The sequence below is a fragment of the Lutjanus erythropterus genome, chromosome 7 (assembly GCF_056507025.1).
Source record: "Lutjanus erythropterus isolate fLutEry1 chromosome 7, fLutEry1.hap2, whole genome shotgun sequence".
NCBI classification, from domain to species: domain Eukaryota; kingdom Metazoa; phylum Chordata; class Actinopteri; order Lutjaniformes; family Lutjanidae; genus Lutjanus; species Lutjanus erythropterus.
In genome coordinates this window covers 34,800,625-34,872,713 of record NC_139323.1, presented here as the reverse complement: position 1 = coordinate 34,872,713, position 72,089 = coordinate 34,800,625, and the positions used below count along the sequence as shown (strand labels likewise).

Below are 72,089 nucleotides of genomic sequence, written 5' to 3'. Positions count from 1 at the left end.
CCCCTCCAACATGCTGGAAACTGTGAATAAATAAATACCTAAATTACACTCTAACCATATGCAAAAAATCAGAAACCTCACCTACCATACCCAATTTTACTGTGGAATGGCCATGAGAATAAGAGAGAAACTCTACTGCTGGTGGAGTGATCCTGGCAGACCTTGTTAGCCTTCACAGTCAGCCTGGTCAGGTACAGGTGGTACAGCTCCGTCTGCTGAAACCGCATGATTTTTCCACAGGTCTTAACAATTTTCCACAGCTTGTTCCTGTGAATTGCTTCAGACGTTCCACGCCAGCAAACAGCGCAATAAGACAGGAAGCTCTGTAGGGGCTGCCAGGACCCAGAGACATCACTATTGGGTGTAGACCCAAGGATAATCAGACCTGGTCCAACATGTGGCTGATCCAGAGAGAGAAACGCCCTGGGATCTATGTTCTTATGTTAAAAAAAAGCTCCCTCTTGGATGCACCTGTGATAGATAAAACATGACAAAGTCCTCTCTAGTGACCAAATGTGTGATAAATGTGATAATGTGCCTTCAAGGGTGTATTTCAAATGGAGAAAACATGATAAAGTACCATCTCAGGTGCCTTTCTGGGGAGAAAACACGATAAAGTGACCATCTCAGGTGCCCTTCTAGTGGAGAAAACATGATAAAAGTGGCCTCTAAGGTCCCTTATAGTGAGGACCAATCGATGAAGTGTCCTCTGGGGTGACTTCCAGTGGACAAAACATGATAAAGTGCTGTCTTGGGTGCCTGTTACAACGGAGGAAACATGTTGAAGTACGCCTTCAGCGGATCAAATGTGATGAAGTGTCCTCTCAGGTGGCTTTCCAGAAGAGAAACTGTGATAAAGTTCCTGCTCGGGGGCTCTTCCAGGAGAGAAATAGGTGATGAAGTGCCCTCTTGCTCTCAGGAGTCTGCCACTGGTAACTAACACTATTAAGTGCTGCTGACTGGTCAGGAGGCCCTGATTATTCCAGAAAAAATGTAAATGATATCACTGAAAGCTAGAAAAGTTTAAATTGTGTGATTATTTTTTTGTTTATTTCAAGAAAATCCCTCTCAGACAGCAAGTACTCGGAACAGAATATGTACAGGCTCAGGTCATGAAGCTGGTATGAGCTGAATCACTGTTGTTTCATGTCTATCAGAGATGCTGCTGAATAGCAAAACTGTCATTTTTTTTCAGGTGAAAATGTCACTGATTATTACTGCGAGGCATGCAACAGGCATCTGCACAGCAGTAGGCAGCTGCAAGACAGACAGAAAAAAAAGATTCAATATTTGATGGACATTAAAGGGAGAAAAAATTGCTAAGTGATTTTCAAAGACAGGGCTGCGACTGAGGTGGATCGCAGTAAAATTAAAAGATTACTCTGGAGAAAGTGAAAGGGAAAGATAATTGAAATGGCCTGCTGCCAAGGACTTCTCAAGTCTGCCTAAGGCTGTCTGGATAGCAGATCAGTTGCTTGTTGACAGAAAAGACACAGGTACAGTATATCTGCTCAACAAGCTGAAAAACTGCACACTGTACAAAAATAAAGTATTTGTTCTAACTTCAAAAAGTTAGTTTCCGGACTGCCTTACAATGTTTGTTTTACTGAAAAGACAAGTTTCAGTAATTTCGGAATAATTCAGAACAGACAAGAAGCGTTCACTCAGTAGAGTGCAGACCAGGCAACACACGATGAAGCACCTACTGCAATGCCACCACAACTGACAGATGCAACCAGCAGAGATTTGTTAAGTTCTGCCAACATTAACGTGGCCTCCACTTATGTTGTCTCAAGCTGAAACAAGATTTCACACTGAAGCAGCTGTCGATCACTTCTGAAACCTAGTGCCCAGTAACTTTGAATTAATTAGTAAAAGGTATTTTTTGGCAAAATGGAAGTTCTCACTATACATGTGTGATTCCAAGAATAATTTCCAGCGAGAAACATGCTGTGTTCACCTTCAGACTATTTTTACAGAGGAGTACACAGGACTGATAGAGTGAAAAGACAATTTTGTCATACTAAGCGTATGAAATCTTGAGTTTTTGCCCAAAATGAGTTTTGTGAGGTCACTGCAGCATTGGCCTTTGACCACCAAAAGTTTATCTTTGAGTCCAAGTGAACATTTGTACCAAGTTTGAAAGAATTCCCTCAAGGCGTTCTTGAGATGTTGCGTTCACAAGACTGTGGCGACCTAAAAACATGATGCCAAAAGTCCTGAAAAAGTCACAATAGTATCAGGCTGATCTGTCCAGTGGTATTTGAGATTAGCTGTGGACAAGCTGTAGGTCCAATGATCACACAGGCACGTACACAGAGGCTTATATTTGGCGGGGACAATAAACTTCTCTGGTCAAACTTAATTCAGTTATTAATTCCGTTGTACTTGAGAAAACATGTTCAATAAACTGAACATGTTGAGCACCGACAAGCTTTACAACCTTCATTATGGTTCATTATTATAAAAACAAGCAACTGTGACGTATCTTAGACACAAACAGCAAGTTTTCATCACATATGTTTTGATTTTAAAAAGGGGTTTAACCCTCAAACTCAAACTCTAAACGTCAAAAGATTAGTTAATTTCACTAAATTCCTGTATGATTTTACAGTGCAGGACAGGTTTATACTTAAACCGAAGAGGACTTATTTAAAAAAAAAAAAAAACACAAGTTGCTAAACCGTCCTGTGAGAATTTAAATGTGTGAAAGCTTATTAAAACATCTCACCCCAAAACAAAGACTGCACCTCAGACGCCGGAGCAGATGGACATAAAAGGGATGAGAGGTGTAAAGTCTAGAAATATGAAAGTTAAAAAGTGGTTAGTCATCATGAAGCTAAACACAGACGGTGAGCGCACACACATTCTCACACATACCCAGACTTACACACACACACATGCACCGCCCGCGTGCACGCATACACACACACACAGGCTGAGACATCCGGAGCATCCTCTGTGTGCCAGGCTCTTCCTCCAGGGTGAGTTAGTGGTGCTTTTAAGTGCCGACATCAAAGACGCCTGTATGGGTGTATAAATAGGCTTTGGGGCTGGAAAAGTTTTAGTTGTCGTGAGTTTGATACCCAGTCGGTTAGACAAGGTCATGCGTTGACTCAGTGACTTGTGCCTAACCCCTCTCTCACACATAAAAACACACGAGCACACAGGCAGAGAAGAGCACATGGATACACAGAGGCAGACAACCAGCTGCACGCGGGATTTCAAACACAGTCTGTGCAAATAAACACATGCATCCAAACACATTCGAGTATATTCACAGAGATGCGCAGTGTTTCGATTCAGCATATTTAAAATATGTGTTGAATTAGTTGTGGGTATTTTTAGGGGTCCAAGCACTGTTTCTTGGTACGAAACCCCGTTTTGGTTCTTGTTATTCTGCTCATCATTTTTCTCTGCTGAAAGTGTTTGTGCAGCAAAAACTGTATGTCGAAAATTTCTCCTACTACTTTGTCAAAAAAAAAAAAAAAAAGCTGGCACTCATTGACCTTAAGGTGGCACTATAACAAACAAATTAATTGACATATTTATTGTCATTTTAATAATTTAATTGATTTGCATTTTTTTCTCAATTGGTCTTCAATTTTAAAACTGTCAACTTTTCCTCTATTTTATCAGGAATCCTCATCCTTTCTAATTCATTTCAGATTGTTGAGACTCTCATCCCGAAAGTGTGTCAGGATCATCTGCGGACTTTGCTAATCAAAAGCCGTAAAAGAAATTTCAGTACGTCGCTGAAACGTATGTCATTTCAATTTTACGAGCCAATGAATTTTTTTTTTTATCAAAATAGCTAAGTTTCAGAATTTTGAAATAACTCATAAACGTCGAGATACCTGTTCAGGACTGTTCACTAAACTATTCAAGAGCAGTGTTTTTGCTCTTGAACTTTGTGAAAAGTTTAAATCTCAAAATTGGCTGCATGGATTCATACGAAAACTGCTTTGAATGAACTCTGTTGGTGAGTCAGATGATGCATAAAATTTGATAATGATTGCCTGATCATTGCAGTAAGCACAATGAATTTAAATTCATAGGCATTTCACAATTTAAAAATCAGCTGTTGACGAGTTTGCCTCACTGCATCTGTGGTCACTTCAGAAGGCCGTCACTCTATAATCTTCAAAATATGCAAAATCAGTCAAGATCTACAGTAAATGTCCAAGTCCTCATTTAAATGTCACCAAAATTAACACAGACAATCTCTAGAGGGTAGATATCAAGAGTTTCTGTGTTCAGATCGCTCAAATGGTGAGTCTGCATTCAATTAACTTCACCAGAATATTTAACAGTACACTTGAGAAAGGCAGGTTGGTGTGTGTTTTCTTTCTGAATTGCATCCACAGCAGTTAATTTTTGGTGATTTTTTTTTTTTTTGTGACATCCCTCTCTCTGCTGTCTGCTTGTGAATTTCAGTGGGCGAGGCTGGAGACGGCACCAGGAAAGTGTTCACACCAGGGGTGCTTTTCATTCAGCAAATTCGTCTCCTCGTCTCCTTCACTCGCTTCTCCTCCTTGTGTCTTCGCGCGGCTGTGTAGGAATGTGTGTCTGTCGGTTTTATTGTGAAATATAAAGAACAAAAACAAACTGCCGCTGTGCGTGATGCCACAGCGCTTAAATTATCCTGCATATTAAACAGTGTTGGGTTTATCACAGACAAGGTGATTATGTCGCATCTCACCATGCAACTATGTTTTATTATATTATCTGTAAATCCCTCTACATGACACTACAAAGAAAGCACATCAGTTCAAGGTTTTTTTTTCTTTAGTCCATTAAAAATTGTGTGACAGCGATCTCTCAGTAACCAGCTCTGAATCATTACTGTACCAGACGGCTCCGTTTCGTCCTGTTTCTACCTGTTCGTGTCATTATTCAGAACATGCTGCGATTTGCAGTCTGATAAGACTTACAGTGCTGATGATCAGTTATTTCTTTGTGAGCAGTTTGTAACACCAAAATAAACACATCATAACTATTAAAGTGCTGCATAAACTTCTGTGAGACAGAATTTGATTTCCGTATGAGGGTCACGAAAACTGTCCGGTCAACATCACCCCACTTTATAAAAGACTTCTGCTTAGGATACACCGCTGTGTCCTCACTCTGAGCTCCTCCAGGGGCCTCCTCTCTCCTCGCTCCTCCTCTCCTCCAGGTGCATTTAAGGAACTGGAAGATCCTTCATGATGGCAGATGGGGAACGGTTTCTGGGTCAAGGGAGGAGAGAGGAGACGAGGAAGCATAATTCAGCGTAATGAAAAGCACCCCTGGTTAATTTAGGCCTCAGTCTGTTTTGACTCCATGTTGAACTCTGTAATAACTCATTTAACAAAATGACTGTGATGTTCTGATCACCAGCAAAATATTTCAGCATGGTTAAATGATTCACTCTCATTGACTTCGATGCTGTATTTCACCAGCAGAACTAATTTGGTGTTTAGTCTCGATTGCTGTCACTGTCAGCTGTGTTGGCCTGATGGTCTGAGCCTTAAGGTCAAGGGTTCGAATCCCCAGGTGGACAAACCCTGCTGGGCAGCACCAGGCAGCAGGTGCGTTTGAACTTCCACCCACCTCTCCGACACGTGTACTGACACACTTTGACCTCAAGGTGATGCTGTATCATCTCAAAAACAGCTTGTCGACATTCTTTAAGTGAACCTTAGGTCAACTGTGTCTGGTTTTCTGCTCTATAATCGAAAAATTTTTGGTAGTTTTGCAGTCAGCTGAAGTTAACATGCTGCAGCCTCACTGGGCGAGGAAAGGAGTGTCCTGGATTTTTAACACAAGACAAAACATGTCATCATAATCATAATCATTGGAGGGCAAAGCTGTCAGTGAATTTAAAATGTGGTTTATCGCTCAGCCTTTTTTTTTTGAAGAAGCCAATTAATCAGAGACGTGCACAGACATTTTGGGACACAGGTGTCCAAGCAAAAAAAGGGCACTTCTCTTATAACTATTATAAAATATAGTAACATATAGTAACACGTCATCTGCTTACTTGAAACAAAGAACATTTACTTAAGTATTACTTTGATTTTATGCCACTTTCTACTCCTTCTCCTATTGTGATTTTTACTTCTCTACTGACACTACTTAATTAACTAGTTGCTTTATAAATTAAGATTTCTACGTACAAAACATGAAGTGTTTCTAAAATAGTATGTTTTGTTGTAAATTAAACTACCAAACAGTTTATACAAGCACAGCTGAAACCATCACTTGATTAATTAGTGACAGAAAATTAATGACAGAAACAGAACTCAGATGCACCTGTGGGCATTACAACAGGGTTTTAATAGAGCATTCATGCCACGGGCCAAATTTAAAAGCTAAAATTTAAAATTTGAAACAGAAACAGAAGAAACAGTCTCGTAAAAAGAGCACTTAGTAGCCAGAGGCCAAAAAGCCAGGTGTGTGTCCACCACCTGGGGTCTGTCTGTGCACGTCCCTGCAATTAATGAAACTGTTGACAACAACGTTCCAATGTGTCCTTTTAAAAAAAATCTGAATGATTTTGTTTAGCAATAAAACATAGTAGAAACCTAAATGCTTATTATTTTGGTACCAACTGCTGTTTCTGTAGTACAGTTTTGAGGACTGTCAAGTACTGAAAGTTGGCATCAAATATCTGGTCATATCCATAATCTTGTTTATTTGCATCATATTTGGTACAGTTTCTGAAACATCTACGACAATAATATGATCAGTACATTCCTGAAAAACCTGTTGGATGCAGTCTGAGACATGTCATATGCCCCCTGGTGGATTACCAGTGCACTGCAGGCAGCAGCTGCCCTGTGAGTGCAAAACACAACATGGCTGCCTTCACGTAGTAACACACACATTTTTTGGCAAGCAGAAATTTGTTTATTTTGACAATGTTACGATAAGAATAACTGTTACAGTTTTACTAATATTTTAGTATGAGTATTTACTGTAGTGAAATAACCTATAATTACTTAATATTTTGTACCATTTGTTATAGTAAAATGTGTTGAAAATGTGTCTATTAATATGATACAGCCAAAACTAATATGGTTAGTACTTCCTGAATCGTCTCCACAGAGAACGCCTCTTTGGTATTTCTTGGACCGTGTCTGGTGTTTCCCTGGACAGTGATTGGGGTTTCCTGGATACCATCAGGTGTTTCAGGGACGTCCATTGGTGTTTCATGGATGACGTTTGATGTTTCTGGGATGTTGTTTGTTATCTCCTGGATGATGTTTGTTTTTTCAGGCACGTCATTTGGCGAATGGAAGCTGTCTGGCGTTTCACGGACAATGTTTGATATTTCCAGGAAGTTGTCTGGCATGTCCTGGACAACATCTGATGTTTCAGGGATGTAGTTTGAGGTGTCCTGGATGACTGTTGTTGCATCTGGAAAGTCATTAGGCATCAGGATGTTGTTTATAGTCTCCTGGTCATTTTTCCAGGACCATTTCTGGCCTGTCCGATCACTTCAGCGGTGTCCTTCAGGGAGCCCTCTGCAGTCTGCTCATAGGTCGGGGTCTGCATTTGCATGCTGAGCACCTCCACCTTCTTGTTCTTCTCCTGAGCCTTCAGCTTGGAGGCCACCTCGATGTTGGAGGTGGTCTTCTCCTCTAGCTGCCTCTTGAAGTCCTCCAGCTCTTCTCTGCAGTCCTCCTTCTGTGTCCTCTCCATCTCCATCTCCTGCTCCAGGGCTTTGTTTTCAGCTTGCAACCTTTCTGCCGGCTTCAGGTCCCCGGAGATTCTGCCGTGAAACTGACAGCAGACCTCCAGCAGCTGTTTCTTGAGGAGGTCTGAAGCTTTTGAGCCTGATTCTGGCCTTGCAGCTCTTTCACATGCTCGATGAGCTGCTCTTTGGTCTTGTTGGTGTAGTCTGACTCAGCCGGGGGCTCAGCTGAAAGACCTCTGAGCCTCTCCAACTCCTTTTCATGCTGGATTCTCAAGCTCCTCTCCTCCTGCAGCTTCTTCTCTGCCTCTTTCAGCTTAGCCCTGTCGATGGCTCTGTTTTCTTCCACCATGACCCTCATTTCATTTTCCTCCTGGAGAACATATTTAGTTTCCTGCAGGCATCTTTTAAGATTCTGCTCCTCTCTCATGGGCGTTTGATGTGGCCGTCTTCCTCGCACGAGAGCAGTTGTGGCCTGGTCAGCATTCGCCTCTTGACGGAGCATAGTTAGCTCCTCCTCTCTGGGTAATGTATGTCTCTGCCCCGGTGGATCTGGATTTCTGAGTTCAGGCGTGGAAAGTGTGGACATTGTCCATTTCAAAATGGGGCGTCTCACCTTCTGCCTGTGTGGGGGAACTCTTTGTTTTCCTCTGGCTTTTTGTTGTTGTCGCCAAAGAATATAGCTCTTAACTCCTCACGTTTCTTCTTGACTCAGTTTCAGTCGTGTTCTTGTTCGGTGCCATTTCTGTCACTAGAAACTGGCTCTAGTTGTTTTCATTTGAAGTGTTTCTCCAACAGTATTGTGTTGCGCTAGAGATAGTGTCTTTGTTGTAGTACCTGGTGAAGTGTCTTTTCCAACAATCCAACAATGTTGTGTCTCGGACGGTACCTGTGAAGTGTTTGTGTGTAGTTAGGTTGGTGAGATCTGAGTTTATACTCAAATAACTTCCCTTGATGTGTCACTGGCTTTGATGTGTCACATTTCAGAATTCTTTCTCTCTTTGGTGTTTTTTGTTTTGTTTTTTTGTTTTTCCAACGTTCTATGAGGGATGGAATAAAAAAAGATAAAAATGGAGGTGATAAAAATGCATTTGAATTGAATAACACAGGGGTAAAAATGTATGTGAAATGAAAAAAGGACTGATAGATTATCAAGTGATTTGATAAATTTAAACCTGGCATGATTAAAGCAGCTACGATATGATGAAAACAGAACCATGTGTCATTACTGACAACACAAAATTGCCGGTTTTTAATTTAACAAGATTGCTCTCAAGGGGGGAAGTAAGAAAGAGTAATAAAAAAAAATTAAAGTGAAAAATAGAAGGGTAAAAACGGCAGTGAAATTAAAAATGGTGTGATAACTTATCAAGCAATTTGAGTAATTTAAAGCTGATTTGATTAAAACACCTGTGATACGATGAAAACAGAGCCATGTTTCAGCATTTATGAAACAAAATTGCCATTAATTATTAACAAAAAAACTTTGCCTTATGGATGAAAGCAACAAAGAAAATCATTGAAAAAGATCAAAGTGATGAAAATGCATGTGAATTGAAGAACAGAAGGGTAAAAATGGTTGTGAAATTAAAAATGGAGTGATAAATTATGATTTGATTCATTTAAAGCTGATCTGATTAAAACAGTTTTGATATAATGAAAACAAAGCCGTGTTTCATCACTTACAACACAAAATTGCCATTTATCATCTAAGAACAGTGGCCTTAAGGGTGCAAGTAACAACAAAAAATGACTGGAAAAAAGTAGAAGTAATGAAAATGTTGACAAATGAAAAATAGAAGTGATTAAAATGTATGTGGATTGAAAAATATAAGGGTAAAAATGGTTGTGAAATGACAAATGGAGTGATAAATTATCAAGTGATCTGATTAATTTAAAGCTGATTTTAGTAAAACAGCTGTGATATGATGAAAACAGAACCACGTTTCATCATTTCATTCAAGGGTGGAAATAAAAAATAACTGAAAATGTGTACAAATGAATAATGTTAGCAGTGATGGTAATAATTAATAGGTAGTTAAGAATTTGATTGATCATAAAAATTTAATAAATTCAATCCAATTCATTTAAATCTACTATCAAAGAAAGATCTGAAAAATGGCAGAGAATATTTTCATGAGCACATGTTTGATGTGTTTAATATGTAGGTGGTATTGTCTGGTACAACTAATCAATAACTGATTATTAATGTTACCAATGATCAGTTAAGGAAAGTGCTTACAATTTGGAACCACAACTAACCGGAAGTGATGAAAATGTATTTGACTTGAAAAACAGAGTGATGAGTTGAAAACTGTTTTGATGAGCTGGATTGACATTTTATTCTGCTGTCAGCCATTCATCATTCACAACACGCAACTGATATTTATCATTTACAGCAAGTGATTTTTGCTAAGTGGGCAATGTGGGGATAAGAACTAAGCTAACCCGGATCAGACCAGCTGATTCTGCACCGGCTCACATCCTCCTCAAACCACACTCATAACAAATCCCAGTGTAACAGCTGCTAAACTTTGCACCTTACGTTTAAGAAGAAGTTTAATCCATTCCTCACATGTCTGCTCTTGTGTTTTATGTTTCTGAAAGACTACAAAAAAGACATGAAACATGACTGTCACTCATCTTACAGCTCCATGCACACACTGCTTCAACACTGCTTTTCAGTGAAATGCAAAGCTTGATGGGTCTGCGGTGCCCTAGTTATGGTTGCTACTCTGTGATTGGACATTTGCCTTTTGCAGGAAGTCAACGGTCGCATTCACTGCACTAGTCTGCACCCGCGCACCCTGAATTTGTGGCCTCCCACCTCCAAGATACCCTGACTGGCTTCTTCAGATCTATAATGTGGGAAAGGGTTAGGATCAGATTCATTAGATGCCTGCGATCATATTTGTTTGTACAAAATGTATTTTTGTATTGTCAAAATACAAATCACTTGTATTTAGAGGCATGTTATCATACCAATATTCTGCATTTTATTTTTGATCCATTTGACAAGCAATTATTTGTAATTTGTAACAAGATACTTGTGTTTTTGTGCCCATCTCTGTGTATTCATCGTGCACATGCACACAGACACACACCGTAAATATAAATAGCAAGTAGAGGTTTAGACTTTTTTTTTTCCAAGGAGCCACAATATCACTGCCAAATAATTATTTTCTGGGTTAGTGGGTAGCCGGTCGCTGGTCGTGATACATCTGAGAGTTGGCCGAGGAGGTAAAATGAGGAGTGGGCAATGCATGACGAGGGCCAGAGAGTTTGGAGTGCCACCACACATGGCACTTCAATCACATTCAGTGATTGAGCCAGTCTCTCATACTGTGCGTCGTCAGCTCAGCTCTGGGTAACTATATTACACCCTGACATGACTGCGTTCCTCATGCATGTTCTCTGTGATGCTCTCTGCTCACAGCGACATTGACTCATCTGTCTTGGGATGTTGTCAAATCCTGTTCTTACTTGCTATAATTTACATGACATAAAAGTCTGATGTTGTAACATCATTCACAAAGCTGCATCAGTTAATATTCTTTTAGAGTTCATTTAGAACTGCAACAATTAATCAATTAATTGGTTATTAACTGACTATGAAATTAATCGACTGAATCTGTTTCTTTGTGACTGCCCTTGCTCATTGCAGTTTCGAGGTAAGAAATGCTCAGCCGAGACTAGTCACCTAGTCTAACAGTAATAAAATAAGCAGTTAAAAGCGAGCACAACTTATTAATTAATCATGTTTAACAGTGCCTGAAAAAATGTGTGTATTAAGAGCCATTTGAAGCCATTGATCACAGTCCAAATCGTATTTTAAATGCTGCTGAAATGTGGCGCATTGCCTCATGCAGTACGAACATTGTGCATTAAACTACATAACATAACAGCTCATTAAATGCTTCCTTTTCAGACCTAAAAGGATCACAGTGTCTGCGGGAAAACAAGCCCACCACAAAGTGTGGCTAACGTTAGCAGTGCTAGCAGCAGCTGCTCTGCTTGCAGGTTAATGTCCGTGTCTGTGCTTAATGTGGTCACACATCACTCCAGTCAAGTGATGATATAACAGTTTATTCTGACACAGTCAACCTTTTTTCATTTTCTATAGAAAGACACTCCCAAACTACACTGGTTTTATGTTTGTTGATAAAAGCATCCGGGGTTGGGTGGGCCACTGGGGCATACGCGCTGGGAGAGAGGCGGCTATTTGATTAGGCATAGCACCTTACAGGCAACAGCTGGTATTGTGCGTTAATAAAATATTGATAAATAATTTAGCCGACTAGTATTTCTGGTGGTGACTAGTGAGGGTGGTGACGTTTAGACTTGCAACTTGATAAGAAGGACATGATAAGAAGTTTAAAAAGAAAGTGCTTCTTCTTTACTGTAAGAGCAGAATTTAATGTTATGTTTTACAAATATTTATGGCGAATAAATAGATAAAAGATAGTAGTAAATAATATGCGATCAAACATAATAACATGATCTTCTATATGTAAGGTGATGTAAGGAATAGCTGCAGGTCCTTGAAACTGTGCCATGTGTTTTTAATTTATAAAAACAAAAAAACAATTTGAGATTGTGTCAAAAAAAATGTTACAGATCACTACCTAACCATACCATGAAAAACAAGCAATGCAACATTTGGGATAAGCAGTATGTGTGAAAAGCAGTGTTGTGTTGCAAAAACAGAAATAATTGCATCGAGCTTTTCCATTTTAACAAATGCTGTTAGGAAGCAGCCTTGGTGAGCTCAGTGCATTTTATAGTGCCAGAGGTTGACAATTTAAAAGTCTAATAACCTAAACATGTTAAAATATGAAAATTTCATAAATAATTACAAAGAAAATAATTAGTTGAAGGTAAAATGTACATTATCAGGAGAGTATTCTTCCTTCTCCAGGCGTCTACCACAAACTGTGAGCATAAAAACATGAAACTTCTCATATTACAAGAGTGTTTCAGTGCGGGTGTCCTGCTCTCATTTCCATCTTGCGGCTGCAGAACGAGAAGCTGAATACATGACGGGCAAATTAAGAGTCTAAAGCTGACGACTTTATCCGAGTGAAATGACGGGGATTTGTGACCACTGCTGCAGAGGACGTCAATCAACTGTGAGGGCTTTGTTAACGTGAGCTCGTGGCTTGACCAATTACAGTGAAATTTAATGAGTTTAGCGTCAGTGTTTTGGCCACAACAACAGTGCAGGAAGCAGGTCTTCATCTTCCAGAGGAGGAAAAAGTTTGAAACCAATTAAACGAGGGAATTATCCGTCGTCCTCCCGCTCTTAACGTCTTCCCTTCTCTGTGCAGACTGTGACCAATAAGATAAGAGAGAAATCCCAGCAGCACCTAGTGAAAGAAAAAAAAAGAAACTGAATGGAGAAAGAAGACAAAAGCAAAGTGTGTTGGCGTAAATGAAAGCATATGAGATGGAGATAAAGAGGGTGATTTGCAAAAGATAAAGGCTGGCTGCCATCCTGTAATTTTGCTCTATTCATTCACATCTATCTGTGAGTGTTGGACGAAGTAATGATGAAAGACAAAATGTAAATATTCTCACTGAGACACAGAAATCCCAGGTAGAACGTGGTTATAAAGGGAACGAGGAGAAGCGGCGTCGGCCTTATTTTTTCTCAAATGTGCCGTGCAGCGAAGAAACCAATTCTTTTCCTCTCCCACTGGCAGACGATGTGACACAGGAGGAGTTTTCTGCCAGTATTTCCCCCGGAAATGTGTTCTTGGCAAGGTGGAACAGTCTGTGAAACAGCGTTTAGAACCGTGCTATACTGAAATTCTCTGCTGAAAACAATACTAATGAACTTCCCTGAAACAGCATTTAGACCATGTCAGAGTAAAACTTTCCATTACAACTAACTGCAGTGGAACCTTTCACAGCAGCGTTTAGACCACATCAAACCGCTCCTCTTTCCTCCGGGCCCGTCATCGCTGCACAAAGAGAACAGCAGGAGCTCCAGCCTGGCAGGCCAACTAGAACTATGGAGGGTTCTTCAGAGAACCCTTTTTGTTCCTGTTAAAACATTTCATAAAGGCAACATTCAGGCAACACCCCTTTCAAAGAGTTCTACCTACAGCAAGCTTCAAAAGGTATCACCCAGAACCCCCCTGTGAGAGGTTCTACAGAGAGCTCTTTCATGGTGTAATGGTTCCACCCAGAACCCTATTTGGAGGTTCACTCCAGAACATTTGCACCTTCTAAGGGTGCCAACAAGGATTCACCCAGGGGCTTTTCACAACTTTTTTGCATTCCATTGGTTTTACCTAGAACACACAAGAGGTTCTACAGAGCACCCCTTTATTTTTCAAGGGTTTTATCTTGAATCCACCAAGGAGGTTCCACTGAGAACCTTTTAATATTCCAAAGATTTTATCTAGAACACACTCAGGGGGTTCTACCAAGAACCTTTTCATATTCCAAGGGTTTTATGTAGACCATCCAAGGAGGTTCTACAGACAACCTTTTTATATTCTAAGAATTTCATCTCAAACCCATCCAGGAGGTTCTACCAGGAACCCTTTTATATTGTGGCACAGACCAAACTTCAGCAGACCCGTTGATGAAAGAGTTCTTCGAGGATTTTAATAATCCTTGAAGTACTATAACAATTCCTTGGATGAAAAGGGTCCTTGATAGAACCCTCTTACAAAGGGCGCCTGACAAATCCATCCTCAAACAAAGGTTCTTCAGAATCAGTGGGTAGAACCACTTTAGAACCCGTATTTCTTGGAGTGTATCAGCGCCTGGGCATCACTACAGTGCGGCATCTCTCCGCAGCGAGCACGAGGGGAGATTACTGTGTGCTCACATCAAAGGAGGTTTGTCTAACTTGGGTCTGGCGTTGTGCTGGTAGAGCGAGTCCTTGGAGCAGCCGCGCCGTTCTTATCTCTCCCCCACAGACTCTTTCTGCTTTCTGCTGCAACACAACTAGCTGCCGGTAACACTGATGCTTGCAATCGTGGCTCTGCACGGTCAAATGTGCACACAGACAAACACTGGAGCACATTCTCTTGTATGAAAAAACACACACACATTCACAAAGACGCACACAACATTGAGGCAGCTGTTTTTTTTTTTTTTCTTCTGATATTAGCAGAATTTGTTCTGCTGAGTGAGTCTCCCTCCCTCCTGCAGCCTCTGTTGAGAGCTGAACCTGCTTCACTGAATATTTGAAATGGGTTAAATGATTATCCCTGGACAGATGCTCGCTAAAAGAAGCCACACACTTGAATTTGATGTTAAATATTTCAACCGCTCAAAGTGTACTTACTGCCAAGGTGAACAAAGCACTTACATGAGACATGTAAACAAACTGTGTTTTCACTGATAATCACAGCCTTTATTCAACCTCACATGGTTTAAACTCATGGTTTAAACCTAAAAATGATTTGGGAACAGTTATAAACAAGGAGAGAATACAGTCATGCTAGCAGCTCTATTAGGCTCTGCAGAGACACGTCAGTGCTTTGAGCTAATTGCTAACATCAGTATGCTAACATTCTCACAGTGGCAATGCTAACATACTAATATTTGGCAGGTATAATGTGCACTGTGTTCATCATATAAGTTTTGATTTTCATGCTAACATGTTAGCATCTAGCCTGGTATGGCCTGGGGGTCTGGAAAAAACTTAATGCTTAGATGTGTCGCGATGTGGACATGGAAGATCCTGAATCGATTCATGAAAGTCAAAAATCAATTTTCTAAATGTTAAAAAGGTGGAATTTTGCTGCGAGAACAGCGCAGCACCTGGACCGCTTACAGCGCGCACATGCGCGAGAGTTATCAGCTGCTAACAGGGAGGGATGTACTTCATCTTCTCAAAAGGCAGCAGGTGCAATCATGTGTTTGCAGGACAAAGGTGAAGTGTATTGGAGCGAAGCAGTGATCAGCTGTTTCAAACAAGATCAGCTGAGCAGCATTACACAACCTAAAACACCGCTGTGGTGAAGACAGTTACTCTGTTCAGTCTGTTCACCTCTACAACTCTGCGCCAGCTCTGCATGCTGCACAGCAATGTCTCTCCACAGAGCTTATGATGCAACAGAGAGGCTGCTGCCCACTACTGCTGGAGACGTAACATTAATAATAACACACACAGTGAAACACTCCGCCTCCTCCTCATTTTGTTATTGTCATACAGACAGGAGACTGTATGATGCTTTCAAAATGATTCATGCTTTAATTAATGCAGTTAACTCTTTTAAAATGAAAAGGTACAAAAAAATTCCACCCCTGAATGCAACATGTGCATCATGTTTACTTCTAGATTATGCTAGTTTTGGTGAGGATGGCTGAACGTGAACAGCCGCAGATAAATCCAGGCCAATCTGCATTCCCTGGCTTGAAGTTTAAGATTCTGATGCATGGAGATGCAACAAGATGCACCAAGAATTGTTTTACCATTGAATTGTAGCGAATCAGATAGTGAGGTACCCAGAGATGCCCATGTCTAGTACAGCCAGACTAACTCACAAATGTGAATCTTTGGTCTCTCGGTTCATTTTTGATTTTCCAAAGTGTGCAGAGAGCCTTCATCTACTGTTCAAGGATTCATGAATGTGCAAATAGTTCCCACCCTCTCTACACATGCCACACCCCCAACCTCCACCCCTAACCCTAAGCAGCTACATCTGGCTTCTCCTGTGGGCTGAGCATCACTGCTAATGATACGTATATTGCCACCCCCTCAATTAACAGGATTGGCTCCTTAGGTTTATGATGTCATATATGCAGACTGATTGAATCCGTTTTTTGTAGACTGCCCTTTCTCACTGCAGTCTCTAAGCAAGAAATGCTCAGACACGGCATTTACTGCTTATTTCACTCCGATACGTCTTGTAACACATGAAAAACACCACATGCACATGTTAACAAGGTAAAAAACATGATTTTTACTGGAGGGGGTCTTTAAAAAATGATTAGAGTCTGCAACTTAATGTATCACAAGTAAAGCTTCTCATGCAACATGTCACCATTCAGTGTTTTATTTTTTAGGCCTGTGTATTAGCAAGAATCTGGCAATACAATATTTATCATGATACATTGGTTCTGATTCAGTATATTGCAATATATTGCGATACTGTAAGCAAGGTGACATATTGCTTTTTTAAAAATCTAATTTTAGGAAAAGAACACATCATCATACACATAAAATTTCAGTTAAAAAAAGTAGTTTATCATGCAATGTGAACAGGGAACACTGCTCTTTAGCAGTAGGGTTTTAAACACAACACAGAATGAACCACTGCTGCATATCTTTGCATGTATCAGAATATCATGATGTAGTGTTTTGAGTGTTAAAAACAATGTCACCAAACAAAACATTTATTAGAAATGTAATTATGTAATGTGGTGGAATAAAAAGTACATTTCCTTCAGAAATATAGTGAAGTCTAAGGCATTTTAAAATCTGTATTGTCGGGTAAAGTGCAGGTACCTCAGGTATATACCAGAGAAGAGTGCTTGAGTAAATACCTTCCAACACTGCAGTTCACCCTGAGCCAAAAATGTCAGCCTGCTAGTGGTAAATGGAGGGAAAAGAGGGGAAAGTCATTAGGATACAACATCTCTGAACCATAAATGTGTTTACAAAACATTGTGCCAATATATCCAGTAGATGCTGAGATCTTTCACTAAATAAGTGAAAACTCTGACCAGCTTGTTGAGCTACAGGAAAAATAAGGAGATCACCAAAGTCATTAAAATGTTTCCTGTAGGGATCGCAAATAACTTCAGCAAATTCTTCTGGAGATATTTCAGTCTGGATCAAAGTGGTGGACTGAAGACCAGCAAACACAAATGAAAATGACATTTTTCTGTTAGACGAGATTTCTGAATCGTTCGTGTGTTTTAGTTTCACACTTAAAAATCTGTGTAGAAACTCGAACATGTGTGAGGCAGACAGAAATGTGGAGTGTGCGTGTGTGAGTGAGTGTGTGCGCTTGTCCGTGTCTCGCTCTGTACTCGCTGCAGACATTAATCGATCTTGTCGTGAACAATGGAACCAATCTGACTGCTCCAAAAGTGTGAACCCCACCCATAACACACAGTGCAGCTCAGTTAAACTGTTTACTGCCTTAAAATACAATATATATATATACTGTACATCCCATTTATAAGAAATAACATCTGAATTGATCTGAATTTTTGTCAATAAGACAATAATCTGTAACATCTTAAATAATTACCGTTGATCATTTATTTACCTTTAATGAAGTAAATTCAGGGTCAGTGGGTTTATCAGTAAAATCCAGACAAAAACACAAATGTCTGAGTTTTGAGGTTCTGATACAACAGAGAGTCTAATTAGCTGGATATCTGTGAGTCATTAACCCAGTTCTGCCTGGTGGACAAACAGTTTCACCAGATTTCCCTCCAGTAAGGCACACCAGACTCACAGTGACCCCTCATGGTGAGACGCTCGTATTACAGCCACAAAATATCTCATGACTCACAGTGGAATTATGTGGCACTAGTTATAAATGGGGATTGTTGCATTAAATATTTTTTTCTTAAAAGTACTACATGCATCTTTTGATCATGACTAAAACACCCTTTACACTGAGAATAAAAAAGCCTTTAATCTTAATTGTGCATATATATAAACTTAAGAATCAGGATTAATTAATTGATCACCGGGGAGAAATTGTTCCCATTCCATTCAAGAATAGTAATATATATATGTATATATATATATATATATGTATGTATAAACATGTAGAAATGATATGTTATGGGACAAATCATGGCCTACCAAAGAAAAGTTATTTTGGTGAAAATTTCTTAAGGACTTATATATAAGACATATTTGTTAGTTTTGGTTTGCTTTAATTTCTTTTATTTTTAAACTGACAAGAATTCTGACAAGAATTCACAGCTTCAAATAATTTAACAATGTGTTAAAAGCCTTCAAAACCTAAAACTAACAATAACTACTAATAACATCGGTCTTTTATAATCAACATTGTTTCAGAAGATTTTTTTTTTTTATGGAAATGTTGGCCCTTTAAAGTTGTGTCCCAGATTTCTGTCAACTCTGTCAGATTTTTACAAGAACATAATTTAATCAGGCATAAAAATGGTTGGCTATACCCTGAGGACCCCTGCCTCCCCTCCTGGCAGGAATACTGCTCAAGCACCGGTAAATGTTCTATTATTCGACAAATGTATGAAGTAATATTGCTCTCAGAAATGTCTTACCCACAAGTCATCTCTATAGCCTTTCTAAATCAAAGCTAAATAAATTTATGGTTTAAAATGTGCATTTTGATTTCAACTAAGAGCTCTTAGCAACTTTAAAAATCTCTCTGTCTGTCTAGCTATCTAGGGCTGTCAAATTCAACACATTGATTTGGATTCATTTTAAAAATAACATCTTAAAATGCATAAATTAATTCAATTTTATGAACTGTTCTGCACATTTTTGGCCAAGTGATGGAAAAAAACATGACCTTGGAAAAATGTCTGAAGATTTGAAAATAAACTTAAATTGATTTCTAATAGCACCTTTGCATATTTACATTTGCATTTCAGTTGTGAGACTAAAATAAGTACTGCAGACCAAATAAGGTTGAAGCAAGTTGTTTTCCCTGCTCCCTCCTCCCCAGACTTGAAGAAGCTCAGGCAGGCTGCAGGAACACCGCAGGAGCACAAGATCAGTGCAACGTTATGAGCTAACGCTAACAAGAGACAATAAGTTCTGCACTGTAAGTTGATCAGCTCTCTTTAAATGTCAGTTGTCTGTCAATGTAAAGCTAAGCCTGCCATCCTGAAAACACAAGCCCACTGCTCTGAAAATACACACTCTGCACTTCGAGTTAAGTGTGTACTTGTCTCACTGCCTGCCAAACTCCATTAACATATTCCTCACTTCAATTTATAAACATCTACTACTTCTCAAAGATTATTAATGATTTTGTGTGACTCATAAACAGACGAACATTCTGCATTTAAACTCTAATTAATGTCCAAACTGAAACAGTAATTCCAGCCTTTGAAAGGATGACACTGTATCTGTAGTGTGTTTCCTTAATCTCTGATGGCATTTCATGGCCGTTTTATGATAAATTACATTAATTATAGCACAGATTTATCCTTTAAGTTATAAAATATCTTTTCCAAGGAAGCTTTTCCCTTTTCCCTCCCTTACCCCTTAAAGTCTCTATGCCAGTGCATGAATATTTCTCTGGATCCACCTCTGAGTGTTCTTCAGGTTAAACGAGTCACTGGAACGTTCATTCACAAATATCAGCCCTGTGACATCAAATAAACTTTGTCCTTGGCATCATGTCAACACCTGCGTCCTGTTTTGATTCCAAAAGTCACTGCAGAGCCCGAACGCAAACACAAGAGAACAAACTTCAGTTTAAACCTGCTCTGTCTTTTAGCTCCCGTCTCAACCTCTGCCACCATGGACAAATCCATCTGCACATTATTACAGCTATTATCCTTGCTATGCATTCACACTGCGTGTGTGTGCGGCGAGGGTTTTTCTCTGGCGCCCATTGAACTCGCTCCCATCCCCTGTAATGACAAAGCGGTGGAGAAGCTGTCTCGTCTGGCTGTGACTTACATCAATGAGGATCGCACCGATGGCTATAAGTTTGCCCTCAACCGCGTTGCAAATGTCTACCTGCACGCTCAGGTCAGTACAGAGACAAATGCCCAGAGGGGAGAAGCTGCCTGGGGTTGTTGTAATACTCTGTCAGTGGGTGATTTGTTCATGTTTAACAAAGGAAGTGGGCTGGAAAGGTTATTTTCTGTTCTTGTTGTTGCTGAAATATCAAAACACCCCCGTGATAAAAGGAAGTCACACGTTGATAGATTTAACCAGCCGCGGCCAATCTTCGTGTCAGTGGGATCCCCGTTTGAGCACATTTGTTTTTACTGTGCGCAGTCAAACTTCTAATCAGAAATCATCCTCTGACATTGTCACAATGTGCTGACTCACCCTGGGGAAATAATGATCAAATTAAACTCTGCCTCTCAAGGATTTTTCGTGGTCTGCAGACCCTAGTTTGGGAACCACTGTACATCAAAGACATGAAAAATAGCAGCAATTACATTAGTGTGCAACCACTAAAGACTGAAAACATCAATAAATATTTGTGGCACGCAGTTTGTTGTGAATGACCGCCATCAGTGCATGTCGCTTATAATAAATGTAACTTTAAAATAGAAGCACAGGCTCTTATGTCATGAAATGAGAAGCCATCCCCCCTTTTTCACGCCTCATGAAAAAAGGCCTTTAGGACTGAAGCGACTGTTAATAAAGTCCAGGTCATTTCAGTCCAGCACCACCGGGACGAACCTCACACAACAGGCTGCGGCTTTATGAACTTCATGCTGTCAGCTGCTGAAGGCTATTGCAGCCCGACTGTGGGATAGATCAGGTCTTAAGAGGCTCACTTCAACTTCATGACCTGAAAAGGCGGCTGTTACACCTGCTCAATGTGTTGACATTTGTTTTTGGAGCTAAAAATCAATATTGCCCAAAGTGTTGCAGGGAAACAACAGAGCGCCTCCTAAGTGGTTCCTTAAAGATGTTTCTGAACAGATGGAGGTGTTGGGCAGAAGAATTTGTTGAGTGATTTGTTTAATCCTTCTATTTTGTCCATAAACAATTAGAAGAGTGCACTCAGTCAGTAAAGTGCAGATGCCCACCGAGCCAAAGACGGTGAAGCACCTACTGCAAGGCCACCACAACTGCAACCAGCAGAGATTTGCAAAGTTTGCAGTGTTTTTGTACAGTAGCATATAAGATAGCACATACTGTAGCGACATGGTGTGATAACTGAGCATCCTAGATTCACCATATTATTTAAATTTAATAAGTGCACAGTAAACAGGAAATTAAAACAGCCAGCCCCCCTGCGATTCTGCTTTGCCCAGTTTTTCTGAATGCTCTTTTACTTTTCTATTTATGTTGTTTTTTACTGACAGTACTTGCCTTTATTTTTATTTCTTGTATTATGCTTGTATGCACCAACATACCACAACATTCCTTGTAAGTGAAAACCTACTCTGCAATATAACAGTTTCTGATTCTGATTCCAAAAACAGGCTGTGAAATCCTGGTGAGACTGATTTATTTATCATATTACAAGCAACCAGGCTACAATATAAAACATACAGAAGTCTAGATTTTGGGAGAAACTGAAAAATGGTCTCACTACAATGAAATGGCTACTATGGGGGGAAACATCATCACATCATTGATACATTTGGACTCATTGGACTAATTTCTAGTCTTACATAATTCCAAAATGTAGGATCCCATTTTGCAGGAACATTCAAATACATCATGTATACAATTCAAAAACACTGCGTGGGTTTTTGCCCAAAAGCATAAACTGGGCATGTCTGAGCTCCTGGGGATCCATAGGACCCATTTGCAGTCGGATATCTTGAAGTGTCGAGGTCAAGTGACCCCTTGGAAAATGAACATGGCAGTTTTTCCCTTCAAGCCAAAATCTAGTCTAACTTTGGAGCGTTATTTATCCCCCTTACCAACAAGCTGCCATGATATGTTGCCTACTGATGGATTTGGTAATATAGTTTCATATGATATCATTATCTTCGCTTTAGCTTTAGAACTGAACACACTATTGTCTTTGATGTCTCGCCTATGAAATACGGACATATGTTAAGCGTGTCACACTGTCACACACACAAATGCACGATCCCCTCCAGGCTTACGAGTGACAGAGATAGAAAATAGTGGTGCTGTTGGATAATCTGAGCTCACAGTGTTGTTGGTATCTCTTCTCTCTGACTTTGTGTTTACATTGTGTGTGTCAGGGCCCAGCGGGCAATGTGTATTACCTGGACCTGGACGTCCTGGAGACCAAGTGTCACATCGGCAGCCCAAAACCATGGAAACGCTGTGACGTCAGACCATTCATGGAAACAGTAGGACACACACACACACACACACACACACACACACACCTACAAAAAAAATCCCACACATTTGTACTGCTTGTGCTATATTTGTGAGGACTCTGACTGACATGATGCATTCTCTGCACTGCAAAAGAGCAAAAGAAAGTCAGCATATCTTATCTGAAAATACTCCTTCCACACCTTTATCTCAAGATTGAATGAAAAAAAGAGGTAAAAATAAACGATTTTAAAAAGTAATCTTTTGATTACCCATTTCTGGTTGATATGAGAAAATTTCCTTTAACACTTGCCTAAACCTACTTTTAATTTTAAACCTTAAAATCAGCATCTTAACCCAGAAACAGTGAAAGGAGATGTATTCTTCAGTGGATTTAGAGGTTCATGTTGGATTCAGAGTGCTATGAAACTTTAACATTTAGAAACTTTAAGCTTTTGATCCAAGGACAAGCTGTTAAATATTTTTCATGTCTGAAACTCCTTTCTGGATTATATTAGAGCTGAAGTTTTTGAAAAAAAAAAAAGTTTTACCAAACTACAGATCTTTTGTTGGGATAATTAACTTTTCTTCTTTGGAAACTAGGGATGCCTAATCAAAAAAAGAAGTCCTCAAGGAAAAGTTGTGTCTTAGATTTTTTTTCTTGTTTTGGCCAGAAATGTCTCTTTTGATCACAAAGGTTGCAGACCTCTGGGCTAAGATCTCAGGGTATATCTCCATGTAGGTATTAGTGGGTTTTTTATGCCATTTTCTCTTCATTATGCCAGTTACCCTCGTTACATCGAAAAATATATAAAGCTTCTGTCTGGTGTTTTGTTTTTGTTTTTAATTTTCTATTCATCTCATTTCTCATTTTAGTTAATTTTTGCTTGTTTTTTTCCTGTAAGTGTGGAGACTGTGTTTGTGTTGAGGGAAAGATGAAAAAGAGGGTACATGTTTTTATCCTGTCCTTTCATCTCTGCATGTTTGACCATCTGAAATCAATAAATATGCGCTTGAAAAAAAAAAGAAAAAAACAGTCCATAAGAGACCAAAATGTCCTCACTCTCAGGGTCTAAAACTTTTCTCCTCTCAAAGACAGCAGTACAAGAACACGCAAACATTTAAAATCAGATTGTCTTAGACTGTTCTTGTTGTGTCACTTATTATCTAATCTCATAGAAAAGTGTCTTTGAACTGGACGATTTTTATTTTTATTTTTTTTAGCAAATCTCGGGCAACTGTAACACCACCATCCTCCACACACCAGAGGGATACACCTACCTGTACAGCTACGACTGCACTCTTGTCCCAGGTAACGTTTACATCTCGTCTGCTCAATATTGAACAGAATGACAGTTGAACTCTTCATTTAAACATTGGTTTGCTCAGGAGGCTCTTTGTGCCTGATTTGGATTTGTAATTGCAGACACACGAGCGTGAAGGAATGTAATTTTAATCCTCTGTGATGTGATACAAATGTACTTTAAACACTGTAGCATCAGCATTATGAATTTCTACAAGTGATATTCATGGGGCTTATGAGAAAGAAAAGAAAAGAAAATGTATCTTAGAAAAGACATTTCTTCATGAAAACATTTGAATTTAATTCACATAAAGGCCTTGAACACCTACACAGGCGTTTACATTATTTTGTCCGTCTAGACCTCTGCTCAAACTCTAAATGATATACTTTTAAGTTTTTATTCAACTTTCACTGAATACTGATGATTACTGTTTTTATTTAATGCCCATGCGGTTCTGACCAACATATTCTGCATATAATATTGTGCATATTTTTCCTGACTGGTCCCCGTAGATCCCCCAGAGAAGCTCCAGCAGACATGTCCGACCTGTCCCCTCCTGCTCCCTGTAGACAGCCAGCAGGCCGCGGACGCCGCTCAGGTCACTCTGGTGTCCTACAAGAGACAGTCCACGCTGAGCGCCGGGCTCGGAGTGAAGAAGGTCACCAGAGCTGCAGCGCAGGTACCACTGGATACGCAAACGAAGCTCCGGGGCTGATTTAATCACACAACGATGTGTTGGATGTTGTGTTTAGTGGGAAATTACACTTAAGAAAAATCTGCAGGTGTGCATGAACAGACGGCACAGTGCACCTTTGAGTGTGCCAGATGAGCACCGTTACTGCTCCACAATTACCATAATGATTCAAGAATTTGGCGAGGTTGCGAAGGATTACTGAAGGCACTTTAGATCTTAATGTCTGGCCACTGGCCAGGCTCTTGTTTGGGGAGCAAAAGAGAAATTGAATACTTCGCTTTGGGAGGAAAGCGCAGTATATTGCTCCTCTTTGCATGCAGTAATACACCTTAGGTGACATTTCTGTGCTCCAAAACCAAGATGACAGCCATTTCATTGTAACAGCAGCACCACCACTCTGTATCTGCAGCTGATTTAATTAGATTTCTTCATTTATATACAAAAGATGCAACTTTATATATACATAAACAAGATCAAATATGATGAAGTGGTGCAAAAAAAACCCTCAGAGGGTCTTGATCAGGGCACTCTACAGAGCATACCTTCATCCATTATACAGGAGAAAAAATATATTGAAGTAATGGCAAAGCAAGAGAAAGGGTCGAAGGAGAAAAAAAGAAGATAAAGGAAAAGACCACGCACACTAGCAGACATCAATATATGCATCTACACAAAATAATTAAATCAAATTAGACTGACTAATTATCAGTGGGAGGTTTACAAAGATGATTCATAACAGGCAGAGATAAAAACAAACCTGTAACAGCTTTCTTAAATTGTACTAGTGCTGAGTATAAAAAGATGATGGCAGCACTGTAAATTAAACCAAACTGTAATTGAGGTGTTCAACAGAGAGGAGGCCCGAGTTTATCGTTATTTCAACTGGAATAATTATAGATTTGATGATTGCAGGAATGCAGATCATGAAGATGTGAAGGACGAGTCCTGTGCAACACTGAAAAAAACATACAATAATAAAGTGGAATCTAATCTTTTCTTGTTAATCTCATCTCCTTAAAGTAAATTGTAAATTGTTGTTAATAACTGTATGTATAAGTTATCCTTTCCATTAAAGTTTATACAAAATCATGAATATCACACACCGTTTAGTACGATGTCTTTATATAGACCAGCATTCTGTCAGCACCAGTGTCCCTACTCATTATCATGAATCATAATAATAATTAAGCACCATTAGACCATTACAGGCAATACAAGAGGTACAAAACAGACTGCACTCCCAAATTACATATATACGTGTGTGTTTGTACATTACTTAACTAATTGTACACCCAGAAATCATATTGACTGCACTTTAATAACAATAGTATTATTTATTTTTATATAAACAGACTATGTGTGTGTACAATATTTTGGTTGTTTGAGCCCCCTGTGGACAAAAACGGTAGTGTTTCCACCATAAAAAACAGAAAATTTGCCATCAAAAATAAAATTATCTAAATAAAAATCTTGTCCTGCTTCTTTTTAACTGGCTAACAAACTACTCACTTGAACTTTGTCTGGGAAAATGTAAACACGTTTGTTTCACGTGATTTCAAGGAGACACTGACCAGGTGGCAGACAGTGAGAATAATAGAATAAATAAAATAGCCGATCATATGTTGGTCATATAGAGGCATCGGCAATTGACACTGTTTAATCTCATTGTTCCCAAAACACATTTTGCAATACTGTGTTTGGTGTGTGCCCTTTTTTTTTAAATCATATTATCTTCATATTTGAGACTGTGCCAGTGAAAGCCACCTTTGTGGAGTACACGGTCCAAGAGTGTCCAGAGGGAGTGACAGAGAGAGGCACCTGCCATCGACGGACGCTCGACTCTGACACAGAGGTACTCAACACAGAGGCAATACATTCAAAAGTAGATGTTAAAATGCCATAAAACTTTGCTTTAACTCTTGAAGGTCCACACAAAAAACATTCCATTATTGATTTAGATACATAAAAATGTTTCTTCTAAGAACAAAAAAAGAGGATATCATTGAACAACATTGTCAGAAGGTGCTCCGTTAATTAAAAAAAATGGATTCTTGTGTTGACAATCTGACACTGTTATGACACAAATTAATGTAGTTCTGAAAACTTAAATAAACATCAGTCAGCATCTTGTTTACCATCACTGGAGCAGTTTGTGGACATGTTGTTTTATATACTTGATAACATGACAGATTAATTTCTAGTTTTAAAACTGACACCACTAAAAGGCTGCAGTAATTGATTATTTTATTAAAGAAGCTTGACAGGTCCTCTGCTCCTTTTTCTATTTATTAATTTTTTATTTATCTATTTGCTTTTTTTTTTTTTTTTTTTTTTTTTTTTTATTTGCTCTTCGCTGCTGCTTTTTTTTTTCTTGTAGCGACCCGGTATAGTCAGAGAAATTAATTAATAAAAAGTTTCATCTCCTCTCAGACTGCAGGTTTCTGTGCAGGATCTGTGCATGGAGACTTCACCGTCCATCCAGATGTTCAGGTGTCCTGTGAGATGTTCAAAGTGCAGGTAAAGAAAGCAGTGAAGAAATACTTGACAACCCAATCAGAAAGGGGTTTATTTCCAAGTAGGTTTTCCCATGCAAGGACTTTGGTTTCTTTCTTGACAAACACGGGGAAGAAAATTTGGGATACTTTGTGAAATTTGACCCACTAAATACAATTATTTTGATTATCTATTCTCATAATCTATACGCTCTGACACCACAAGCTGAGTGCCATCTAGTTCTATTATATTGGAGAGAAGACAGACATCTCTACAGCAAATATCTCCAAAACCCTGCCGCTCACACCAAAAATATCTAGATGGATAACTAGCACCACAGGCCAGGGTAACTATATGAATTTTTGATTTTGAGGTGAACTGTCCCTTTAAATACAGAAAAACAGAAGCAGAAAAATTACGTGCACTCCCAAAAAGAACAGGACATTCAAGTGTATTAAAACATGTAAATCAGTAAGTGAGTAAAGTGCAGAAACTTGAAGCAAAATGTGAAATGAAGTGTCAGTCCCTTCACACTGTAATAACCCACTGCCTGGCCGAGATGTGATGAATGCTTTATGCTCTGTTTTGTTTCGGATTTTACTAAAGCAACCTTTAAAATGCTAATTTAACTTTCTGAGTGAATGCCACCGGCCATATAATTATTCTGTCATATCCCGTGTCTTCAAATGTATGTTGTGCTTGTGTGTGTTTAAATGAATGTGTGCAATTTTAAATTGTACGGTTCTGTGCTATAATTATGTTGTCTTCTCACTCTTTTTAGAGCTGTGGTGTGTAACCTAATATTGCATGATTGAGACTCTTGTTGCAGTCAGTGAATGAGTCTGTAAAACATTGGTTTGGTGTCTCTTCGTCTCCAGAATGTGGACATCCTCAGACCGGTGCAGCCTCAGGGTCACGACCTCCCACAAGAACCCGCCATCCCAACCTTCCCTCCTCTGATCGATGACCCGGTAAACGATCCGGAGCCTGTTCCTGCTGACCCCACACTGCCCCCTGTTGTTCAGCCAGCGCCGTTTGACCCTACGCCCATTCACCCTGTGCCCTTTGACCCGAGTGTTGTGGTTAACCCCTCTAACCCCCTTAGCTCATCCTCCAGTGAGTCTGATGAAGTCCTAGTAAACCAGCAACAGCCACCACCAGCCGCTGGTCCTTTTGATTCCTCCTCTGAAGAGGTACTAGGCTTGGTGGCGCTGCGACCACCCCTCGACTTCCACTACCAGAGGCCTGACCGCAAGAAACGGCAGGCCCTGGTGGAGACGCCACCCTCTCACAACCCCTTCTTCCTGGAAGATTTCCCCAGTGGGCCCTCACCTTTCCGCTCCTGTCCCGGCCCTTCTCGATACACTACAGTTTAACTGGTGCTGTTCAGGGGCCTCTATTACAGAAACTTATTAACTTGCACATCCTATCTTAACTGTTTGGTAACCATGGTAATCATGAAAAGGACAAGGATGGTTGGTTGGTTTGTAAAACAGCCAGCCAGTGGCAGAGCTCATACAGCTGGTTGTGAGATGTAATTTGCCTGGGTAGTTGTGACTCCTCTTGGATCCTACGTTTGCTGTCAAAACAAAGTATTCCTGTTGTGTTGTGTTCCCCAACTGTCACTTACAGTAGTGTTAGCTTACAGCAGCCAATGGTAGTTTTCCCAAACTGTCACTAACAGTAGTGTTAGCCACCAGTTGCTAACAGTAGTGTTCCCTAACTGTCACTAATAGTTAGCCACCAGTAGCTAACAGCTGTGTTCCCTAACCGTCACTAATAGTTAGCTAATGGAAGCTAACAATAGTGTTCCCTAACTGCAACGAACAGTAGTGTTAGCTAACAGTTGCTAACAGTAGTGTTCCCTAACTGTAACTAATAGTTAGCTAACAGTAGTATTCCCTATCACTAACAGTTAGCTAATGGTAGCTAACTGTGGTGTTCCCTAACTGTCACTAACAGTAGTGTTAACAACCAGTAGCTAACACCAGTGTTCCCTAACTGTCACTAATAGTTAACTAATGGTAGCTAACAGTAGTGTTCCCTGACTGCAACTAACATTAATGTTAACAACCAGTAGCTAACGGTAGTGTTCCCTAACTGTCACTAACATTAGTGTTAGCAACCAATAGCTAACAGTAGTGTTCCCTAACTGCAATTAACATTAGTGTTAGCTAACAGTAGCTAATGGTTTTGTTGGCAAACTCCATAATAATCATAATCCATATGGCTTTTCTTTCATTTGTTTTACAGAATGGATGCTAGAACCGACAGACACAATGTCTGCTATCTTAGCCCACAGATGTTGAGTTAAATCATGTAACTTAGCATTACCAACACCTCTAACTCACCTGTCTTGAAGTTAAGTTTTTTGCTGCATTTTCTTTCATATGTTTCAATGTATTTTTCATTTTAAAAAGTCTAATTAAAAAGGTGCTTTGCTCAGCGATATGAGAAAAGTAATGTTGGTTGTTGTAACAAACATAAAAGTTGATAAGCGTTGTTGGAGTAAATATTTTGGATTTCCTAACCTGAGATAAGACAGGATGAAGTAAGACAAGATACAATTCCTTAAGTTAGTTAGGATTTGCTTGCTTGGGAAAAAATACTATCTAAGACTCTTGCTATCTTAACTTCAGGACTTAAGTTTCTGTAATATGGCCCCAGTAGGTCTTTTTTGTTCATGTTTGATTTATCCAGTGAGGGGGTGAGTCGATAAACTGCTCCATTCCCCTTCACTGTAACCTTGTAATAATTTGTGCTAATGAGAGCAATGCTATCTTTTCTTTTCTCACTGGCCCTGAAATTATCTCTCTGCTGCTACTGTAACAGTCCTGCTCCCAAAGCTTATTTGAAAATTAATTTGAGCAATTTGAATAAATCTTGGTTTGAGTCTCCTGTCTGCTACTTGAAGAACTTATATACTTAAGGTAACAGTCTGACAATACTGAATACTATCTATTGTTATGGTTTAAAGCAATAAAATTTTGATTATAGAGATGAATATTTAAAGGATCAGGTCTAACACCTCGTCTCACCCTGCCCTTCCAAATTCCAAACCATGAAAGATAAAAAAACCCAAAAAAGACCCTGTCTAGACCCAGTGTTTGATTTATTGTTAGTCATTTGTAGAAAAAAAGAGCCAAACATCAACAACAAATGTTAGAATTTTTTGCTTTTGATGTGTTTTTTTTATCTTTCTAAACTGAATATCTTTGTATTTTGTGATGTTCATCATGCAAAATTTTTGATGTTTTGTAGCCTAAACATTTAGCTGATAGAGAGACAAAGCAGTGACTCCCTACTATATACTGTATATTGTATTGAATATTTCCAAGTCTTTGCTTATTTGTGTTTACCTGTCACTGCTAAGTCTGCAGCAGTAGCACGGCTAATGTTAGCCGCGTTAGCCTCACCCTCTGCACTTTTGCTGGTCATTTCTAAGATGGAGACTATGTCAGAGTCTCTTGCTCTTGAAGTAACAAAATGATCCGTTGTGGCTCACAAGACTGTCTGTACACTGGGGTAATAATATAGCATAGATTGGTCAATACTTATGAAAAATCTATCGAACATAATTTGGCAGAACCCCATGCAGTAAAGCTGAGGACCCTCCTGGGGGTTGAAGACCCATGGTTTAATCGAATAATCAAAAAATCGTTAACAACCTTAAAATATTTAGCTATAGTGTTTCCTTAAAACTCATACACCGAATTATCATGAGACTGATGAGACTACACCATGAAAATAGAGGAATTCATTAAGTTTTTCTGTAATTCCTCATCTCACCAGCATATTTAACATGCAAAGATTACTGGGTCTCTTTGATATAAACAAGAAGAAAAAAATATGATTAAATGTATTCAATTATTATTAAATAATAGTAGTAGTGTGTAGGATTGTCGACAGAGCACATGAGGAAATCTGTGTCTGCTGCTTCTCTTGTGCCTCTTTTAAAATAGATGACAGGGTGGTCCATATGTATTGAGGTCACCCTGAAAAGATATTTTTAAAAGACACTAATTAAAACAGAAAACAATTAGGGAGTCATTGGAAAGATGTTGATTAAGAAATCAGAAGGATAGAACAAAGCCCCTGTGAAATATGATACTCAGTCAGTGGCATTACAGTTAAGGGAACACAAACATCAAAATGTGTGAACACTTTATGAGTTTTAGAGAAGATAAAATTGCTGTGAGATAAGCAAAAAGTGCTGTGAGGATATGCAACAGACTTGTGAGTGAGCCCAAACATAGTAAAGTGGTCATTTAACATGACCACTTGGCTAAAGACAGTTTTACACAGGCGTCCAGTGAAGCGGAGGAAAAGTCAGGGTTTATTTGGACTTTTCACTGCAGGGCTGACACTGTGCCAAACAGCACTGAGGCGAGAGATAAGTACAAATATCTCAGGAAACCTTTAAAAGCTTGAGGCTACCCAAAGTGCATCTTTGTCAACACAGAAACCAAAGCTATTAGAAAGAGCCGACCAACACAGAGGAGAGAAGCGGCAGGGATATGAAGTGAAATAATCCCTTGCATGACTGGAGTGTCACTCAGTCTGATCTTCAATAAACACAGTGTCCCCGTGTTTTTCAAACACAGCTCGTCAGAGACTCGGCCTCCAAATAAACCACTCACTAAACATGGGCAGAGCATTGTGCGGTCTGAAGCTGTGACAAATACACAGACCTATCCATCAGGAGATGAAACACAACCAAGATAGAGCAAAGCCCACAGGTGAAGACGGAGCACTCTGTCTTCATTTAAAGGACAGTGGAAACTCCTTTGAGGACGGAAAAGTACACATTTTTGACAGAGAGGACAGGTGGTTTGAAAAATGAGTAAGAAAAGGCTAAAATAACCACCCAGAAACAAAGTGTGGAGACGCTGCAGCACTGATGGCCATGATGTAACTTGGTGGTTTACATGTCAAAGCATCTTGCCTATCTACAACCTCAACTCCAAAATGTGTAAAATGTGAATAAAAATAGAATGCAATGATTTGCAAATACTTTTGACATGTTCAATTCAATACAGTACAGAGACAAGAAATGAAAAACATAAATACACATAAATACTCCACTGGTGCTCTGAGCCGCAGGTCTGATCAGATTAGCGTCATAATAGGGCCTCTAGCGGCACAGCTAACTGCAAGCTGGTAGGCTAGCTACAGCCAGAAAGTATACTGAGCAGCAGTCGGCTGTTACTCTGGTGATATGCTGCCCCCTGTGTGTCTGGGATTACGTTCGACAGGTGACCATGTTATACGTATTGCTCCTTTACTCAAAAATGTCTGACAGGAACTCCCTCCTGTCTCTCTTTTCCTGGATTTGTCTCAGTTTTCTGCACCGAAAGTAATCCCCATCACTATAGGACAGGGAAAGTTCAGGTGCAAGTGACCCTTTAATCTTTCCTATCCTGTCGAACTGAGAGCAAATCCTTATCTTATCTTGTCCCAATCTATGATCCAACTCCCAGGCTTGTTGTACACCGACTGTGATACTGTCACTGTGATACTGTGACTTTAGCCACTGTCAGGGCATTAACCAGATTAGACCACAGTAGCATCACTGCATTGGCTATACAGATATGGCAAAACCATCAGTAAGATTTTATAAAATGTAGCTTGGACAGAATTTTTTGGAGTAAAGGTAACTGAGTATATGTGGCTGGTAGATGGTGTTATTTTTAGTATTTGGGTTTTGAAATATGCTTCACTGGGGTCCCAAAACAGTATTGAAATTGCATAAATTGACTGGAATGGACTGGAACACTGAGCCTCTTGTGGATTCAATAAACCAAATTGCATTTATGTGTGATGATGTTCCCCATAGAAGCTATTTCATTGTAGTGAGACGGTTTAATAAAATTTGACCTCACTGTATAAAATGAGCATTTGTGGTCTGTAGGATAATCACAGCCTCATGAAACATTCCCAGCGTAGAAGTGCACTCTGAAAAATACAATTCTTGCAGATATTTCCAAATGGCAAAGGTTTTTGATACTAAATTTACTTGTGGTCTTAATGTGGTATTTTAGAGGGTTTTTCAAACGTTGTTATCAATTCTTGCATAGTAAAAAATGGTTAAATTATGCATCAAATCTGGAGTAATTACACATCCAAGCAGCACGTGGCTGAATTGATTATGTAAAAAGTATAGAATTGGAAGCACACAAGAAACTTTAAGATTGAAAGTTTATCGTTAACTTCGGAAACAGCTGACAGTTGACACAACTATATCACCACAGCAGCCGTTTTTGATTGTGTCATAATACTTTATATTCCGCAACTGCACAAAATGTCTCTCCCAATTCCCAGAGATGTTAAAGCTGTGGTTGAGATTACTTCCTATGCTTTGGAATCACTCTCACTTCTCTGGAAAAAAAAATTGAAATAGGTCATTAGATAATATAAAAAATAAAATTCCATCTGACCCTTGGGGCTGGATCTTGGGAGACACACAAGAAATAAATGTAAACTAAATTAAATAAAAAAAATAATTAAATAAGATCAATTTAAAAAAAAAAAAAAAAAAAGTCATATTACTTAAAAACATAGCTGGGGAAAAAGTCTATTCTACAAATTTGGAAATCTGAACCTCCTCCTTCACAGAAGCAATGGTTAAATACATTATTATCCTATAGTACATGGTAGATCGTGTAAAGAGGAAACCAGCAATGTATGGGAAAAATATGGGGCCTTTATCTACTTTTTCTGGCCTTCTTACCCTTGTTAGACTGCTTTAGCCAGTGAATTATGGAAACATGTCCTGTGCTCCCATGGTCTATTTAATGTGATAATATATATACTCTATTAACATACATTAGGACCAAATACCTTACTTGATTCTATTTGTCTTTAAGAAGAAAAAAATGTTAGCCATTTTTGTCATTAGACAGAAAGGCTTTTATTTTGAAATCTTAGAATACGTGATAGATTTATCGCTGCTTTCAAGTTCCCCTCTTCAAATTCATAATTTCGAAACATATTTGTGAATAAGTATATTTCTCAGCCTTGCTGTTTGTATTTTTTCAAACAACATGTAGAACAGTTGGTTAATTTAGGATGCTGTTGTAGTTAAGAAATCGAGTAGCACAGAGCCACTTTCTACGGCAGGGGGCGTGAAAGATCTTTAAATATAACTATTATCACGTCAGGCATTACTATTATTTCCTGCATGTTGTGGTAAAACGTAAGTGAGTGCCTTTAACTTCCCCCCGCCCCTTAAACGTCACATTTAAATCCCTTGTTTTTACAGATTTGATTGGTCGATGGTCTGCGCTTATTGAGCGATGTCAACATTTCCGATGGCACTTGAAGGCAGCAACCGTGGAATTCTAATTGGAGGCAGATTTTCAGCGCGAGGAGTGGCTTCTTCAACCTCTGCTTCACGAGCCGTGTGTTTCTCCTAGATGAACAGTTGGCAGTTTTGCAAACAACTGCGTAAAAATATTAGTTTAGAAGAGTTTGAGTTGTTGAAAAATATTTTCTGAAGCCGAGGCCATGTTTGTGTTGTGTTCGCGCACTTCGGTTTGAGGTAGGTGAAATAATTACCTGAAAAGTTGGTGTTGTTGTCGTGCTCCACTTTAAGCTAAGTTGGTGAAAGCGACTCCGTGTTAGCGTTGGTGTTAACGTTAGTTAGCTTATTTTGCTCACTGTGGAGATTTCTTAAAGTTCCTGCTCTTGTTTTAACTTGGTCTTTATATTACCAGACTAAAAACGTCTCGTCACTTAATTATCAGCCTGGCTCAGTCAGACCGAGCATGTGATGGCATGTTCATACTAAACTGACTCATTTCCAGATTTCTAGTACATTTCCCAAACACCCATCATCACGCAGGTTGTGTCGTAATGAGATTAATACTGAAAATAGTTGGCCTGAACCCGCAGCTTCCCTATTTTTCCTCAAGTGAACTTAATAACAGGATCTGATACGATTAGGACACAAAACTTAGCAATTAATTGGAAAACTGGGCAGAAAACGGCATCAACATAAGTTACTCTGAGATCTTTTGATCCAAACTAGTAAAGTGTTTAAAGGAGCATTACCAATAAGAATACAGATAGTTAGAAATCTAAAAGTTAGCTAGGACAGATTTAAAGGGACAGTTCACCCAAAAATTAAAAGTACATGTTTCCTCTCGGGGCTCACCCGCACTTTTACAACTGGAAAATGTGAGAATCAGTTTAGCCAGGCCTATAACGATGATAATTGAAAATTAAAATGTAAAAAAAAAAAAAAAAAGTTAATTTCCATATATATTTTTGTCAAAGACACAGGGAGCCACTGGAGAGAAGAAACAGAGCCAAATGCAGCCCTGGAGCAGCTGGTTGCTGACCCCCAGTATAGTAAACCTAGTGAAAAAATTACTAAAATTATTTTGCTAATTTATTAATAGTTAGAGTAATGTTTCATGGCAGGAAATGCTGTGGTCAGCTTCTCAAGTAGAGAGATTTCCTACTTTTATGTTTATTGTCTCAGTGAACTGTTTGGGTTTTTGGCTGAGAAAACAGGACATTTAAGAGTAAAAGTAATTTTAACAAGTAGTTTTTCATGTGAAAATGACAGAAAATGCCGTTTTCAGCTTGTCAGGTATGGAGATTTCCTGCTTTTTTATGTGTATCATCACATTAAACTGAATATCTTTGGATTGTAGACTGAGAAAATTAGACATTTAATGACATCACTATTTTTTCACAATTTTTGGACATTTTGAAAATGTTGTAGCCCTAGATGAAACAGAACAACCAACTTTAGTTTTTGTTCTTATTTGATAAGCGCTAAAAGATAAAACGATGTGTACAGGGGCCAATAAATTAACTTTGGATAAGCAGATTTCTGATCCACTTGCCTGACCGTGCAGTAAAATGAAAAACACTAACATTGAACCTGGCCTCTGTACCGTGCTATTTATCCATCTAGGTTGTTTTGGTGTGTGTTGCTAAAGTCTGGATATATCAACCCTGGAGATGTCTGCCTTCTCTCCAGTTTAAGGCAATAGGCCTGAGTGATGAGACAGAAACAACAGACACTTCAACAGTACCAAGAAGAAAATTATTAAATAGAATGATCAGTGTGTTTATATCTTTTATTCTGATTATATAACACGGAACAAAAATGGACAAAAAGAGATGAAAAATAGACCAAAATAGGTGGATTGAGAGTCAGTCTTCACTTTACATTACTTTACACTTTTTCAGTTTACAGCCTTTACATTTGTGCATTTTTATTAGTAATGCTCCTTTAACACTTGACTAGTTTAGAAAGTCAGTGATTACAGAGCAGCCTACAGTGTTGGTGTTGCAGCCCTGTTTTCCATTTAAATTTGCTTGTGACCTCTTTCCCCATGCAGGCAGGGTTAGGGTTGAGTCTCTAATGATGGTTTCTCATCTTTCTTCAAAAGAAAAGATGGTTATCACTTTAGAGAGCATCACTTAATTGGACAGGGATTACTTGGGCGTATTCATATTGAAGTAGTTATGGTTTAAGATGCCACATTTGGACCTTTTATCATGAGCATATGTGAATAAATAACTGTTAGTGCAGAGTGCTGTTTTAAACTTAAGTACATTTTATTTGTAGTTTACCACATTAGTCAGCCAAGCATGATTCTACTAAAGAAAGTAAAAAGTAACAGCACTCACATTGTTGCAGGTGGTGGTAAAGAAAGGCTTGGTGTGTCATTTCATTCCTTTAGGATTTCAACTTTCATGACAAGCATGCACACACTTCTGTTTCTTGGTTTTGGTTCTGTCAGTGCTATATTGATTTTAGGCCCTTAAAAATTATGACTGCCAATTTTAACTCTACTTCTAAAAAAGTTAGGGCACATAAATAAATCAGAATGCAATGATTTACAAAAACTTTTCAACTAAGTACAAAGACAAGAAATTTAATGTTCACACTTATTGTTTTTTGTAAATCTTAACTCGATCTGAATTTGACCCCTGCTACGTATTCCAAAAATGTTCAGAGGTATGTTTACCACCGTGATACATCACCTTTTCTCTTAAGAACACTCAGTAAGCATTTGGGAACAGAGGATGCTAGTTTTTGAAGTTTTTAAAATGAAATTCTTTCTCATTCTTGTTTGACATTCGACTTCAGGTACTTAACAGTCCGGGGTCTCTGTTGCTGTATTTTGTGCTTCACAATGCACCAAACATTTTTAATGGGAGACAGTTCTGGACTGCAGGCAGGTCACTCTGTTGTAAAATGCAGAAAATGATGTCTGTATGGCAGGATATGTTGCTCCAAAGACTGTATGTACCTTAAAGCAATAATGGAGCCTTCACAGATGTGACAGTTACCCATGATGCCATGAGCACTAACACACCTCTATACCATCACAGATGCTGGCTTTTGAAGTTAGCGCTGGTAACAATCTGGATGGTCTTTTTCCTCTTTAAGCCAGAGGTCATGACTTCCAGGGTTGCTGAAAATGATTTGAAATGTGGACTCAAGCCACAGCACATTTTTCCACTTACAAAAGTATTTGTAAATCATTGCATTCCTTTTTTATTTATCTTTTACACAATGTCCTAACTTTTGTTTTATTTGCAAAGTTTTCATTTCCCTCAGCAATTCACACGTCTCCATAGCAATGGTTTAATGAATTTATGAAATTTCCATAAAATTTAGATTAATTAAGATTTACACAGATGAAATCAAAAGTGAAAGGGTAGGTATTTGGTACTTTCTGTCTTGTTTTTACATGGCCATTCATCTCAGTTCCTGTTCAACTTGTCCTTGTCCAGTGTTTCTTTATTGATAAGCTTGTACAAAGCTGCACGGTCAGAGACAGTGAGAATGAACTGTGCCAGTGTAACTACAGAGTTGTACCAATGCTGTTTGTATTCCCTTCTGCAGCTTTTTACTGTTTTTGTAGCATATTTTGTGATATGCCAGAACGTGCTTTACTTTTCCTTTACTTTGATAGCTACAACCCACGTTTCAACACCTCTGGAAAAAATTATGTAAAACACGCAGAGAGGTCAAAAATTGCTGTTACCATTTGACAAACGTATCAAAGAGCCAAAGTGACTTTGAACACAGTGTGTTTGTTTCCAGACATTGGGGACCCTGCATCAGAAACTGCTGCACCCTGGGGATGTTTGCGCACTACACTGTCTACACTTTACAGAGGATGATGCAATCAATGAAAAATCACGCAGTCAGCTGGAGTTTTTTGGGTGAAAACACTTCAGCCAGTGAATGAGGTCATAGGATAATAGACTCATTCGATCTGACAGGGAGGCCAGAATGGCTCAATGCAATGGTATGTGATGAAGAGATCAAAACAAAAAGCTCACAGCGGGCACATGATCACCAAAATGGGAGGTGTGAAGGGAGGATAAAATGATGCCAGGTCTGTTGAAATTCTCTGTTTTGACATGGTTGGAGGATTTTAGGCCAAATAATTGAATGACTCATTCCACACTGGTGTAAGAGTACAGATTAGTGAAGGTGTTGTGGGTTTTCTTGGCACACGCTCTGCACTGTACAGCAGGTGAATGTCATCTGATGACACAGTGTAGCAAAGAATTGATGTGAATGAGTCACAAGCTATATTTTTATGTCATTTGGAAGTATTGCAGTAGGAAAGGTTGCTGGAAAGGATGGAAATTCTTAAGAACTTTCTTTATTACACCAAAAAAGTTTTTACCCTTGTTTGAGTTAGTTTTAGCCTTAGTAAGCAAGTGTTAATGAACTTAATGGGAGATGGAAACATCTTTTCTGAATAAGTTGTGATGTAGCAAACATTTAACTTGCATGACTGAACCAGTTTCTGCTCAGACAGTCTCCTTGTTTCTCCCATGGCTCTATAATAAATCCATGATTGCTCTAAACAGATCTGATGTAACCCTCCTCACGTTAATACATGAAACGGACGGAAATTTCCATTATGCTCTCTTGACTGTCTCTATCTTTTAATTATGTTGTGTTGGATCCTTTTTTCTTCAATGGTATCATGGTTTTCCAACTGGAGAATTGGATGTTAATGATTAATCAGTACACGATTACTCACCATTAATAATTGAACCAATAATTAATCAGTAGTCTAGAAATGGCAGTTATTGCGTCTCATTTGATATGGTTTTGTCTGGTGGAGCTATTTATTGAATAAAGAAACAAAAAATAAATAAAAAATATAAAAATTAAAATGTCTTTTTAAAAGTCTTTTTTTTTCTACCAAAACAGTGCAAAATCCCAAAACATTCAGTTTACTATCATAGGAGCTATGAAAAACAGTAAAGTATTCACCTTTTAGAAACTGACCCTAGTGAACATATTTAGGTATTTTTTGCTCAAAAAGGTCCTAAAATTATTATCAGAATTGTTCTGATTAATCTTCTGTTGATTGACTAATCAATTAAGCACTGGAGCTAACAGTTTCTGCTCTAGATCTGACAGCTGTTACAGAATAAACAGCAACTTGAGCATCAGTAAACATATTTGAACTGTAGAGCATTGCTGATTCAAGTGCTTTCCCATCTGCATCCTCTCATTTGCTGATGAATTAAGATGTTGGTGTGAACACATGACAGTGCATGTGTGTCGCTGAGTGTTTACTCTTGCTTCCCGGCTCCAGTTTCAAGATAAGAGCTGGGACAGAGATAGTATGTCTGTTGAATTGTTGTATTGTCTGATGGAAACCATGCATGGCAGTACTGAGGCCGTCCTGAGGACTTTCACATTTGATAGTGTGTAGATTTCTTGTCTGTTAGCCTCCAGATATAACACTGATTTTCCCTTTATTAGCTTGACGGTTGACAGGGATCCATCATGTGGTTTCTTGTCTGGCTGTGTTCATTCAGGATCTTGTCAGGACTGGTTGGCTGATTGTCATGTATGGCAGCGTTTCTCTGCACTATGTACTGGACAGGGAACTTTTACTTCATGTCCGCCAAAGGTAGGCTATATATTCAGTGTCTGACGTGTGAGATATCACATTACTTAAAGTACTATTTTTCTGTTCTTTCTGAATTTGAGAGGACTTAAAAATGAGCAGTTTTCATTGATTAGCATCTGAAGAAAAGTTACAGATTTTGATGCTTGTATATTGTGACAGAAGCAGATAGTGCAAATGCTTTAACTTTGATTATGGATTTAACTCATAATATTTTATATGGCTCAAACAACCATCAACAAAAATAGTGAAATTAATTAACTTTTTTAGCAAAAATGTCAAAAATTTGTTGGTTACAGCTGCTTAAACATGTTAATGTGTTTTCTCTGATGGTTTCTTGTGATATTGTTAATTCTAAAGGGAAAATATTCACATATCATTTAGTGTTCAATGTTGACATCAAAAATGGCAGTCAAATATATTTTACAGGTGGTATTCAAAAGAAGAAGCAAGTTGAACATCATGCACCATATGCTTAGTTTTAAATTATGTGTACATCAAACTAATCTTAGCTTATGTTTCCCTGATCTGCGTTAGAAATGGCTGCCAGAGTTCTGTCCTTAAATTTAATTTCAGAAAAACCTCCCTGTACTTTATTTTATAGGTCTGTTTACATGTATGTGTGTCCACATAGATGTGCGGGTCAGTAACAACAGTTTTTCTGTGGCAGTAACATGACACCTCATTGGTTAACTGATAAAGGATGCTGAGCAGACCACAGGAGGTCCTTACTAACCTCAATGTAAATATTTCATTGCAAGACTGAAACAGTTGTGAGAATATGCACCTGATTGCAGGCTGTGTTGTCATTGTAGTGCAGAGTTGACATATATTGCATCAGCTCATTGTAAAGTATGGTATTACTTGCAAGCCTCATCAAGCCTGAAGTTATGGCGAACAACCTCAGTGTACCTTTGGCACATTTCACTCTGAATTCCTCTGTCTGCAGTCAGTAACAGGTAACAGACTAGCCTGCAGGATTTTGATACAATCTGGTAACCGCATACCTGCTGGTCCAGTCTTAACCACCAACGGCAAAATTTTTAACAAATTGGAGACAGCAGGAAGATTTTGTGGTGTGTTTTGGAAATCTAGTGCACACCCACAAGCAACAAGGACAAATTGCACTAAAGCAGACCTTATTTGTTTTTTTCTCAGCCAAGGACCTTTACAAGAAAGAAAATATACCAGGGGCCCCCTCATGAATGATCTTTGGAATAATTTGATGTAGTCTTTTTTTCATACATAGTTACCTGAAAGAACAACAGAATAGAAGTGCATTAGAAAGATATTTGACATATATTAAAAAATATTTGCACCATGTAAACACACTTAGTGTGTATGTGTGTGTGTTTCATTCTTAGTGTATACACTAATCAAAATGCAGATTTTAAATAATACGAAAGAAAAAAAATATAAAAGAAAATTAAGGCTGCAACCAGGGCTACAATTAATGATCATTTTCATTGTCATTCATGTATAAAATCTTCAACCCTTTTCACACATGCACTGCAACTCTGCAATTATTTTGGCCCAGACTGAACCCTGCCAGTTCTCTAGTCCTTAATGCAGAGGAGCCTCATGTGTGAACAAGAGCAGCTCAGTTTCCGGAGCGAGCAAGTGAGTGCGTCGATGGCGCTGCACGATGTGCAACTGCTCACCTGTGAAACCATTGTTACTTTTGTTTTCATGCAGACTGTCTGTCTTGCAAGCAGCACACCACACACTGTCTCCTGCTGGGCAGCAATATTTTAAAAAAAATATCACTGCCGAGTCACCACACTGGAGTCAGCCGATCTCTGTTTCTATCATCCCTCTCCTCTTCTGTCAGAGTTTGTTAATTTTTAGACTTTGTTTATATTGATTGATATCAAAGCAGAAACAGTCATTATTATGGATGAGTCCCCCTCCTCCTGCTGCAGGTTCTTCAGGCACCACCCCTCACCCAAGTGGAGTATTTCAGCATGTGTGAACATGTCTGATGCAGACAGTCTCCTCATGGCTGCTGCATGTGTGAAAGGGCACATCCAGTGTCTGGACCCGATTCTCAGGACAGAGTTCATATGTGAAAACAGCTTGAGTTTAAAAAGTTTATTTTTTATGCAGTCAATGAAGTGATGATAGAGCTGCAACTAATGATTATTTTCGTAATTGATTAATCAGTTGATTATGTTCTCGATTAATTGATTTAATAGTTTTTTATTTTTAAAATGTTGGAAAACGGTGGGAAATGTTGATCAGTGTTTCCCAAAACCTCAGATAACACCCCTTAATGTCTTGTTTTACTCACAGCCGATTAAATGGTTATCAAAATAGTTGTCAGTTAACTTAATTGATTAATACGCAATTAATTGTTGCAGCTCTAATAGATGACAACACTCCTATCTAGTGATTGAGAATATAAACACAAGATTAACTGCTGCCACAAATCATTGCATGTTTAATGATATCAAGACACTGTAGTTTTGAGAATCAGTATGACAAAACAAATGACAAAACAAATACACCTGATATTGAGGTGTATCAATATTTTCAAACACCTCTAGAGGGTGGGAGGAAGATTTACATATATTTGTTATGAGATCAGAATTTAATTAATTAACTGTTTTAGATTTAAAAGTTAAATTATTTGTTGAAGTATGAAGCCTTAAGTAAAATAAATAAATACGAATGAATTATTCTGAAAGCTGAAAAACTCCTTGGCAGAGTGCCATAGAGAAAAATTATGAAGAGAGCATCATTATTTGATTTTTAATAGTCTAAAACATGTCCATGTGCACTAAAGTTGGGTCATTTCCAAAGTTTGCCCTGATAATAGAATGATTGAGCTTTCTCTTTGGTCAACTGAGGTGGCAGCTTTAATGTCACATGGCTTGCTCCAGTCCTTGTGCTCAACCTAATGGTGGCAACATATCGCTTCTTATTCCTCTAGAGGGCACATTGGTCCAGACTTCTTAGTTAATTTAGACAAGTGGATTTCTCTGGCTGGGCTACAGCTGAGTTACTAGAGGCTTTGAGAAGGGAGGGATTGTGATGTGGTCAGTGTGCAAAATTAACTTTTTTGCCCACCAGCAAAATGGCTAGTGAATGTTCAAATTTTACCAACTGCTCATTGTTTCTTTTGGCTGGAGAGGGAAAGACATCTACCAACCACTTGAATATTTTATCAGCATTTGGCTGGTGCTAATTTTGTACCCTGGATGTGGTGTAAATTGTTTTCTGGCTCTGCGGATCTAACGCATTTTCTGTCGTCTCTGTGGGATTTGCCCCAAGAAATCACTGAGAAATATGGAAATCCAATGATGAATAACCCATCTCATTAAAATGTATATTGTCATGCAGGTAAATTATTTTTGAGGGGCCAGTAGAATAATTTCATCCAGGCAGCACTGCCTTTGAATGATTATTTCATGGAGTGTTGAGCAAATAGCCTTAGGCTTCACTGGAGCCACTTAAAGTGGCTATAATTACCATTGAGCTCAGGCCTAATTGGAAGTGACACACACCGTCAGGTGGCTTAGAGATGCAGGTTACCAGTGGCTAAGTGACAGAGAAATACAACAAAGAGCTAGTTAAGGCAACCTAGCCGACCTCTCTATCTTTGTTCATTTCTGCTCGGTAACAACCCTGGTGTTAATCTGTGCTCGCTTAAACAAAAGGTCTCTTGCCCTGGCACCTGACCGTGAGGTCGACGTGAACTCTGAGAGGATTAAGACTTTTGTTTTGCTGTTACCACAGGTTAGCTTTGACAGTCGCCAGCAGATCCAAGGGAGCAGTGTTTTCTTTATTCTCATGAAATTGGGACACCGTGGCTGCATGCGTTATGTGTTTGCACATGAAGGAAGGGAAGGTTAAAGGTGTTGTGCTGAAAGAACTGCTCCAGAAAGTGGTTGAGAAGCTTGAAATGTCCATCGTGTCCGACTGTCTTGAGTGCATCAGAATGGGGAGAGGCAGCAGGTATGTGAGCCCGGTCACTTCACATCGGCTCAGTCTAATGAATTGTTCTGTTAGATGTCAAGAAGCGTGTTAATCTAGACATGGAAACACTTTATTTCAGTCTTTTAGCCTTAAATTAAGGTCATGGCAGATTCGCCACATGCATCTTTTCATTATAGAAACCTGAAAATGTAACTGTGAAAAGCTATAAAAATTCTGAAACTTTTGTTTATACAAGCATCTGAAGTCTGTGTGACAACTTCCAGTCTTGGGAGGAGGACCCTGCTGTCTAGCAGAGATTAAATACTTCTGCCCTTGTCTTGCCTTGAAGGTGTGTTTAAGTAGTACTGGTGAATGGAGATGAGGAAGCCTCTTAGTTTAAAAAGCCACAAGTTAAAGCAGCACAACATGCTGGCTGGGAGTGGCAGACCTTAACCCTAACCTTAACCATCAATTTCCTAAACCGTTCGTAGAGTTTGTTGGAGGGTCAGGAGCCAGACTGGAAGGGAGAGCTTCCTGTCTGGGATCCCTAATACTAGGAAGTACATACGCAACCTTTTGAAAGCTAGATGCCTGACCTCTTTTACTTTTTTTTTTTTTTTTTTTTTTTTTTGGTGAATGACAGATACAAGAAAAGAAGCCTCAACTTTTCAGTATTTAGATAGAAATTCATGCTGTCTTTATGTATTCTGCTCAAAAAATCATGACACAATTCAAATTATATCTTAAAAGCTAGGTTAGCCTTTTTCATTTCTGTATGTTTAGAAGAAGAAAGATTGAATTAAGTCTGTAAACATAACCCTTTTCTATGTATGAATGCAGAGAATTACAGATTGTTTGGTCTAAATTTAGGATCAACCGACTGGAATAAAGTACATTTAGCTTTTAAAATTCTATCCTTAGACTTTAAACTGGATCCTACAAAGGAAGTAAATGTTGTAGATGGAAAACCTGTGCACCCGTGCATGACTGGATTTGTTTTACAATCTTATGATGTAATCCTACGGAGTCACTCAGGTTTCTTTTTGTTTGTTTTTTTTCCATCACTGGCAGTTTGAAGTTGACAAAAAGGGACGGTCTTATTTGGTAGGAAGGGTGTGGAGGTTGTAAAATTGTAGTCCTTACCACAGACACATCTGAGTTTACTTTGTGTTCATGGTTAAGTGTAAGCCACGTATTTTCATTCCAGGGTAATTTTGGAGTTTTTAGGCCCACGACAGACAGGAAATGCTCCGTCCTATTTTGGATTTATAGCTCTCGTCTCTGGATTCACATGTTTCAGACTTTTCTCTGCTTGACATTTGCTGTTCCTGCGTCTGTATGCTGCGAGTGTGTAAAAGGATCTCCACGTTCAGGCAAGGAGCTTGTGTAATCATTCATTCAAGTGATCTGTCAGGTTGATTGGCTTAATACTACGCAGAGAAGACAAGACAGCACTGTGCTGTACTTGTGCCACACTCACAGTGTTTCCCTCTGTTCTTGACTGATACCACTGTCTTCATTTTGGGACATGAGATATCTCGGGAAAAGGTTTATGTTTGATTAAACCTGTAGCAATTAGAAGTCAATACATCATACTTGATCTACAGAAGATTAATTGATTATATTGATATTTGTGTTTTAAGTAATTTATCAGGCAAACATGCCAATCATTGCCTCATCCTTTTTCTTTTACATTTTTTTAAACTGAATATCTTTGAGGTTTGGGCTATTTATCAGACAGAACAAGACATTCAAACAGGTTCCCTTGGGCTCTCGGAAGTTGTGATGGGCAGAGTTATGATGTACAGGATTTCACTCAGGCCAAAGCAACGTCTCTTAAATAAATTGCTCTTAACCCGATAATTCTGCTTCAGAGTAAAACACACCATGCATCTGTCCTGTCTTTTCAGTGCAATTCTGTGTCAATATTTAGGGAATTATTGCTTTAAAAAGCAACAGTGGCAGTGAAATAGTTTTCCTAATCCATAATCCCAGGTTAAGGTAAGGTATGGATCACAGGCCAACTATGTTCTGTCTCACTATTACATTTTATAGACACCCATAGATCAGTTAATTACTTAATTGGCAGATTAGTCGATACTGAATGTAATTGTCACTGCCACTCAAGAATTGTAGTTAACTTTGACATGGCAGTCAATGTAGTATTCAAGGTTTTGGCTCAAATGTTGCTTCTATATCCAGAGTAACAAATACAGAAGCTCTTCCTCTGTACTGATGTAAAGTAGGGGTATAATTTTGCTCATTTGGTCCGTTGCTCTGCCTCATTTCATTTATTCATTTACTGTATCCCCCTAGGATGTAACAAGGTTGTTTTTGAAAGAGTTGAATGCATTTCAGTATTTGATTTTGTGCCTTCAAAGCTTCTGGTTAGAAGTTTTGAATGTAAAACTCCAGGTTTGTTTAACAGTCAGACAATTAAAGAGGGAACTACATCATAGTTATTACAGGCGTGTGCCTTACTTTGTCTGCAGCACAACAGAGTTTTTTGATGGCAGTTTTCTTGAAAGGCTAAACTCCAATAAATATGGATGAAAACATGTTTTTGGTTTTGGAAATGATTTAATCTATGTTTTTTTCCAATAAAGTTTAACTTTCTGACTTTATAACGCTCTTGAGTTATTGGAACTATATTGCAACACAAGTCAGAAACAATCCTACGCGGCCAACACTGGAATCTAACTCTATAAACAGTATAAAATTTGTATAAATGTAGCCTGATCTTTATCCGCCACTGTGCAGACATACTGTGTTCAAATAAAATGAATAGTCTAGCTGCAGCCCAATGGTAAAGAATTTCAACAGTATCATGACTTTTGGAGATAGTGCTGACTTTCTCGTCTCAAATTCCATTTCCCTGCAGGATGGAGACATCTTGTCTGGACCTGGCTCTGGAAGGTGAGCGGCTCTGTAAGGCTGGTGATTATCGGGCTGGAGTTTCCTTCTTTGAGTCTGCCATCCAGGTTGGAACAGAGGACCTCCAAATCCTTAGCGCCATCTACAGCCAGCTGGGCAATGCCTACTTTCACCTACAAGAGTATAACAAAGCCTTGGAGTACCATCGGCATGACCTCACACTGACCAGGTAAATGGTTTCACAACCTTTACATTAGGGCTGGGTATTGTTAAGAACCTCACAATTCGATTCGATTTCGATTCTTTAGGATTCGATTCGATTCGATTCCGATTCGATACGATATTGATTTAAATTCTTCAATATCGATTCAGTAAGAAGTAGAAATACACAAATAATTAAGAGTACCTGTTGGCAATTTTTAAATATTTATTTTCATGCCCATAACACATGTGGTACGTTACTTCACATCTTTGGGCAATAAAACATCTGAAAATAAAACATTAGCACTAGTACTTGAAAAGGTGGACTTTGTTTGAGATGTAAAAAGAAAGCAAACCAACGTCAGGATTTTATTATAGCAGATATGTGATTTCATTATGATTTCCAATCCCTCTGCTGATTGTGAAATCTGTTTAGGGAGTGATTGTATATTACATAGGCCTTGTAAATCATGCAAATCATTTAATAACATCATAAAATTGGTGCCCATCAGTGCAGGTATTTTCGCTGATTAATAGCTAAAGAGCTCTTAAAAGGACCGTTCACCCCAAACCACAAAATACAGTTGTGAGTAGTTTCATGTAGGTAGTTCTGGTAAATTCTACTGCATAAGCCAAGTATTTCCTTCATGAAACTGCTCACAACAATGTGTTTGAATTATCTTATGTCACCAGGTCACAGTTTTTGGAAAGAGGAGCTGGCTTTGACTTTCTCAAGTGTAGTTTTTTTTGTTTTGTTTTGTTTTGTTTTTTGAGCACCACAAGCTGAGTTCAATTTTGTCTCATTATATTGTAGATGTAATGGGACAACACCTCTACAGCCAATATCTCCAAAACTCTGCAACTCACACCAGAAAGTCTAAAGGGATAAATAGCCCTACAGGCCAGAGGAAAAACGATCATGCTTTTTTGATTTTGGGGTGTGAAATGTCCCTTTGCAATTTATCCTACTCTATATACTTAGTCAGATTAAAAAGTGTATGGCAGCAGTCCCACAGTAATAAGCTTCAGAGAATTACCACACAAGCCACCTCCTTTTTCATCCTGTCTCTACCTGTTTTTTAGTTATTGATAATGTTTCTTTGTGAACTCTTTGTGACACCAAGTAACTAAAAAATTCCCATTAGATTTAAGTGCTGCATAAACTTGTGTCAGTCACTGGATTTTGATTTTCTGGTGGGTGGTGGGTCCTGGTGATGCAGGAACACATTTGCCAAAACTGTCAAATAAGTCTAAAATGTTTACTTCTCTGTGTTCATTTGTAAAAAATTAGTAGCTATGTGTACATGAAGAGTATTTATTAAATCCGATGAAATCATTCTGATTAGAAATTCCACTGCTCACTGTTTACATGGACACTTAATAAAATTATCTGATTATACTTGTGTGTTTACATGCCCCCAAGCATTTGTCAGAATTTAATTTTCTTAGACTTGCGCAAACTGGTCCTGCCTGCTGTGAGGCGTTTAATTGGAAATATAACAGAAGAAACATAGAATCGTCTTTTATTTGTCATTGCACAACACAGGGTTGTACAGCGGAGTTAGAACCGTAGTTACTTCGTGCTACACACAAAATATAACATTCAGATAATAAATTAAATTTTGAAAGGAATAGTATAAAATAGAAAACCAAGCTAATTACACATATACATGTGCACACTCAGGAAATATTTCTGTAGTGAAATTTTTGAATTTGTATCAAGTTGAATGAGAAAATAATAGTTCCAGTGTGCCAACCCCAAGTAAAGGTCAGGTCAAGATGGACCCAGATTGTATCCTGCGAACAATATTGGTATCTTGAAAGTTTCTAACAGAAAAATTGTATCTGTTCCTGACCAGTTCTGCTTGTTTCTGTACACATCACCTACAGTACTACAGTACTGCCACATGGGGTAGACGTGTTTTCTTTCATGTGGTTATTTTCCTTTTATTTTGATAATCAAAGGTTTACACCATCCCCCTCAGCCCGACTGAAAATCATTCCGCTTAGGCCCAATTGAATTGGCCTCTTCTGATTGAGGTGTTTACATAAGGCATTTATTCTGATTGGGCTGTCATTCTGATTTTTTGTGGAATATCAGGGTCTACTAGTGTGAACAGGGACTAAAATGCAACAATATATCATCCTTCCTTTTGGTCCAGACCAAGTTAACCAAACTTCAGGTGTGAAAGCACCCTTAAAGAGAGAACTGTATCCACCTGTGCTTTCTGCTGGTGGGATTTTTGGCCTGTATTGGCAACCATGCACATTAGTTTTCTGCAGGTCCATCATGAATAATCTAAGATAAAATTCTCTATCTATCTTTTGAACAATTGCTAAAACTTTTTTAATCACCATCTCCCTCTCCCAAAGATTAAATTGCTAGACTTGACTCTACTGTATTGTTGCTTGCAGCTGTAAATTACTTTCTGGCCTCTTGTGTTTTCCTACTAATACACTTCAGTAATCCACTAATATTCCTGTCTAATTATTTCCTAATGTTTTTTTTCTCCCTTGAATCCCAGAACAATTGGAGACGAGGTTGGTGAGGCTAAAGCCAGTGGCAACCTTGGGAACACATTAAAGCTTTTGGGACGGTATGATGAAGCAGTGGTTTGTTGCCAGAGACATTTGGACATCACCAGAGCCATTTATGATAAGGTGGGAAATATTTTTGTGGTATTTTAGAACTACAAAAAGATTGTTATTTAGATATGGATGAAACATTCCTGCAGTCTTTTTATTTTACTAAACTGACTCTGGATGACTTTGTACTGTTCTGTAAATAAAAAGTTCAGTCAATGACTGAAAGGCCCGTTTGATTAGAGTAAATGCATCCAAATTTGTTTTCAATCATACCACATGACATGCTCTGCAACCACTGAATGTTTTTTGGTATGCATGATGACTGCGGAGTGTGGGCTTACCAACATCTAGAATAGTTTGCCAGCCCGCATGCAAACAAGCAGGTCTGGTGTCAGAGTATTTTAAGTATATAATTACAGCACTGGTCACTTTGGTTTCCTTCTGTGAAAATCTGCTGTGCGTGCTGTAGGTTGGGCAGGCTCGAGCGCTGTATAATTTCGGCAACGTTTACCACGCCAAGGGCAAGGGCATCTGTTGGAGTGGAACTGAGCCAGGAGAGTTCTCTGAGGAGGCCAGGATAGCCCTGAGGAAAGCTGCACAGTACTATGAGTGAGTTGGTGTCACTGTTTACTACTACACATTGACTATCTGCTGTTTTGCGTTTACTTTGAAAGCCCAGAGGAGCGATACTGACTTAATTGTTAAATTTCCTCAACAGAAGAGTGACTGGTTCGATCCCCACAATAACCTTGTTAGTTTAGTTTGTTTTTTGCATGTCGTATCATTCCACAATGGAATACAGACACTGTAAGTATTTCTATGAGGCTGTTCAGACCTGGTATTAACATGCAGCCTGGACAACTCTAAGTATGCAAGATCACACCTGACCTTACAGTGTGTCTCTAGGTGTGTCTTGAGTGTATCTCACTTACCTGCTTCGTATGCAAATATGACACTAACCCTCTGTCTCAACCTTAAGTGAGTCAGACACATTTTCACTTACATGTCTCACGCATCAGAAACACTCTCATTTTATTCCATGTAGCCAGCTTTGTGCATCTCATGTCCCAGCTGCGACTGATGGGTGTAAACATGAGCCGAAACATTAGATTCCAAGTCCATTTTTTTTGACAATACATGTATAAATGCAAGGTTGGTGCCCAGCAAAAAAACACTGAAAATGTAGTTTATCCACGTTTATTTTATCCACATTTTGTAAGCTTGGTGGAGCAGAGTGCACAGTTCAATCTGCTAAACTCTCTTGCTCTCCACACCCACTGTGCCAACACACACTGTCTCGCTTATGCATCGTGTCAATGAAAAACAGATCAGGTATATTCAGACATATTGAACAAAAACTGCAGATTGCGGTCAGCTTCCTGGTAGGAGAGAAGCTCTGTGGTGCACTTTATACCTGAACTATGAGCGGGATGCGCACTCTTACTTTCTCTGATTTTTTTCACATATCAGATGATGAAGAAAGACATTAAAGACAGTCATAGAATGTAAAAGTGTGTCCCACAGATTCTCTTCACTCAAAAACTCTCAAAAAAATGTGTAATTTTTTTTTATGGAGTCTGGGGATATTGCAGGTACTAGTTATCTATTTACTGGTTATCACGGTTATTGCTTATCCTGGCAGGTGAGAAAGCCCAGACACATTTTTTATTACAGTGAACAAAATTATTTATTTCCAGGTAGACGTCAGTTGAGTCGGCGGTACATTAATGTGGCTGCTGAAAAATGTGGTTGCATGGAGCCTAGATCAAATTAGATATCAATATATCTCGAATGCATTCATACCTGTACTTAAAGCAGTCCACTTTTGATTGGATAATTCAGGCACACACGTTTATACCAGGTGTTAACAGCCTCTATGTTCTTTAAAATAATATGTTCATGTGGAAGAAATTCAAATAAACTGTACACTGAAAAGGACTGCTACAACCCTACAGTTTATCCTTAGAATTGTTTTTCCTCTTCTTCACAGGCTAACTTAAATGTTTCATATGCGAAGGGCCAACTCAGTCTTTGTTCATCTTCCATATTTACAAAGCCAATGTAAATCATTTAGACAGGACATTGAACAAATCTGCTTTTCTTCATCCAGATAGACTTGAGTAAGAAGATAGCAGATCTCAACTGGGCTTAGATGAATTATATACAACAAAATTCTCAGTACCATATTTGTATTTTATTATCCTACATTTATGCAGTTTGGGTTTAGTCCATATATTATCAACCCACTGCTGTACCTCAAGTATTCATGAGCAAAATGCTGAAACCCTGCTTGGTTCCTTTTTGTGAATTTGCCAGTGAAATGGTTCAGATATAAAATGTAACATATACTCTAAGTGGATTGCTGTATAACATTTTTAATAGAATAACTTTGTTCCAAGTCTCTAAAGCCCACCACTCAACTTTTACTTTTTGGCAGAGTTTGTAAGTTCTTGCTGAAGATGTGGTCCCACTTGTCCGTTCTGTCTGCCTGTAGGTAAAATCTCTGAAATACTGCTGATATAAAATATTCTGACATTTTCCCAAGTGCACACTGACATAAGGCCACGGTAGTTTTATACCGTATATATAATGGTGAATGTGAAAATTCAGCCTTGGCTTTGGGAATAATATTTCGAAAAAATAATCCTTGAACCTAAATATTAACTATGAAACTTGGTCACGTGTTAAGAGGTGGTGGTGCTTTAACCACAGACATACGTTGAGTTAATATTATTTTGTCAAAGCATATATAAGATTTAGTGCAGTTAAAGGACCAGTGCATAGGATTTAGTGGTCATCAAAGGGCTTGCTGGGTGCTGTAGACTCTACATGGCCATCCTGAAAACAACTGAAAGTATATCTGTGCAAATTAGGAGTTAATTTGCATTAAATTGACATCAGTTTGATTCCTTTGTGTGCACTATTTAAAACTTAAAAACATGATTTATTAGAAAATTTACAAAACTGTGATATCTTAACAAAACAACCCAACATCTGTTTGATTGATATTCCTTGCAGTGCACAAAAAACATTTTTGGAAAATGATTTAAAACAAACATCTGTTCTTGCAAGTGAACAGTCATATGTACCCTAACACGTGTGAATGTGTTTCTTTGTTGTCCGTTGTGTTTTGGTTTTTTTTGTTTGTTTTTTTTAAGAGCAAACCTGGTCGTGGTGAAGGAGTTGGGCGATAAGGCAGCCCAGGGTCGCACCTATGGTAACCTTGGCAACACTTACTATCTGCTGGGTGAATTTGAAACCGCAGTAGCTGCACATGAAAAGGTAATTGGTTGTGATGGTCCAAAATAATCTTTCAGATTCTGTTACACATCACCTGCTTTCTTCCATGTATTGCAAAGCTTTTAATTCACAAGTCTGGACAAATTTAGATTTTTATTAAGATTTTTACTAACCAGTTTTTATCCACGTAAATTTTCATCTTGTCTTCATGTTTGTGAAAGCTGCGTTCGTGTCTACCTCAAACTGTCTCCTGTTAATCCTGACCTTAATGGCACTAATGTGCACCCTACTGTTTGTCCTGTCTGGCAGCGGCTGCTCATCGCTAAAGAGTTTGGGGATAAGTCTGCTGAGAGGAGGGCTCACTGTAACCTTGGCAATGCACACATATTCCTGAATCAGTATGAAGCGGCGGCTGGTCATTACAAGTGAGTAAACCAGTGAAGCTTGAGGCTTTTCTTGTGTGGTGATGGTCATCTCTGTATGCTGGGACCTGTAAAAGCTTTATTCAAACCTTTAAAACTTTTTTCAATTATGTGCCCCATTTAATTTTTTTTAGCCAAGTACCCCCTGACCAGTGCAAAACGTTTTTAGTGGAAAAAAATGCCTAATAAAGCAGGTATAATATAGCACTATGCCAGCTAATTGAGGTAAATCCCATTCAAAACATATTCTTCAAGACAGTATTTCATTGACTCTGTTTCCACGTTTTTTACTTTTCAGCTGTATAATTTCTGTTGGGTTTATGACAGTTAATACTTGCATTCAGAATAGAAATATTGAAGCAGGAAGCTTTTTTCCTGGAGGAGATGCCAAATGTTGGAGAGGGTTTAGTTTTCAGGAAGCCAACCACTGGCATATTTTCTGGGAGAGTCCAGTGATAAGACCTTTCTGGGCAGAGTTTCACAAAGTGCAAAAAAAAAAGCATTCTTGACACTGACCTGGCCTTGTAATTTTTCACTTTATTTTAGGAAATGTTGATTTTCAGGTCTCCTGATGAGTTTGGTATTTTGATATCCACTTGAAGAAAAGCTCTGTCGAGGTGCTCGATGCTTCCTGAACCCCCAACAATACAAGAGTGTATAGATATAGTAAATGACATTCATGTTATGGAAAATATTACTTTTTCTCTCTGTCTTAAGAAAAAGATATTCATTCAGTTTTGGACCAAACGGGTCAAATATCCAAAGCCCTAAGGGACAGATTTTGTTGATTTTCCTTTTGAAGTGTGTGTGTCTGTGTGTGTGCGCATGCACACGTGTGCACATGTGTGTGTATGCATTGCAAAAATCTGTGGCTTGCAGAGTGAATGGTACTGCCCTTGTCCTCTTATATGCATATATAGGATATTTGCCTAAACCCTGTCCTAAAATAAAGAGTTAAAATATTAAAAATTAAATCTGGTTGAATCAAAGTTACTATCAAATAATAATTTTAGGAATTATATTTTTGAAATTGACATCTCAAGTACCCCCTGCAGTACTCCCAAGTACCCCTAGGGATACTTGATTGATCCCACCAGCTTAGAAGTTTTGCTTGGAACACTTTATGTCCTCCTATGTGACATTTGTAAACATTATCTATTAACACTTAATAAAAGTTTTATAACACACTATTATGAAGTTATAAGCAGATATAACTGTGTATTAATGTGTTCATCAGCACCTGTAACTCCTCTTGTGGGCAGTAATATGTGGAGGCTGGTGTGTAAACAGAAAATTAGTGAAGTTACTTTAACTAACAAACTGGTATGAACAGAGGTAACTGTGAGTGTGTTGTGTTACCTTGAGGCAAAACCATACCACAGAAGGTTAAATGTCTTTAAATCTGCTTAAAAGAATTATTAAATGTTTATTTATTGTTTATAAATGCCAAATAGGGGGACTTAGAGTAGAGTGTTTCTGTTTTGGTTATATAAAGAAGACAAATATAAAGTTCTGAATACAAGAGAACAGATATGTTATCATTCAGGATGAACAGTTTGTTAAATTCCAAAGTTTTTAATCCTTCACTCCAGCATTTTCTTGATACTGAAGGTCTGGGAAAATGGCAACAAAGAAAGAAGCAGATAACTCTCATTCTCCTACTCCCACCCAATACATTCTTTGACGTTCTTCTTCCTCCTCTGTTTCACCCTCAGGAGGACTCTGCAGCTGGCCCGGCTTTTGAAGGACAAAGCAGTGGAGGCTCAGGCCTGTTACAGTCTGGGCAACACCTACACACTCCTTCAGGACTATGAGAGAGCCATTGATTACCACCTCAAACATCTGGTCATTGCTCAGGACCTCAACGACAGGTATTCACCATGAAGCCATCTGTTGTCCACTTCCGCCAAACTGTCTTTGAAGTATAATGAGCACGTACGGTTTGAATGTGGGTGGCCCCTGTTGGCATCCATAAGCTTCAGTAAACTGCAAACACCTACAGAGTCTCAAAGAAGCAGTGTTTGGAGTCAGGGTGTGCGTTAGCCGGTATATGCCCGCTTTTTGCCAGTATCACATCTGTTTGTCCGGCAGATGAAAATATCAATAGCCAAAATGTCCAGGAGGGTAAATGTCAAATAGTCCTTACGAAATATAAAATAAAATAGTGGGTTTTTTTTCCTAAATAAGTGAATTACTTCTGATTATTTTCTCTTCAGTATTGAAGTTTGCTACATATAGTGCAAAGAGCTGAATTAAACAGTGACTTAGATGACATTAATTGGCACATCCTGTAGAGTGGTGCTGAAAGAAGAGTCGGGGAATTTCATTCTGGCATATCATATTAGCATTTAACCTTCTGTTTTGTTCATGTATGATCACATCCCATACCTGTCCGGATTAGGAAAGGGCAAAGAAATATAGCTGTACACCTCTTGAATTTAAGCTTCTCCCTTTTACCAACCATGGATATCAAAATACCAACCTTTTAACTCCTTGTAAAACACACTTCAATTCAAACTCAACAGAAAAACATGTCAAACTTACCAAAACCATCCTTGTTAGTCTTTACACTGTTCCAACAATCACCAACGCTGGTTTGATCACAATAAATCCTTCATTCACTGCATTAGTTGTTAAAAAAGTCTGTCTCTACAGGCTGTGTCCTTCTCACTCTTCATCCAGCTCAGAGTACTTGGCTCTGGCTGAGTGGGTGTGTGCTGTGCCGCTGGTTGAGAGCGTGTTGCAGAGCAACGGCTTCACTCTTCAGACCACTTAGCAAAATAACATAACAAATATCACGATACATTCAGCCCATTGCCAACAGGCATTATATTCATCCGTGCCGAGTGCCCAGTTCCTAGTGCTTTTGGGGGTTTCATGTCATTAACCCATTAGACCAGCTATGAATCGTCACCATGATGACCATCTGAAAGGATCCAACTGCAATGTTGTGCTAATTTACATGCACATCAGCAAACTGGTCTTTATTGGACCCCAGGACGATTAGCTGGTGTCAATAAATAAATTGGTATTACAAATGTCAGTTTTATAGTCAGTTTATAAAACACATTAATATTTTATAGATTACATTCAAAATTAGCTCGACCTTTGATCAACAGACTGATCAAATGTCAGCCTGAAAACTTGTATAAACATTTATTTGTTCACTTTACAGATAAGTTCAAGTTGTTTATTTGTCATTTCCACACTCTCACAGGCCTAGGCGCTAACAGACATATAAAAATATAGAAATACAAAAATACAAAACATGGGAAAGCAAACATACAAAAATATGAGAAATAACAGACATCTGGCACACAGAAAAAACGTATGGTTACAAAGGGGAAGAGAACTATGAGCTCCGAGGTATTTGCCTGCTGGCATTTAAAGTGCAGTGTGCACACCTGTATGCAAACAGTACGTAGTGACCAGTGTATCAGCGTGTAATATTGTGTGGGATAGATAAATAATAAAGTCAGTGTATGTTGGCTTTTCTTCTACTACGTCTCTGCTAACAAGGGAAAGCTTTAATTCCAAGTGTGGGAGTACCTGTCTAATTTTAGATAGTTCTGGTAGTAAAAACTTGCACAGTCACATTTTCATTTAAGTCACATGAAAGGTATGAAAATGGATGTAATAGATAGGATGGAGAAAGTCCTTCAAATTCTGCAATTGTTGATGATGAAAATATCTATTTACTGATGCAAACATTATTCCTATTCCTACAAGTAGAACCTAAGATATTCTTGTATAAAAAATAGAGGTGAGGTCGATTTTTAGGGCTGATGCTGTAAATATGGAGCTGTTGCAAAATGAGCATAATCTGATGTTAAGATCAGGTTTTTGTGATCGTACTGTGCGATAGTTTTGACAAATGCCCTTCCCCTTCTTGCATAATCTCATCTGAAGTCGCTCAGCCTGTTTTTTCTCTGTGTCTCTCTGCAGAGTCGGTGAAGGAAGAGCGTACTGGAGTCTAGGAAATGCCCACACCGCCCTGGGGAATCATCAGCAAGCCATGTACTTCGCTGAGAAACATCTGGAAATTGCCAAAGAGGTGACTGTTTATGCTTCACCTCCTCCCTCTAGAGTCCAATCAGTAGCTGCCATCAGGCCACACCCCCCTCTACTGGTTATATGGGGAACAGCAGGGAATAATAGCTTCTTTGTATTTGAATGTAGACATTCATAAGGGATTTTTATGGACATCCAGTCTACAAAGTGTAAAAGTGAATCCCACTTAATTTGTCTTTACAGTCATGCTCACCTTAATTTTGTTTCCATTAATAAATTCTCACTGTTGCAGACTGGAGATAAAAGCAGCGAGGTGACAGCCAGGATGAACTTGTCCGACCTACGGCTGGTCGTAGGCCTGAAGTCCAAATCCAGCTTCAATCCCAACATTTTCTACAACACCAACACTAACAGCTCTGCTCTGACAGGAAGCTTTCAGGGTTACCCCAACCTCTCAGGTACATCTGCACTCCTCAGAACAGGCTGTCATTGTCAGGACAATCTGACAAATACATTTTGGAACACGGAGCAACATGTCATTACAGTTGTGAAGCTGTGGGATTGTATTATTTCAGCATGTTTTCTGCAAAGAGTTAAATTATCTTTTGAACTCTTTATGACCACATTTTAGAGATGTACAAGTCTGTGTTGTGGAAAATCAGTTTCTTCCATTCTCCAGAAAATGGCTGCCTTTTGTTATGATGATTTGTTAAAGGCACCCTGTGTGGTTTTAGACCTCACAGGTCATAAAAGACTCAGTTATTTATTAGTAGGTTTGTTTGTCTCGTGCACTCACATCTGCACAGGTGATGCAAAGACTGCATGCCGATAAAAATTAATGCAAACAATGCAGGATTTAAAATGCTTCAAAAATCATCTTTGCAGATTATTGTATGGAAGTTAAGGTTGTCAAAAGTATCGATACATTCTTCAGATGATACAATATCGATTAATTATAGTATCTAAAGTACAGAAGCTCTAAAAATATCATTGAGTTCAATCTTTATTGTCCTGCCTGAAATTTGGCTTGCAGCAAAACCAGACAACCTAGGACTCAATAACTTTTTTCATACTATGGAAAAAAGAAAAATGATTATCTTGTTCATACTAGTATTGTACTAAAATTTGTATTCTGGTTTTGTGACAATTCAAGTCTACAGGGCACCATTTTAAATCACTTTTGTTCTGTAGTTGTGAAATTGTTGTGTAAATATTACAACCACAGTGTTGAATTTGGTATTTTTGTTTCAGGGGCCAAGTCTCCATCAAGGACAAGAGGCAGTGCAGAGAACCTGGAACTGAGTCCAAGTCCTGACAAAAATCCAACTGTAGATTCATCATCACATCCAGTACGTATAGAAACACTTATCATGTATGTGAAGTATGCAGTGTATGCAGATACTGGTGTTTTTGTGTAAACTAATTAATTTCCCTTTACCCCAAGATTCTGTTCACCAGCCTCTAATGTTAATATGGGGAAAACATCAGACATTGGTTCAGTTAAAATGATTTTTCTTTATGCACCTTGACTGTACAGGACTGGGATGAGGAAGTATTCCCTGGGTCTTCTAAAAACAGCACTATGAAGGCCTCGACTAAACTCTTCCTCTTCCACCGGCTGAAAAGCAAGAAGCAGAAGAACAACAAATCATCTCCTAAAGAGCAGCATGAAGCCCACACCGAGCACTCGGCTCCTGAGCTGGACACACCAGTGTCTATAAAGGTATTTCTAAACACAGCAGATTGTCCTGCCCACTCATAACATCCCTGAACCCACAAGAGGCTCATGAGCAGCGATGATTCACCCTCAAGGAAAATTTTTAAGTAAAACATGAGTCCCAGGACACAGCCTCACTCCCAGAGATTTTTCTCACAGCAGAGTGAAGACTGGAGGAGGAAATGTTTTGGTTTTGCAATATGAGATCATTTCTGACTCATGTTCCCAAACAATGTCAGAATCCAGTTTATGTGAAAGAAAAGTCAAGTCAATTAAAAAAAGAAAATCATTTGTATCAAATAAAAAAGCTTTTTAAAGAATTTTGCAACATTTTGCCCTCCCTGCATCCAAACACTGCAGTGCAGTGTTCATTTTGACAGCTAATTTTGATTTAGGTTTAATCATAGTCTTTTGACTGAAATACCATTTAATTTTAGCCATGTTGTAGTCATCCAAATTGTTTTCGTTTTAGGTGACTTAAACTAAAAATCTGAAGTAGTCTAAAATGGGTTTCGCTAAATTACAGTGCATTATTTCAGTGTTTCTTTCTTTTTTACACAAAGTGCGACCTCAGAAAATATTTGGTTTTTATCAGTACAAGACAACAGTGGGTTTTTTTTATTTTGTATTGTATTTCAAGTTTAGCGAAAATGCACCAGCTCTGGTTCATGGATAAAATAACGTTAGCTTGAAAAAAAAAAAAAAAAAAAAAAGAAGAGCTTACATTTGTGTGAATTTCATGATTTGTCTGTAAATGTTCACATTTGTTGTGTTTTACCAATAATTGTTGCTCCAGGTGGATCATGTGGGGTCTTGTTTTCCTAGACATCAAATGTGAAAATTATCCATGTCTGTTTTCCTCCCAAGCATGGACATTTCTATACAGTTTATGCAGAAAGTCCATGCTAGTTGACTTCCTGGGTATATTAGTACTATACAGTTGTGTGCATCTAACCTCCCTACCACACAAAGCGATGTGTCACTGTTTTTTATCATGAATTATTTTTATTTAGTTATCATCTTATTTTCCTCTGAAAAAACCTAACAAAAGTTATTAGTGAACAAAATTAATACTGCTGCAATGAAACTGTATCTCAAAGGTGCTCAAGAACAAACCAATATCTTCTAACTCTACAGCAAAGCTCAGCTTTGACCCTTTGAAAGTGATTGTTTTAATCCATGTTATTGAAATAATCCAACAATAGGCTTACAAATAACAGATTTCTTGGGTTTTCTTTTGAATCCTCTGTTAATTATGACAGAAAATAATCCATCATCTATTGGAGTCCATCCATCCGTCACAATTTCCCACACTATTCAGATTCTTCAAAATAGTTGATTAATTTTCTGCTAGTTGATAAATTAGCCCTGAACTAAAAATGTCCTCTGTGACAGGAGAGTTTTATTCTAAATAATGTCAGAAATTGCTTCAGATAATTAAGTGTGTTTGTTTTGTTCCACACTGTAGCCAGGATCACGGGACACTATCGGAGAGGACGGCTTTTTCGACCTCCTCTCTCGTTTCCAGGGCAACAGAATGGACGACCAAAGGTGCTCCCTACTGGATGGCCAGAGCCATCTCCCCGCTAACTCCTCTCCCTCCTCCACCCCACCTGTAGCTGAAAGGAAATGTGAGTCAGTCCCTCGTGCTCTCCTCTGTGTTCACACCATATATAATCGAACAATTTGTTTTCTGATTTATCTTTCAAGGAGAAATACAAGTGGAGGCTTGGAAAAGAAATTTATTCTTGAAGGTCTTTTATTATTTGACTACATGGTGTGAATTCAGCATGTCCACAGATGTGTCCTGTGCCTACTAAATGTTGTGCAATGAATCCTTTGTGTTGTTTGTGTGACTTAAAGGGATAGTTTGGAATTTTTGAAGTGGGGTTGTATGAAGTACCAGTTTGGAGAAGCAGCAGGAGTACCATTGTGGTAAGTTAAGAAATGTACTGCAGCAGACAGGATCAGCAGCAAAACTTAATTTGGCTAAAAAGGGCTCACCAAAAAAATTAAGTTTAAGTGTTCATCAGTTTAATTACACGCTATATTGAGAATATTTTCTAGGAATGTTCTGATGCCATCTTTCTTTCCCAATGCTGATTCTGATACCCGAACTTTGCATATAGGTTGGCCTATATATATATTGAATACTGATCTGATGCCAGTGCATAAAAGCATGCTTTTTAACAGCTTCATACGACTCTCTCACTCTGTAAGAATGTGATATGATTGCCATCATTGTTGTGTAGTCTCGCTCAGGTTAAACTTTTTATAAATGTGAACAAATAAAGAAGAACATGACTTCGCCATCATGGGGGAAAAAAATGTACGGGACGCTGCCGGAAAGTAGCAGCATCCTGTTTTAGGTTAAATCAGTTACGTGGTACTGGATCAGTGCGTGTATGTTGCGTACTCGCAGATACTAATACCAGAATTTTAAAACGGTATTGGAGGCATTTTCCAATGCTGGTATCAGTACAACATTAATATTTTCATCGTTTTCGTTTTACCAACCAAACTCCACAGCTGAAATCAGAAATTTTACCTCGCAGTACAGGGGAGTTGCTGGTCTACTGCTGCTTCAGTTGGTTAGTTTGTTTGTTTTTTTGTGTGACTTTGGTGTTTTAAAATGTTTGTTCAGATACACCAAAGTCGCACAATAACACTAACAAATTGAGGCAGCTGTATTTCAGCAACTCCTGTGTTCTGCAAGGTGAAATTATGGTTCTCCTATGGAGTTAAACCATCCTATGCTTTGCAAAAGTAAAGTACTCTAAGTATAGTGTACACTTAAACTGATATGCCACTCAAAAAAATGTAGGTGGCCAAAATAAATTATTTACCTGGTGGCCCTGTCCGCAGTAGTACATTGATTAGCTTGTGTGCTCGTACTGCTGTCTACTTCTCAAGACTGAGGGCATGTTGACTTCCATCTACTATAGTTAAGTACCTAATACAACCCCACTTAAAATAATCTGAATTATCCCTTAATGTAAAAGGTTTGTGGTTTCATCCTCCCTTCACTGAGTAAAGCAGCTTCTATGGACCTTTTTGCCCATCTTGAAAACTATTGCGCTCCACAGTAATGGTCATGAATCCAAGTTTGTAACAGCCTACACGCTCCATGAAGGATGAAACTACATTTTTTTTTAACAGCCATCCAAGTCTATTGGGAATATTTGGCGCTCAAGAGATTTTTGTTGGAGTGTTGCCTAAAATTTCATTGAATAACTGTAACCTTGGAGTCTCATCCTTCTCAAACTCTCTTTTGTACTTGTTTCCTCTACATTGTACTTACCTTCTACAAAATCACAATGAAATGCTGGGTAGATGGGGATGGGTATTGAGAACTGGTGCTAAAACGGCATCTGTTCCTGAGTGGTCAGTCCTAAAATATTGAGAAGCTCCTGGAGAAACAATACTGCTATCAGTATTTATGTAATGTTACATAATCAGCTGACAGGGCAAAAGTTCAAAGGTCAAAAGGGAGGACTCGCTTTGACTCAATTTGATGAAAATGCAGCTGAATGCAGTAACTCAGGAAACAGTTTATTTCTGCAAGAAATTAACTGTTTAATCTTTTCACATGTTTTCATTCCATCATCAGCATAAATAAAATCCTTACAATACTCATCCTTATACAGGAGTAAAAGGCACAACTCTCTGTCACCCTCCATTTGTTATAAATCTCCCTCGGATAATCACTATCTCTTGTTTTGTAGCTATTTCGGATTGCGAAACACCGTTGCAGGATCCTGGTCATTTCCTGGAGCTGCTGGCCAGCTCCCAGGCCCGTCGTCTGGACGACCAACGAGTAAGCCTGAGCCATTTTCCTGGCTTACGTCTCAGCACCTCCAACCTGCTGCGTACACCCTCCACCTCCAGCACAGACCAACTCCACCCTCAAGGTAATGAGGCAGGAAGTTCTGCCCAATGCTGTTATCTCCATCATTACAGCCGTATTGATCATACCGTGACTGATGCCGATTTCTCCTTCCAGCCCCGGACCCCAGTGCAGATACGCCTCTCACACCCTCCCTGTACAGTCGTCTCGAAGCAAGCGCTGAGCAGCCAGAGGGGGATGACGTCTTCTTCGACATGTTAGTGAAGTGCCAGGTGAGAAAAACAAATCCAGTATATCGTTTGCTGCCCAGGAATATAAATGTTTTCCACATTACAGATATACATCCTAGGAGGGCTACAACTAACGATTATTTTTATTGTTGAGTCCATTCAGTCCATTGTTTTCTTGATTAATCGACTAGTTGTTTGGTCTGAAAATGTCAGGACATGGTGAAAAATGTTTTCCAAAGCCTCAAATGTTTTATTTTTGTCCACAACCCAAAGATATTCAGTTTACTGTCAGATAGGAGCAAAGAAAGTGTCAAATATTCACATTTAAGAAGCTGAAATCAGAATTTTTACTTTTTTAATTAAAAAAAATCTCTCAAACTGATTGTCAAAATAGTACAATTAATTGAATAAATCTATTAATCATTGCAGCTCTGAATTCTAGTAACGTTTTAATTTAGTGGTCTGTAATTTCTTAATATATTTCAAGAGGTCTCCTGGAAAGAACTGCATAGTTTGATACTAATTATGGAAAGAAAGACAAATTTCTTTTGAAGAGCTGATCCATTAAAAGCCAAATTAATATTACTTTAGTATAAAGTTATTATTAGAAACTTAATTTTCCATGTTTATTACATGGTTTTATTGAATACTTGATTCTGATTGGTCATTTATGCCATTATATGGTCTGTTATCTTTGAAAAGCAGAACACTGCTATGGATGCAGTTCTGATCATAGATCTTGAGAACTTAGCGGAAACAATAAAATCTATATTTTTTAGTGAGTAGCAGTGGAATAAGCAGGATGATGCACAGAGAGTGGGTCATTATTGAAAAATAAAGGACCCTTTGAAGTGGAAGGGTCTTGAATCTCCCTGAAGGGGTTTATTTCTCAGTAATAACCTGCTCACTGTTCATTATACCTCACATTTGAATTGTATCCTTTACTTTTTTTTTTTGCATGTCGATATGACCACCTTTGCACAGACTAAAAGACTCTCCAGGTTAAACTGGAAGTTATTGGATTTTTTTTTATTTGAAGTGCACCACTTACAAGTCTCTATTGTATAATTAGGGCCATAATACATAACTCTTTCAGGGAAACTTCTTGGACTTTATAGTGAAATTACAGACTTGTAAAAGAAAGCTTGACCTACATCCTCTTCACCTTCCCACAGTGTAAAGGCTGAGAGTATCTGTTTTGATGCTCTTATTTCTGACCTGAGCCACCCACAGTGTCTTTGAGACTCCCAGTGTGTCACTGATATATTAGGGCAAAATAATTGGCCAATTCCAGATAAAGATGGGGAAGTCTGACTCATGCTGCTTTCAAGACGATGTCGGAGGTCGGAATTTCCCAGCAGAAATGTCCAACCTCTGACCTCTAAGCCTCCCAGGTGCACAACGCCAAGAGTAAACAAAAAACATGGCTGAACCTGAATAATTGATGAGTTTCTTTGTCGAGCACTCTGTCGAGCTCTCAGCAGTGCAGCCTCCTTACATAAACAACACAGAGGAGGAAAAAGGATGTGAGGCACCAGACACTATTATACATTTTATTATATGGTGACATATTCTGACAATAGTTTAGATGCATAATAAGTATAAACTACATAAACTACAGCTGCTTCTTTATAAAGTCGGGGTAGATGTATTTGCCAAGTTCACAAGTAGGAATTATGATGTTCTGAAAATATTAAACATTTTGTTGTACTTTTCCTAGCAGCAGGAGGGAAAATTCTGACCTCTGAGGTTGTCTGGAAGGCAGCATCAGTGTTACACATGACTGCCTGTAGTGTCACATCAATCAAGTGGGTAGTGCATGATGGGAAACAATTAGAGCTGCAACAATTAGTTGATTTATAGATTAGTTGTCACATTAAATTAATTGGCAATTATTTTGATTCCTTCAAGAAAAACTGGCATCATTCTGTCTTTAGCTTCTCCAATATGAATTTTTGGTTTCTTACTCCTCTGACAGTAAACTGAAACATCACGTTGGGCTATTGGAAACAGTGATCAACATTTTATGGGCCAAACAACAAATCAATTGATCAAGAAATTTAGACAGATGTATTGATAATGGAAAAAAGTCTCTATACCGTATTGGACTGTGACGATATTGACGGTGATTTCACATTTTCCAGAAACTAGTGCATGATCAACAACTGGAGCTGCAACCATTAGACAATTAATCAATTAGTTTGTCAACTATTAAATGAATCAACAAGATTGTTTCACATTAATTAATACATTTTCTGTTCAATTAAATGCAGGTTTATTTCATTCAGTTCATTTTTCTTACCATAATTTAAACTGTGCAGGATTATTCTTAATTTGTTTAGTTTATTCTAACAGAAACATTGATCACACACAAAAGTAAAACTTCAAACAAGTTTTTTTTTAAACAAGTTTTCCTTCAGCTCGCAGTAATGCACAAATGGATACTTGCCAAACTGCGAGCTGCTCTTAATAAGCGTCAGCTAATATACCTGTACTGGCTCTTGTCAATGTTTTAGGGCTCCCGGCTGAACGACCAGCGGTGTGCTGCCCCACCCTCTGCAAACAAAGGACCGACTGTTCCAGATGAGGATTTCTTCAGCCTCATCATGCGATCTCAGTCCAACAGGATGGAGGAGCAACGAGTCCTGCCACCTGGTGTCACCCAGTCCAAACCAGACTGAGTCCATGACTGATTCCATGACTGATTTCTCATTATCTCAGGATAACAGATGAAGATTCTTTTTTTAAATGAAGAGGTTTTTTTTGTAACCCAAAAACTAATAATTCCTGCCTTTTTGGATCGTCTGGACAATGAAGATTATGAGGGAAACTATAAGAAATCAAGAAACAACACAAAACCAGTCATTGTGACTGTAAAATCATGGGAAATTTAGGTTTTCAAGACCTATGGATTTGTTTTAAGATATCTGACAGCATCTCTGGATCATTACCTTTTTTTGTGGTGCTGCCTGTTTTAATCAGAAACCTCTGTACCAGTGATGTCTAACTACTCTGGAGGTTTGCATCAAGCCACTTCCAACAAACTTTGGGTTAAGGCGAACTAAAAGTATTTTATTCCAAGGACGCACGGCCAAACTGAAGGGATTTCTGCGTTAAGATGATGGACAAAAGACACACTATGAACCTTCCTGAGAAGCAATTAAGCAACTTGGAACATTGCACAGCCTGTTCTGCCCATCTGCGATTACATTAAGTCTGTCAGAGTGGTACATCTCAGACTTCTCGAACTATAACTCAGAGCCTCAACTGACTTCTTCTCTGGGGAAATAAAGGTCCACATCCACCTTTACTATTGCACTGGTGACTAGTGGAGCCATTTATAGAATCTATTTCCCTATATTGCTTTTAAAGACTTGACAGTTTTACATTGTGAAAGGTTGTATGGATGGATTTAATATCACCCTGAACTGAAATGGGATTTTTTTTGTTGTTCTTGTGACAAGATTTTACAGGGAATTAATGAGCCTGAGGAAAAAAATGTTGTTTTGGCTTTTATATTGATACCTTCTCCTGACAATGGAGAAATAAAATCTCATGAATTAAATCACATCTCATTTATTTAACGTTAATTAATATCTTCAGTGTACAACAGAGTCCTTCCAAATTACATGCTTTGGAAAAACCAATACAGTTTTTTTTCAGTGTCACAGCCATTTTTCATCTACAGTACATATTAATATAAATAAATGTATTTACAAAGTGCATAAGTGCATCATATTGCAACCACGCTTAAAGGAATAGTTCAGGTCTTTTGAAGTGAAGAGTTGGATGTGGTACTCATCCACAGTCAGTGTTTTACCTATAGCAAATGGTGATGTACCAATATGGCAGCTAAGAAATTAACTGCTGTGGATTTTAGCCAGTTAAAAAAAAAAAGACAGCTAAAAAAAAATGACTCAGTGTACACTCCAATCAGAGTATTTTCACTGTTTTACCTTGCCGTCAGACAGACCAGCAACTGAGATTGACGTAACGGCTTCAGCTCCCCAATGGAAAAGGCTAACGCCATCTCGATCGGCTAGTTTGTTTGTGTTATTGTGTGGCTTCGGCAAATCAGAACTGTTCTTTAAAAACAAGGAAGTCACAATAACACAAACAAACTAATGCAGTTCTCTTATGTGCAGAGTTTAAAAAAAATAACTTCTGTCATTATCTACTCACCCTCATGCCAATTAAAAGGTCAGGTTTAATTTTTTTAGTCCACAAAACACTCCTGGAGTTTCACAGGAACACGGTGTTACAGCATCTCCCAGTGTTTTATGGGTTTAAAAATTAAACCTGACCTTCAGTCGGCATGAGGGTGAGTAGTTAATGACTGAATTGTCATTTTTGGGTATCCCTTTAATGTGAGTCTCTTAGTTGCGCTGCATAGCACAGTTGTTTCAAATAGACAGTATGTAAGGTTCAGTAATTTAAACTGAAATGTGGATCAGTAACATGAGTCAAATATCTGCTAAATGAATAAGAAGGGGTGTGCCACCCTCCATCTACTGTAGTTAATACACTCACTTCAAATAATCCAAACTATCCCTTTAATTGTCTCGATTTGGATTTTTCAGCACTAAAAATACTCCCATTTTAAGTCAATCACATGACCTAATGTTAAACATTTAAGACCCTCCCAGTGAATAAAACAGTATAACGTGTACATTAATTGTTAGTTTATGTAGTGAATCCTGTCAGTGCCTCCACATAAAAGACCTGCTACGCCTCTGATGTCAGCCTCTCTTTACGCTTCCTCAACCTGAAAGGAGAAAATGCTTCAGCTTAGATTCTATTAGAGATGTTACATTTAGCAGCTACACGGGGTGTTTAAGAAGTATGTCGACACTTATATAATAAAGGCCAAAAAAGCAAACGCCAGGATAACAGTGATATTCGACTCCCAGCAGGATAAAATCACCAGGTTGCGCAGAACAAATCATTGTTAGTGGAGCGAGCTGCATTTGACCTACCTGGTGATGCAGCTGTTAAAGAGGCAGCCGTTGTTTTCGTCGAGTCTGTACGCTCCGGAGTTCGGCAGATCTTTACACACAGACAGAAACTTCTGCAGCTCTGATGTCGGGATTCCACTCTGCTGCTGCTGCTGCATCATACAAGTCAGAGAAGTGACAGTTAACAGAGTGAGTGGCATAGTTAGCTATAAACATGCAAATTAAACGTTACTTTACAGATTAAAAGTAATGATGTAAAATAACAAATCTATCACTGCAGATTAAAGTAAGACTTTACTGATCCATAATCAGCTCCATATTTACTGCAACATTTAAGGACCAGTGTGTAAGATTTGGCAGCATCCAGCAGCGAGCTTGGAGATTGCAAACATCATCTTACTGTCCCCTGTCTGTCCTACTGTCTAAAGCCAGTGTTTGGTTTGTCTGCTCTGGGCTACGGTCAAAAACATGGTGGCCTCATTCATAAATGGCTCATTCCAAGGTAACAAAAACACAATGTTGGCAAAGTAGTGAAAATATTCTATATATAGTGTACACTAAAACTGATATTGATTTTTCTTTTTGGTGGACTGGTGCCCTTGTCTATTTTTTCAAACTGCAGCTAATATCCTGACTATCGATAATTACTTCATACAACCCCTTTTAAAACATTCAGCATTATGCCTTTATTTTAACTACATGTTTATTATCGAGATTGAAGTTTGCAGTGGTGTTTAAACCGACTGCATTTAGGGGTGTTTCTAACATTTTGTCCAACCCAATTACATACATGAAATATTAGACACACCGTTCAAAATAATGCACCAGTGGAAGAATGTAATAATCATAAAGCAAAATGAGTTAATTTCTGACAGTATCAACTAAAACTGAAAAAAATAAGCTGTGCAAAAGTAGACTTCATGGCAAAGCTGTTGCACTGGATTGCATGGAGCATACTGCAAGTACTTTTAGTTTTGGCACTTTAAGTAAAGTTTGATGCTAATATTTACTTGAGACAGGGTATTTCTACACTGTGGCATTGATTCTTCTCATCCCTTAAAACAAGGTGGGTAAACAGTAATAATACAAATTTATAAAACTCACCTTGATGGTGTCGTAGGTGTCGGTGATGATGGTGATGAAGAGGCTGAGGATCATGTAGATGAAGAGTGAGACAAAGGTGTAGAGGTAGACCCTGCTGAACACCCACACCATGCTGCTCTTCTGCTTCATGTTCTTAAAGGTGGGAAACATGTCGTCTCCGTTGATCAGAGAGAACAGACACTCCGACACGGTGTTCAACGTCCGAAACTGAAACAAAAGGTCAAAGAGAAGGAGGGTTATTTTTTTTATTTATCCTTCATGATTAACTACTGAAACTAACAGCATCTGATTAGAATTTGAAGTATTTTCTGGTCTGGCTGTTTTAAAAAATAAAGAGGGCATTTCTTGGTATTATGTAAACACTCCTCACCTTCTCGTGATACGGGCCGAGGACGATCCAGCCGCAAAAACAGTAACTCAGGTAGATGATTCCAGCACAGCAGATGAAACGGATCACATTTGGGAAAGCTGCCCTCAGCGTCAGGATGAGAATCTGAAAATAGCCGCAGATCGTTTGATAAAAAATGTGAAGAATGAGCACTGAAGACAAACACTGAAAAACCGCACACAAGAGTCGAGATTCTCTTTTCAAAATGTCCTGTAATCTGGTGCAACCATAATGGTAAGATTTGTTGTGTTCCTGCAGGATGTGTTTGTCCTAACCCTTAAAGGAATATTTTGGATTTTTTAAAGTGGGGTTATATGAGGTATTATAGTCAGTGTGTTACCTACAGTGGAGAGAAGCAGCAGGAGTACTGGTGTAGGAAGCTAAACAATGAATTGCTGCACACAGTCAGCTGCAAAACGTATTTTAGCTACTTAAAAGCTTGCTGCCATACTGCTGTGACATCAGGTGTGTTTTTGTCGGTGAACTTGGGGTTTGAGTACAATAAATTGCAGCATGACCCTTTAAAAGATACATCTTGCTGCTGGAGATGTTTGTGTTCAAATACTGGTGGATCAACTCTTACACCCCATTAAAAACACAAAGGTTAGCTGCATCCCCTCCCTGAGCTGCAGACTCAGTTTTAATAAATATTGTATGAACAGATGGGTCAAAAAGCAAAAAAATGTCAAGTGCTCCTGTTGTATTTGCACTGTGCAGGATGTCTACAGTATGTTAATGGTATTGCTAAATTACTGCACTACATGTGACACTCATAGAAAACCAGTGAACATGTTCTGTACTTGACTGATCTGGTCTTACGTTATACTTCCTAAAGTAGCCCATGTAGCGGATGGCCCCGATCCAGACAAACATGGTGCCTGTCCCGAGGAAGATGCTGCACACGTCATAACTTGTGAGGACCTAAAAACAACAACAACAACAAAACAACATTGGCTGTTTAAAAATGTGACTAATGAACTGAAGGAATACGACACACCTCAGTCATACTGTAGCAAACTCCCCCATCACCTTGGTCTGGATGTCTATCTTGAGAATGGAGCCGATGATGGTCAACATGTCGCTAACGATGATCAGGATGTACCAACCACTCACAAACTCCAACTTGTCTGACCACGGGACTTCTTTACAGCAATGGTTTTTGCAGTAGAGTGTGTACTCCTGTTCACAACAGCGGGAAACACAGGTAGGGTGTACTGCAAGTGCTTTCAAGGAAATTGACATGCATACATACAAACATACATACATACATACATAGTGGAGAGAGCATGCATACATACATACATACATACATAGATACATACATACATAGTGGAGAAAGCATACATACATACATACATACATACATACATACATACATACATAGTGGAGAGATCATGCATACATACATACATACATACATAGTGGAGAGAGCATGCATACATACATACATACATACATACATACATACATACATACATAGTGGAGAGAGCATGTATACATACATACATACATAGTGGAGAGAGCATGCATACATAAATACATACATACATACATACATACATACATAGTGGAGAGAGCATGCATACATACATACATACATACATACATACATAGTGGAGAGAGCATACATACATACATACATACATACATACATACATATATACATACATAGTGGAGAGAGCATACATACATACATACATACATACATACATACATACATACATACATAGTGGAGACAGCATGCATGCATACATACATACATACATACATAGTGGAGAGAGCATGCATACATACATGAATACATACATACATAGTGGAGAGAGCATGCATACATACATACATACATACATACATACATACATAGTGGAGAGAGCATGCATACATACATACATACATACATAGTGGAGAGAGCATGCATACATACATACATACATACATACATACATACATACATAGTGGAGAGAGCATACATACATACATACATACATAGTGGAGAGAGCACGCATACATACATACATACATACATACATACATAGTGGAGAGAGCATGCATACATACATACATACATACATACATACATAGTGGAGAGAGCATGCATGCATACATACATACATACATACATACATACATAGTGGAGAGAGCATGCATACATACATACATACATACATACATAGTGGAGAGAGCATGCATACATACATACATACATACATACATACATACATACATACATCCATAGTGGAGAGAGCATGCATGCATACATACATACATACATACATACATACATACATACATACATCCATAGTGGAGAGAGCATGCATGCATACATACATACATACATACATACATACATACATACATACATACATAGTGGAGAGAGCATGCATGCATACATACATACATACATACATACATACATACATACATACATAGTGGAGAGAGCATGCATACATACATACATACATACATACATACATACATACATACATACATACATGCATGCATACATACATACATACATACATACATACATACATCAATCCACCCATCCATCCATAGTGGAGAGAGCATGCATACATACATACATACATACATACAT

General features: G+C 38.6%; 3 protein-coding genes across 5 annotated transcripts; 2 read left to right on the top strand and 1 right to left on the bottom strand.

The window, feature by feature from the left end:
- The first annotated feature begins 20,046 nt into the window (after positions 1–20,046).
- On the top strand, positions 20,047–28,735 carry LOC146324302 (fetuin-B). Its single transcript, XM_084723615.1, has 7 exons — positions 20,047–20,357; positions 22,514–22,624; positions 23,820–23,907; positions 24,412–24,578; positions 26,338–26,445; positions 27,024–27,110; positions 27,965–28,735. The coding sequence occupies exons 1-7, from the start codon at positions 20,124–20,126 to the stop codon at positions 28,460–28,462; spliced, it is 1,293 nt and encodes a 430-aa protein (XP_084579741.1). The 5' UTR covers positions 20,047–20,123; the 3' UTR covers positions 28,463–28,735.
- Positions 28,736–34,487: 5,752 nt separating this feature from the next.
- Positions 34,488–65,735, top strand: LOC146324301 (G-protein-signaling modulator 2-like). Of its 2 annotated transcripts, none has more exons than XM_084723613.1 (15): positions 34,488–34,626; positions 46,800–47,021; positions 49,519–49,654; positions 50,049–50,188; positions 52,738–52,861; positions 53,129–53,244; positions 54,957–55,112; positions 57,187–57,295; positions 57,545–57,710; positions 58,504–58,601; positions 58,790–58,975; positions 60,438–60,600; positions 62,695–62,880; positions 62,973–63,088; positions 65,563–65,735. In XM_084723613.1, exons 2-15 carry the CDS (start codon positions 46,801–46,803, stop codon positions 65,725–65,727), a joined length of 2,082 nt encoding a protein of 693 aa, XP_084579739.1. In that variant the 5' UTR covers positions 34,488–34,626; position 46,800; the 3' UTR covers positions 65,728–65,735. The 2 variants fall into 2 exon arrangements, with proteins under 2 accessions (XP_084579739.1, XP_084579738.1); XM_084723612.1 differs by lacking the exon at positions 34,488–34,626 and adding an exon at positions 39,918–40,003.
- Positions 65,736–67,706: 1,971 nt separating this feature from the next.
- Positions 67,707–70,666, bottom strand: LOC146324300 (mucolipin-3-like). Of its 2 annotated transcripts, none has more exons than XM_084723610.1 (6): positions 70,523–70,666; positions 70,313–70,414; positions 69,476–69,598; positions 69,106–69,312; positions 68,023–68,153; positions 67,707–67,811 (listed from the first exon to the last, which is right to left on the bottom strand). In XM_084723610.1, exons 1-6 carry the CDS (start codon positions 70,568–70,570, stop codon positions 67,772–67,774), a joined length of 651 nt encoding a protein of 216 aa, XP_084579736.1. In that variant the 5' UTR covers positions 70,571–70,666; the 3' UTR covers positions 67,707–67,771. The 2 variants fall into 2 exon arrangements, with proteins under 2 accessions (XP_084579736.1, XP_084579737.1); XM_084723611.1 differs by having other exon boundaries at positions 68,023–68,150.
- Between the last annotated feature and the right edge of the window lie 1,423 nt (positions 70,667–72,089).

Bases quoted from the DNA above. Each gene is read 5' to 3' on its own strand.
- LOC146324302 (XM_084723615.1), top strand. From the start codon at position 20,124: ATGGACAAATCCATCTGCACATTATTACAGCTATTATCCTTGCTATGC. The intron at 23,908-24,411 runs GTAACGTTTACA...TGGTCCCCGTAG, and splicing joins CGACTGCACTCTTGTCCCAG to ATCCCCCAGAGAAGCTCCAG. The intron at 26,446-27,023 runs GTACTCAACACA...ATCTCCTCTCAG, and splicing joins CGCTCGACTCTGACACAGAG to ACTGCAGGTTTCTGTGCAGG.
- LOC146324300 (XM_084723610.1), bottom strand. From the start codon at position 70,570: ATGTTGACCATCATCGGCTCCATTCTCAAGATAGACATCCAGACCAAG. The intron at 69,313-69,475 runs GTGAGGAGTGTT...CTTTTGTTTCAG, and splicing joins TCGGCCCGTATCACGAGAAG to TTTCGGACGTTGAACACCGT. The intron at 67,812-68,022 runs GTAGGTCAAATG...TTCTCCTTTCAG, and splicing joins TTTAACAGCTGCATCACCAG to GTTGAGGAAGCGTAAAGAGA.
- LOC146324301 (XM_084723612.1), top strand. From the start codon at position 39,939: ATGTATGGCAGCGTTTCTCTGCACTATGTACTGGACAGGGAACTTTTA. The intron at 47,022-49,518 runs GTAAATGGTTTC...CTTGAATCCCAG, and splicing joins CATGACCTCACACTGACCAG to AACAATTGGAGACGAGGTTG. The intron at 63,089-65,562 runs GTGAGAAAAACA...TCAATGTTTTAG, and splicing joins ACATGTTAGTGAAGTGCCAG to GGCTCCCGGCTGAACGACCA.